At 44.3% G+C, this 71,172-nt stretch overlaps 2 protein-coding genes across 2 annotated transcripts; one reads left to right on the forward strand and one right to left on the reverse strand.

Moving 5' to 3' along the window:
* The first annotated feature begins 5,920 nt into the window (after positions 1–5,920).
* On the forward strand, positions 5,921–28,742 carry AKAP14 (A-kinase anchoring protein 14). The gene is made up of 7 exons (XM_010375070.1): positions 5,921–6,071; positions 6,239–6,351; positions 11,793–11,971; positions 12,080–12,171; positions 23,017–23,196; positions 27,937–27,989; positions 28,534–28,742. Exons 3-7 carry the CDS (start codon positions 11,803–11,805, stop codon positions 28,631–28,633), a joined length of 594 nt encoding a protein of 197 aa, XP_010373372.1. The 5' UTR covers positions 5,921–6,071; positions 6,239–6,351; positions 11,793–11,802; the 3' UTR covers positions 28,634–28,742.
* A 4,020-nt stretch (positions 28,743–32,762) lies between these two features.
* On the reverse strand, positions 32,763–51,434 carry NKAP (NFKB activating protein). The gene is made up of 9 exons (XM_010375087.2): positions 50,881–51,434; positions 46,560–46,640; positions 44,400–44,470; positions 44,073–44,213; positions 42,268–42,331; positions 39,998–40,107; positions 39,825–39,900; positions 37,928–38,077; positions 32,763–33,105 (listed from the first exon to the last, which is right to left on the reverse strand). The coding sequence occupies exons 1-9, from the start codon at positions 51,264–51,266 to the stop codon at positions 32,931–32,933; spliced, it is 1,254 nt and encodes a 417-aa protein (XP_010373389.2). The 5' UTR covers positions 51,267–51,434; the 3' UTR covers positions 32,763–32,930.
* Positions 51,435–71,172: the final 19,738 nt, after the last annotated feature.

A 71,172-nucleotide genomic window follows, 5' to 3' on the forward strand; every position in this document is an offset into this window, starting at 1 on the left:
CGAGTTAATGGGTGCAGCACACCAACATGGCACATGTACACATATGTAACAAACCTGCTTGTTGTGCACATGTACCCTAGAACTTAAAGTATAATAAAAAAATGTTTTTTAATCCAGCCATCAGGAACAGTTTTGCCATAGTACTTTTGTTCTGAGGGAGGCACTATTCAATGAGGTACTCATGCTCAAGGATGGCCGGGATATTCTGAGAGGTTTTTGTGACATCATGACTCTCAAGGACCCACCCACCTGGGCCTGACTACCACAGTACTCAGGTCTTGGCCTTTACTGTTAGAGGATGGGCCTCTGCTTGGGAAAGGCCCTGGTTTCCTACCACCTCCTCCCTCTTTCTTCACTCCCACTAGGGCAGTCCGGTGGCCTTTGAGACGTGAAGCAAAGTCACTTGCTTAGAACTGAGGCAGGAGAATAGGGTCTGGAGGCAGGGAACCTAAGGCCATTTCACGCTGACTTCCTAGAACTAAATTGAAAGGAAAGCCCTAACTTTCCACGCCCAAGTAACAAAAGAACCAGAGGTTGCTCCCCTTGCAAACCCCCACCTTTCTGTGTGGCAGATGGGAAACTGAAAGTACCTCTGATTGGTTGAAAAAAGCAGATGGGAAATTGAAAGTACCTCTGATTGGTTGCTTTTTGCAACCAATCAGACGTTTGCATAGGAGTGTAACTTTGTAACTTCACTTCAACCTCTGATTGGTTGCTATCCTAACCAATCAGACGGATAGGGGACCAAGTCTTCGTTTGTATAGAAGGGCAACTTTGTAACTTCACTCTAGCCTCTGATTGGCTGCTTTCCACAACCAATAAGATGTTTGCATAGGAGTGTGACCTTTGTAACTTCACTTCAGCCTCTGTGGGCTGCAACTTCATGAACATGGGGGTGAACACCAAGTGACCAATGGTAAACCTCTAGCGGGTATTTGGACCCCAGAAGATTGTGTATCAGGGCCCTTCAGCCACTGCTCCGCCCGTTCTCACACTGTGGAGTATACTTTCACTTTCAATAAATCTCTGCTTTCCTTGCTTCTTTCCTGGCTTTGCTGTGCGTTTGTCCAATTCTTTGTTCAAAATGCCAAGAACCTGGACAATTTGCAGTAAAGACCCTCTACTGGTAATAGAACCTGCCCAAATCCAACATGCCTCATGTTTTGGGTAAGAAAGCATTTCATTGTCCCCTGCTTTGACTTACTTGCTATTTTTTCATGTGAACACACTTTGTCTTCCCAACTACATTGTAAGTGCATCGAGGGTGGGAACTTCGTCTTAAGTCAGTTTTACTTCTCACAATTCCTGCCACCTGCGCACTTTACAGTCCCTTAAAAGATACATGGTGGCCAACTGGGTTCATTTGACAAGCAGAGAATGTCAGCGTTTAGCTTAGGCTTGTGGCTAGCCTAGGCTAGACAGAGCCCTCTCTTCCTTGTGCTGTGATGTAGACTACCCCTGCCTAGGGCATCTCCCTGGATTTTCTTCAGTTCAAGAAGCTAGGCCAGGCGCGGTGGCTCACGCCTGTAATCCCAGCACTTTGGGAGGCTAAGGTGGGCAGGTCAGTTGAGGACGGGAGTTCGAGACCAGCCTGGCCAACATGGCAAAACCCCGTCTCTACTAAAAATACAAAAATTAGCAGGGTGTGGTGATGCATGCCTGTAATCCCAGCTACTTGGGAGGCTGAAGCAGGAGAATCGCTTGAACCCGGGAGGGGGAGGTTGCAGTGAGCCAGGATCGTGTCATTGCACTCCAGCCTGGGCGACAAGAACAAGACTCTGTCTCAAAAGAAAAAAAAAAAAAAAAAAAAAAAAAAGAAGGGTAAGGAGAAAGAAGAAAGAAGCAGCAGCTAAGAGAGTGTGGGCCAGGCGCGATAGCTCATGCCTGTAATCCCAGCACTTTGGGAGGCTGAGGCGGGCGGATCACTTGTGGTCAGGAGTTCGAGACCAATCTGACCAACATGGTGAAATCCCGTCTCTACTGAAAATACAAAAATTAGCTGGGTGCGGTTGGGAGGCTGAGACAAAAGAATCGCTTGAACCCAGGAGGCGGAGGTTGCAGTGAGCCGAGATCGCGCCACTGCACCCCAGCCTGGGCGACAGTTAGACTCCGATTAAACAAAGAAAAAAAAAAAAAAAAAAAAAAAGAGTAGAGCGTGTGAATCTGCAAGGCTCTCCAAAGCAGTTCTCTCTAGTGGGGCACGACATCCTTGATACAAATTCCCCCCTCCCCTCCACTCCCCACATGCAGGACAAGGGAAGCGCTGGCCCTCTCGCTCCCTGGCGGTCTGTCTAGCTCCCGGCAGCCTCGGAAAGCCCAGGACAGTAGGGCAGTGTACTTGCGACCAGCCCCGCCCATCGGCTCCTGGGGAGCGGAGAGGACTCACTCCACGTGGCCAGGCCTGCATCAGGCTGTGGCTCTGTCGCCCAGGCTGTAAAGCAGTGGTGCGATCATGGCTCACTGTAGCCTCGACCTCCCGGGCTCAAGTGATCGTCCATCTCAGCCTCCCAAGTCCCTGAGTCCACAGAAGCGCGCCGCCACGCTCGGCTAATTTTTGTTATTGGGGCGGCGCGTCTTGGTGCAGTCTCCACGTTCTTCAAGAAGAACGCGGACGCATCGCTGGACCACGCGCCAGCGGGCAGCAGGCGCCGCCTCCCTGCCCCCCATAGTCCGGATGCTTCCAGAGGCCCGTGGCGGGGGTGTGGCGCGGGGGGTGGGGAGTCGGGTGGGAGTTACGGCTTCCCAAGCAGCCAAGTCTGTTTTCTTCCCGAGGAGGGAGGGGCTGAGCTTGGCAAGCCTCTAATCAGCTTCTCCTGCTCTGCCCCGCCTACTCCTCCCAGCTCTCCCCTCCATCTAGGCTTGCAAGCCATTTTCTCCACTCATACCTGCACTAGCATCTGAGCAGGGAGTAGTTTGGAAGAACCTGTCCTCCGCGCTGCGTGAGGATTCAAAAGGCCTCTGGACCTAGAGAGCCCTGGAAGCCAAAATTTGTGCGTTTCAGTAAGGGGCTTGGCTGCGGGTAAGAGGTAAAGTTCTGGACACAGAAGTTAAGCTTCTGCTTCAAAGAAGGAGCCTTTCTAATCTGCTGGGAAATCTCTCCAGGTTCCCTCCACGAAAGCATTTTGCCTGCGTTTGTCTCCTCTGGGCAATAAGGAATCCTACTCCCAGCCCGTTGGGGTGGCTTACCCCTGTAATCCTAGCACTTTGGGAGGCTGAGGCAGGAGGATAGCTTGAGGTCAGGAGTTCGAGACCAGCCTGGGTAACATAGTGAGACCTAGCCTCTACAAAAAATTAGCTGACCGTGGTGGTGTGTGCCTATGGTCTCTGCTACTTGGGAGGCTGAGGCGGGAGGATCACTTGAGTCCAGGAGGTGGAGGCTGCAGTGAGCCGTAATCACACCACTGCACTCCAGCCTGGGTGACAGAGTGAGACCCCATCTCTCCCCTCCCCCCACCAAAAGAAAAATGAAAACAAAACAAGGGGGAAAAAAAGTCCTGGCCCGGTGTGGTAGCTCGCACCTGTAATCCCGGCACTTTGGGAGGCTGAGGCTGGCGGATCCCTTGAACTCAGGAGTTCAAGACCACCTTGGGAAAAATAGCAAAAACCCGTCCCCACAAAAAAATACAAAAATTAGCTGGGCGTGGTGGCGGGCGCCTATAATCCCAGCTACTCAGGAGGCTGAGGCAGGAGAATCACTTGAACCTGGGAGGCGGAGGTTGCAGTGAGCCGAGATGGTGCCACTGCACTCCAGTCTGGGCAACAAGAACAAAACTCTGTCTCAAAAAAAAAAAAAAAAAAAAAAAAAAGAAAGGCTATCTAATCATTATAGAGCGAGATTATGATGTACCAGGCATTGTTCTTGGTCTTCACATGAATTGTCTGGTTTGATCCCCATAAAACCCCTATTCTGTAGGCATTGTTATTAACCCCATTTTATAGACAAGGGAACTGAGAAAGAAAAATGTTAAATTGTTCCTGAGTGTAAGCTGATAAGCACTATATCTCTTTCATCTTTGATTCATAAAAGACATCTTTGAAAGCTGTGAAAGGAAAATAAAAACTTGGGACCCCAATTCACTCTGCCAAAAGGAAAAAAATTAAACTGAAAGCTGCGTCATGAAAGAAGCTGCCTTTTCTTTTGTTCCTGAGCAGACAGCTACAAATAACAGGTTAAATATCTTCACCTGTAGCTACTCTACGTTTACTTTATCTTATGTAAAGTGCTGATTTAATGAGCAGGAGACGGATACATAACTGATTCTTCCCCTACCTGCTCTTTTTCTCTTGCAACATGTGGATTCAATAATGTGACCATACCTTCCCTCTCTTCCCTCATGCTTGCATTTCCCCTTTATTATTATTTATTATTATTATTATTATTTATTTTTTTTTTTTGAGATGGAGTCTCACTCTGTCGCCCAGGCCGGAGTACAGTGGCCGGATCTCAGCTCACTGCAAGCTCCGCCTCCCGGGTTTACGCCATTCTCCTGCCTCAGCCTCCCGAGTAACTGGGACTACAGGCGCCCGCCACCTCGCCCGGCTAGTTTTTTTGTATTTTTTTAGTAGAGATGGGGTTTCACCGTGTTAGCCAGGATGGTCTCGATCTCCTGACCTCGTGATCCACCCGTCTCAGCCTCCCAAAGTGCTGGGATTACAGGCTTGAGCCACCAGGCCCGGCCTATTATTATTTTTTGAGACGGAGTCTCGCTCTAGTTGCCCAGGTTGGAGTGCAGTGGCGCGATCTCGGCTCACTGCAACCTCCACCTCCCGTGTTCAAGTGATTCTCCTGCCTCAGCCTCCCGAGTAGCTGGGATTACAGGTGCCCACCACCATGCCCAGCTAATTTTTGTATTTTTAGTAGAGACGGGGTTTCACCATATTGGCCAGGCTGGTCTCCAACTCCTGATCTCAGGTGATCTGTCTGCCTTGGTCTCCCAAAGTGCTCGGATTATAAGCGTGAGCCACTGCACCTGCCCTTGCATTTCTCCTTTAAATACTGAAGCCTGGGCTGGGCGTGGTGGCTCAGACCTGTAATACCAGCACTTTGGGAGGCCGAGGCACATGGATCGCCTAAGGTCAGAAGTTCAAGACCAGCCTGACCAACATGGTGAAACCCCGTCTCTATTAAAAATACAAAACCTAGCTGGGCGTGGTGGTGGGCGCCTGTAATCCCAGATGCTTGGGAGGCTGAGGCAGGAGAATCGCTTGAACCCGGGAGGCAGAGGTTGCAGTGAGCCGAGATGGTGCCACTGCACTCCAACCTGGGCAACAAGAGCGAGACTCCGTCTCAAAACAAACAAACAAAACCTGAAGCCTGGTCGGGTGAGGTGGCTCATGGCTGTAATCCCAGCACTTTGGGAGGCTGGAGCAGGAGAATAGCTTGAACCCAGGAGTTCGAGACCAGTCTGGGCAACAGAGTGAGACCTTGTCTCTACAAATAATTTAAAAATTGGCCAGGTGTGGTGGTGGCACACCTATAGTCCCAGTTACCTGGGAGGCTGAGGTGGGAGAATCACTTGAGCCCAGGCAGTTGAGGCTGAGGTGAGCCATGACTGTGCCACTGCATTTCAGCCTGGGTGACAGTGAGACCCTGTCTTTAAATAAATAAATAAATAAATAAATAAATAAATACTGAAGCCCTCAAAGTCATCTTTGGAGAAAGGCACAGACCTGTCTCCCAGACACATCCTTAACCTTGGCAAAATAAACTGGTAAATTGAGACCTGTTTCAGATAACTTTTTGGTTTGCAAAGCAATGAAGTACACATGGGAAGTCCTAACCTCAGAATTTGGAAATGAAAAAGTAAAAGCTCAGCCAATGAAGTCAGACAGCTTTGGATTTGAGTTTGGGACAGTACTTGCTGTGCCTCAGTCTGTTCAACTGTAATATGCAAATACTAATACTTACCTCATAATGCTATTGTGAGGAGTAAATGACTTCAGACACTGAAGGCTTAACACAGTGACTGGCATATCATAGGGATGCCCAATACATACCAGCTATGAGTCTTATCACCACTGTTCTTCCTGGCATGGCCCTGCAAGCTCATCTTCAGCTGAAGAGAAGCTAGGTATGGCTACCACAGTTTGGTCCTATTATTGCGGTCAGACAGTTGCTGTGATTGGCTCTCCCCTCCTTCCCTCACCCCCTCCCATCTTACCCTCTGTTATTAACATAAGCAGTCAGAAACATGCAGGCTATGCTTCCCATTGGTTGAAATTGTTGTTTCCTTGGCAGCACTTGCAAACATTCCATCTGGCAATCTGAGAGAAGCTACTGAGAGAATCCTGAGACATCCCCAGCTACCTACCACTGCTCCTGTTCCAAGCAAAGAAGATCTGCTCACTCCGGTACTGGGGTTTCTCCGGGATGGGGGAGTCCACAGAAAGGACTTGCAGTGGTTCTCCCTATTCATCACCCAGACCCCAAACATTACCATTCCCCCGTCACTTTCCACCCACCCTGCCTATTTGGCCTCTGAGAAGGGGAGGGGAGGGGAGGGGAGGGCAGGGGAGGAGAGGGGAGGAGAGGGGAGAGGGAGGGGGAGGGGAGGGGAGAGGAGGGGAGGGAAGGGAAGAAAAATAACTAAGAGAGGCCAGGGGGAGGGTGGCTTAAGAATGGTGTGTGCCCACAGACGTGTGAGGGTAAAAATTGAGCTTCTTCCTGGGCACTGCTCCCCATCTTCCCTCTCCTGTTGAAGCACAGGCTCCCCAGGGAAAGTCTTAAGGAGGTCCTTCCATGCATAAAGCACACACCCCATGTGCTTCGTGTTGGAGGTCACAGATTTGACTTCTCATCAATTTATCAATAGGCAATTTGCTGAAAGCAAAGTTACTGAATGTCTAAGTTACCAAATGGGCAATTTTCTTTCCTTTCCTTTTTTTTTTTTTTGAGACAGAGTCTCGCTCTGTCGCCCAGGCTGGAGTGCAGTGATGCGATCTCAGCTCACTGCAAGCTCCACCTCCTGGGTTCACGCCATTCTGCTGCCTCAGCCTCCCGAGTAGCAGGGACTATAGGCATGCACCACCATGCCCGGCTAATTTTTGTATTTTTAGTAGAGACGGGGTTTTGCCATGTTGGCCAGGCTGGTTTCAAACTCCTGACCTCAGGTGATCCTCCCACATTGGCCTCCCAAAGTGCTGGGATTACAGGTATGAGCCACCGCACCCGGCCCCAAATGGACAATTTTCTTTCCTTCTTTCTTTCTTTTTCTTTCTTTCTTGAGGTGGAGTCTCGTTCTGTTGCCCAGGCTGGAGTGCAGTGGCGAGATCTCGGCTCACTGCAAACTCTGCCTCCCGGGTTCATGCCATTCTCCTACCTCAGCATCCCAAGTAGGTGGGACTACAGGTGCTCACCACCACGCCCAGCTAATTTTTTGTATTTTTAGTAGAGATGGGGTTTCACCGTGTTAGCCAGGATGGTCTCGATCTCCTGCTCTTGTGATCCGCCCACCTTGGCCTCCCAAAGTGCTGGGATTACAGGTGTGACCCACCGCACCTGGCCACACCCGGCTAATTTTTTGTATTTTTAGAGGAGACGGAGTTTCTCCATGTTGATCAGGCTGGTCTTGAACTCCCGACCTCAGGTCATCCACCCGCCTTGGCCTCCCAAAGTGCTGGGATTACAGGCGTGAGCCACTGCACCCGGCGCAAATGGACAATTTTCTAAAGAATCAAGTTAATATATGGCTACCTTACCAAAGTCTATTGAAATTACCAATTTACCCAAAAACCTTTGTGCAGTTGTCTTTACAGAGTTTATAGCAGGTTGCTCTGGCCAAATTGGCATGGCCTAAGTAAGGGCTAGGGAGAGTCAGTTCTCCAGTGTTGAGGGTCTTTAGGCTCCTCACTGCCCACCCTTTAACCTCTGGCTGCTCTGGAGTGGGCAGCCTGGATATGCTCTGTGTCCTCCAGCAGATGATCCTATCTACCTCCAGCTGCAGCAACAGGGAACTGGGGCAGAGGCAAACTGAGCTTAAAAATGCTAATATCAATCTGGGCAACATACTGAGACCTATAAAATAAATAGCCTGGTGTAGGCAGGACACGGTGGGAGGCTGGGGTGGGCAGATCACCCAAGGTCAGGGGTTCAAGACCAGCCTGGCCAACATGGTGAAACCCCATCTCTACTAAAAATACAAAAATTAACTGGGCATATTTTTGTATTTACAACATGTGTATTTTGTATTTATACACCTATAATCCCAGCTACTCAGGAGGCTGAGGCAGGAGAATCTCTTGAACCCAGGAGGCAGAGGTTGCAGTGAGCCGAGATTGTGTCACTGCACTCCAGTCTGGGTGACAGAGTAAGACTCTGTCTCAAAAGAAAAAAAAAATAGCCAGGTGTGGTGGTATAGGCCTTTAGTCCCAACTACTCAGGAGGCTGAGGTGGGAGGATCACTTGAGCCTAGGAAGTTGAGGCTGCAGCTAGCTGTGATTGCACCACTGCACTCCAGCCCAGGTGACAGAGCAAGACCCTATCTCAAGAGAAAAAACAGGGGAAAAAAAAAAAAAAGCTTAAATGAACAATGGCCAACATTATTTCAGGGATGTTCAAAGGCTGTCCCAGTGGTTCTTGAACTGATGGCCGTGGGAGCCAGGTTGCCTTTTGTGGTATCTACTACCCCCTGGGACCAATGATGATGTCAATAAAGGAAACGGAGTTGCCCTTTGTCCGGGCACAGTAGCTCACACCTGTAATCCCAGCACTTTGGGAGGCCGAGGCAGGTGGATCACCTGAAGTCAGGAGTTCAAGACCAGCCTGGCCAACATGGTGAAACCCCGTCTCTACTAAAAATACAAAAATTAGCCGGGCATGGTGGCGGACGCCTATAATCCCAGCTACTCGGGAGGCTGAGGCAGGAGAATTGCTTGAACCTGGGAGGCAGAGGTTGCAGTGAGCTGAGATTTTGCCATTGCACTCCGGCCTGGGCAACAAGAGTGAAAACTCCGTCTCAAAAAAAAGAAAAGAAAAGAAAAGAAAAATTGCCTTTTGTGAAAGAGGCTCCCAGAGAGAGAGCGTAGTAGGTCACTGGACTCTAGATGAAAATGTGAGAATAAGGCCGGGCGTGGTGGCTCACGCTTGTAATCCCAGCACTTTGGGAGACTAAGGCGGGTGGATCAGGAGGTCAGGAGTTCAAGACCAGCCTGGCCAAGATGGTGAAACCCATCTCTACTAAAAATACAAAAATTAGCTGGGCATGGTGGCAGGCGCCTGTAATCCCAGCTACTCAGGAGGCTGAGGCAGCAGAATCGCTTGAACCCGGGAGGAAGAGGTTGCAGTGAGCCGAGATGGTGCCACTGCCCTCCAGCCTAGGCAACAGAACAAGACTCTGTCTCAAAAAAAGAAAAGAAAAGAAAAGAAAAGAAAAGAAAAGAAAAGAAAAAAGAAAAGAAAGAAAATGTGCGAATAGGGCCCTACTACTCTTTCTGAATCTTGGAGGGAGAAGAGCAGCACAGTTGAGAGCATGGGCTGTGGAGCCAGACAGTGTGGGTGTACAGCTCAGTTTCCTCATTTTTACATGGCAGCAATAGGCCCTCTATCTGTGACTCAGGGTTCCTGTAGGAAACCGTTGGTGTATTAAAATGAAGACAGCTGCAGAAGGGTTAAGTAAGGGAATATTTACAAAAGTGTGGCCAGAGTGCAGGGCAACAGAGGAAGGTGCAGCTCCCTAGGGCTAGTAACAGTGGGCCTAAAAGGTTGAGGGGGGAGAATGCTTACCCTTACCACACTTAGAAGCTGGGAGAACGCTACCCTGAAAGACACTGGGGACTTCATGCAGCCAGCCATCAGCCAACTTGCAGGGGGAAAACCACCAGGAACATATATTTTGACTTCCTGATCTCCTTATTGTGTGGAACCCCCTAGAAGCCAGAGGGCACCATTTATGGGTGCAGTCAAGTTAGTTTTCCAGGGCAGGAAACAGGGGGAGATGCAAGGACAGTGGATTTGGAAGGGCAAATGGAAGGTGCCCAGCACACTCTTTCATAGGGCTGTGATGATAGTTAAATGAAACATAGCACATTAAACACCCCCAAATTGGGAGCTGTTATTTATAGAAAAATAGCTTCCTTTGGAGAGAGATATCCACTTTCATGTAGCCCTTCCACCCAATGGAAGGATTGCTTGCAACATACTTATTTTTTATTTTTTGAGACAGAGTCTCACTCTGTCACCCAAGCTGGAGTGTAGTGGCACGATCTCGGCTCACTGCAACCTCTGCCTCCTGGGTTCAAGTGATTCTCCTGCCTCAGCCTGCCAAGTAGCTGAGATTACAGGTGTCCGCCACCATGCCTGGCTAATTTTTGTATTTTTAGTAGAGATGGGGTTTCACCATGTTGGCCAGGTGGGTCTTGAACTCCTGACCTCAGGTGATCCGCCTGCCTCGGCCTCCCAAAGTGCTGGGATTATAGGCATGAGCCACTACACCTGGCCCAGGCCAATTTTTGTATTTTTAGTAGAGATGGGGTTTCGCCATGCTTGCCAGGCTGGTCTCAAACTCCTCATGTCAGGTGATCTACCCGCTTTGGCCTCCCAAATTGCTGGCATTACAGGCGTGTGCCACTGTGCCTGGCCATATTTTTTATTTTTTCTGAGACAGGTCTCGCTCTGTCACCCAGACTGGAGTTCAGTGGTGAGATCACAGCTCCCTGCAGCCTCAACCTCCCAGGCTCAAGTGATTTTCCCACATCAGCCTTGTGAGTAGAAAGCTGGGACTACAGGCACACATCACTATGCCTGGCTAATTTTTTAAACTTTTGTAGAGATGGGGCCTTGCTATGTTGTCCAGCCTGATCTCAATCTCCTGCACTTAAACAATCCTCCCACTTTGGCCTCCCAAAGTGCTGGGATTACAGGCTCAAGCCACTGCACCTGGCCACCTGTAAGGAATTTAAAGCTGTGCTGGAAACAAGCAATTTTTTTAATAAGGAAAAAGACTTAAACAGTAGCAAGAAAAGAAAGGATTTAAGACTCAAGGGAAAAGATATTAAAAAAATTGAAAATGAGCAAAGACTTCTAGCTCTGTGATGGACCCATGTTTACAGCCCTAGTAACACAAAGTTTCACATTGTTAATACACGTTAAAGGCATCTGGAAGATTATAGCTATCATTTATGATAAAAATCTTACTAGAACAGGAACAGACGAATGTTTTCTTGATGTGATACATCTCAAACCATAAACCAGCATCATACTAATGGTGGAACACCAGAAAGCAAGGCCATTAAAGTCAGACACAATAGGAGGATGCTCATTATTTCCATTATTTCAACTTTCTTTTTTTTTTTTTTTTTGAGACGGAGTTTTGCTCTGTCGCCCAGGCTGGAGTGCAGTAGCTCACTGCAAGCTCCGCCTCCCGGGTTCACACCATTCTCCTGCCTCAGCCTCCCGAGTAGCTGGGATTACAGGCACCCGCCACCATGCCCGGTTAATTTTGTATTTTTAGTAGAGACCGGGTTTCACTATGTTGGTCAGACTGGTCTTGAACTCCCAACCTCAGGTGATCCACCCACCTTGGGCTCCCAAAGTGCTGGGGTTATAGGCGTGAGCCACCGTGCCGGGCCTCATTATGGTTTTGAGAATGTGAGAATCCTTGGTTTTCAGGAAAAGTAGATCTCAGCAGCCAGGCACAGGGCTGACTCCTACCCTTAAACCCCCAATCCTCTCCCTAGAGGCAATTACTGCTTACTGTCTCTTGTGATTCTTCAAGAGATGGTCTGTACTTATATGAGTGCGTTCACATGTGTGTACACATACATGCATGCAGTGAGTAACTTCTTTTCTTCCCCAGGAAAAAGCAAATGAGTGAGACTCAAAATTCAACAAGCCAGAAAGCAATGGATGAGGATAACAAAGCCGCAAGCCAAACAATGCCGAATACACAAGATAAGGACTATGAGGATAAATTGACTCAAGCAGCTCTAGCTCTGGTTGAGGATGTCATCAGTTATGCTGTTAAGATTGTGGAAGGTAGAAATCCTGTTTGTTTGGATGCCTAAATAACTGTCTCATATAGCACCATACTACGGGGCAACTAACAAATTCACACCTTTTTTTTTTTTTTTTTTTTTTTTGCAGAGGAGCAAAACCCTTTGAAAAACATCAAGTGGATGACTCACGGTGAATTCACTGTGGAAAAGGGTCGTAAACAAATTGACGAATATTTTTCGGTAAGTTAGGCCGACCACTCCAGCATGGTACACCAGTGTGAAGAACAATAAAGAGACTCTCAGCAGACCAAAAGTTTGAAGTCTGGAAAATCTAGGAGATGGTATCAAAGGGGGTGACTAGAATAAGTAAACATCATCTCTATCTCAGTTCCAAAATCAAGGTGGGATAGTCTTTGAAGGTGAAATGCACAATCACAATCATTTTCCCTGTGTCTGTATTATTCTAACCTTACATTTCCCTGGGAAAATCTGCTCTTCCTACTTAAGTAATTTGTCCATCCTAGTGCATTAAATGGGGGGCCTAGTGGCCTAAGGAGGGAGATGCTCATCCAAAATAGGAGTTCTCCACCACCATTATTTTATTTATTTTTAGAAACAGGGTCTCACTCTGTCACCAAAGCTGTAGTGCAGGGGCTCGATCCTAGCTCATTGCAGCTTTGAACTCCTGGGCTCAAGCAATCTTCCTGCCTCAGCCTTCCGAGTAGATAGGCGTGTGTCACCACACCTGGCTAATTTTTAATTTTTTGTAGAGACAGGGTCTCGCTATGTTGCCCAGGTGGCCTCAAACTCCTGGCCTCAAGGGATCCTCCTGCCTTGGCCTCCCAAAGTGCTGGGATTACAGGTGTGAGCCATTGCACCCGGCCTCCACCACCAACTTTAGAATGCTCCTGTTAACAGAGGGCATGCAGATGGATCAAAAGACTTTTTAATTTGGCTTTGGAATATATTGCCTGCATAGTAAGATGTACAATTCATGGGATGTACAATCCCATGAATTCCTTTGTTTTTCTGCCTGTGTCTGACTCTGACTCTGCTCATCCTGGCAGCTTTGCTGAGAAGGCCCTGGATTACTTTGCGTAACTGGTGAGTGAATAAAGGAGAATGGCTTAGGCCAGGCGCAGTGGTTCACATCTGTAATCCCAGCACTTTGGAAGACCAAGACGGGAGAATCAATCACTTGAGCCTACGAGTTTGACACAGCCTGGGCAACATAGTGGGACTCTATCGCTATAAAACTAAAAAATTAGGCCGGGCGTAGTGACTCATGCCTGTAAGCCTGGCATTTTGGGAGGCCGTGGCAGGCAGATCACAAGGTCAGGAGTTCAAGTCCAGCCTGGCCAATATGGTGAAACCCTGTCTCTATTAAAAATACAAAAATTAGCTGGGCATGGTGGTGGGTGCCTGTAATCCCAGCTACTTGGGAGGCTGAGGCAGGAGAATCGTTTGAACCCAGGAGGCAGAGGTTGCAGTGAGCCGAGATTACACCACTGCTCTCTCCATCCTGGGTGACAGAGCAAAACTCCGTCTCAAAAAAAAAAAAAAAAAAAAAAAAAAATTAGCCAGACGTGGTAGTATGCACCTATAGTTCTAGCCGCTCAGGAGGCTGAGGTGGGAGGATCACTTGAGCCCAGGAGGTCAAGGCTGCAGTAAGCTGTGATTGCGCCACTGCAGTCAGCCTGGGTGACAGAGTAAGACCCTGTCTCAGAAAAAAAAAAAAAGAAAGAAAGAAAGAATGGCTTGAAATCCTTCTCATTGTGCTTCTATGGAACAGAGACCAGTTGAAATTGGTGGAGGTGAACTCCTTTACCCCTGGGAAAAGTTCCAGCTGTCTCTGTTCCCCAGGCCAGCCCCTCAAAGCCTACAGCCCTCAGGGCAGTTTCCCAGGCCTTAGGAAGGCCTAGTCAGGTGTGAAGGAGGAAAAGTCAGGGATTTCTGGCTCCACTCCCTCTATGCTCCAGCGGACACCACTCACCGTTCTCATTAGGAGGGGTATCTTGAGCATAGTGAAGATGAATGGTGCAAGTTATTCTTGAGCCTTCCTGCTGTGGAGCACATCTCCATTTGGGGTTGGGCAAAGGCCCCTGCCTACTGCCCTCAGGGTTCCTGAATCAAACTAGAATGGAACACATAGCAAGTAGGAAAAATTTCCCTTGCAAATCCCATTGGTCATTCTGAGTAAAAGGCAAAAGTAAGTCATGACAATGCTCTATAAGGCCCAATATGATCTGAGTTCCCTTTCCCCTCCCAACTTATGGTTCAGCTCCCATCACTCCTTCCCCACTCTTACCTTCTTCCCTCAGCCACACTTGCCTCCTTGCTGTTCCTCGACTGCCAGGCATGTTCCCCTGTCAGGACCCTTGCTCTTGCTGTTCCTTCTGCCTGGAACCCTCTCCCCTAAGATATATACCCATGGCTCACTACTTTACCTCCCTTCAGATCTTTGTTAAAAAATATCACCTGCTCATTGAGGCTTTTCTTGGCCACTTCATCTAAAATCACAACCCTCTCCACTTCTCTGACTCATTTTCCCTTCACACTTCTTTCTGCGTAAGATACTAGAGTCTATTTACTTGTACTACTGCCTGTCTTCCACCACCAGACCATATGGTCTATGAGGGCAGGTTTCTGTTCACTGCTTTGTTCCCAGCCCCTAGCAATGTCAGGTACACAGATGCTCAATAACTCTGTGTTGAATACATGAAGGGATTTATTATCGCATTACCATATTTCTTCACAGATGAAGAGCCAGGTCAAAGGATTTGTCTTACCTATTCCGTAGGGCTGTTGTGAGAATAGAGACAATTAAAAAGTAAATGACTGAAAAGCTAAATATGTTATATTAGCTCATGATGTAAAATCGCCCTGTTCCCAGCCCCACAGTAGAGACGGGGTTTCACCGTGTTAGCCAGCATGGTCTCGATCTCCTGACCTCGTGATCCACCTGCCTCAGCCTTCCAAAGTGCTAGAATTACAGGCATAAGCCACCGTGCCCAACCCCCCTTTTTTTTTGAGACAGAGTTTCACTCTTGTCACCCAGGCTGGAGTGCAATGGTGCGATCTCGGCCTACTACAACCTCCACCTCCTGGTTTCAAGTGATTCTCCTGCCTCAGCCTCCCGAGTAGCCAAAAATACAGGCACCTGCCACCATGCCAGGCTAATTTATTTTTTATTTTTAGTAGAGACAGGGTTTCACCATGTTGGCCAGGCTGGTCTCGAACTCCTGACCTCAGGTGATCCACCCACCTCAGCCTCCCAAAGTGTTGGGATTACAGGCGTGAGCCACCGCACCCAGCCAAAGTGTGAGGCATTTCTGATGGAGCGCTTTCTCAAGCTTATTGCCAATTTCCCAGGGTCCACTACACATCAGGGGATGGTAAATTAAGAGTTGCCATTTACTGAGTACTGCTATGTGTTAAGCACTGCAGTGCACATCATCATGCATTATCTCGTTTAATCCTCACAACAAAACTGTGTGTGGGTATATCAGTGTACCCATTTAAAAGATGCGAACTTTGCACAAATTGCCCAACCTCTTTCTGATTGAGCAGCAAAATGAAGTTATGATCACATGTCTGTCTGATGTTTTTTTTTTTTTTTTTTTTTTGAGACAGAGCGTTGCTCTGTCACCCAGGGCTACAGTGCAGTGGCCCCATCTTGGCTCACTGCAACCTCTGCCTCCTGGGTTCAAGGGATTCTCCTGCCTCGGGCTCCCGAGTAGCTGGGACTACAGGTGCATGCCACCGTGCCTGGCTAATTTTTGCATTTTTAGTAGAGATGGGGTTTCACCATGTTGGCCAGTCTGGTCTTGAACTCCTAACCTCAAGTGATCTGCCCACCTCGGCCTCCCAAAGTACTGGGATTACAAGCATGAGCCACTGCGCCCGACCTGATATATTCTTTTAAAAAAATATTTATTTATTTATTTATTGAGACAGAGTCTTGCTCTGTCGCCCAAGCTGGAGTGCAGTGGCACAATCTCAGCTCACTGCAGCCTCAAACCCCTGGGATCAAGTGATCCTCCTGCCTCAGCCTCCTGAGTAGCTAGGACTATGGGTACATAGCACCATGGCTGAGTAAATTTTTTAGTTTTTTGTAGAGATGAGGTTTCACTTTGTTGCTCAGGCTGGTCTTGAACTCCTGGCCTCAAGTGGTTCTCCTGCCTCAGCCTCCTAAAGTGCTGGGATTACTGCCAGTCACTGGCAGTGGCCACTGCACCCGGTGTGAGCCACTGCACCCAGCCAGTTCTATCTGATATATTCTTTCTACCATAGTAGGAAAAGTACTTTTTTCTTATTTTTTTTTTCTCATCAGCTTCTACTGACCCAGGAAAAGTACTTTAGATGACAAAAATAATGCAGACTTTTATTATTATTTAAAAATACAAATTCAAATGATTTTAAGGTACTACAATGTGAATATGAATAATTAAACCTGGTATCAGAAGGCTGGTACAGGCCGGGCGCGGTAGCTCACGCCTGTAATCCCAGCACTTTGGGAGGCCAAGGCGGGCGGATCACTTGAGGTCTGGAGTTTGAGACCAGCCTGGTCAACATGGTGAAACCCTGTCTCTACAAAAATACAAAAAAATTAACTGGGTGTGGTGGTATGCACCTGTAATCCCAGATGCTTGGGAGACTGAGGCAGGAGAATCACTTGAACCTGGGAGGTGGATGTTGCAGTGAGCTGAGATCGCGCGTCTGCACTCCAGCCTGGGTAACAGAGTAAGACTCCATCGGGGTCGGGGGCGGGGGGAGGAAGAAGGATGGTATAGTTGTGGGGAGGGAACACTTACACATTGCCAATGGCAAAGTTGGTTCATTCTCTTCAGGAACACAGTCTGGCAACAGGAATATACAAATGGGTTCCTTAAAAAGAAAAATCAGAGAATGCCCATCACCTCACACAGTTAAAATTACTTTTATAATAAAAAAAATCACTATAAAAAATGCCCAGTGAAAAAAAATGCCCAGTGAGCAAAAAGATACAAATTAGAAAATGAAATTACCCATAATACCCTTTTCTGTTACCCCAAAGGTCACTTACCATGGATAACAGTTTTGTGCATAGACTTTTTTTTTCATTGTTTTTTGCCTTATGCATATACTTCCATGTGTCTGTTGATTTTGAGTGACCAGTAGTATGTAGCTGGCTAAGCCATCCATGATCGAGTAGTACAGTGACATACTGTTTCCTAGAAGTGAGTATATGAAGCAGTATTATGTAAAAATCACAAAACACACTCACTGCTGCTACATAAAAGTCTGCTGCGTGCACACGGCTAAAAATGGGAGGAGATTCGCCTGATGAAAATAGTTAAATTTAATGTCATGTGTAAGACTGCCTTCATTCACAAAAGGGGGGAAAAATCCACTAAGAGCCAAGCTGAGAAGAAGAGACTCTTAGAACTGAGGCTTCTGGTGGGGTGGAGAAAGCACTGAGCAGGCTGCTCAGGAGTCCTGGGTACCAGTCCCAGTTTATTGTGTTAGACTGTCCCAACCCACTTCTAGGCCCTGGTATCCTCATCCGCAATGTGAAGGGCTGCATTAGATTATCTCTAGGGACCAATTCAATGTTATAAAGTCTGTGATTGTGTGACAGATTAAACATTAGGGCTAGAAAAGTATATTGAGTAATATAGAACAGCTGAAAAAAAAAAGGGCATGCTCTGGCTGGGTCAGTGGCTCATGCCTGTAATCCCAGCACTTTGGAAGTCTGAGGCAGGTGGATCACCTGTGGTCAGGAGTTCATGACCAGCCTGGCCAACATGGTGAAACCCCATCTCTACTAAAAATAACAAAAATTAGCCAAATGTGGTGGTGCGCACCTGTAATCCCAGCTACTCGGGAGGCTGAGGCAGAAGAATCACTTGAACCCAGGAGGTGGAGGTTGCAGTGAGCTGAAATCACGCCACTGTACTCTAGCCTGGATGACAGAGCAAGACTTCATCTAGGAAAAAAAAAAAAAAAAGAGCATGCTCCAATGAGCCATAAGAGATTGACTGTTGGGCCCCTTCATTAAAAGGAGTAATGATTTTGGGGCTAGGCGTGGTGGCTCATGCCTATAATCCCAGCACTTTGGGAGGCCGAGGCATGTGGATTACCTGAGGTCAGGAGTTCGAGACCAGCCTGAATCGCTACTAAAAATACAAAAATTAGCTGGGTGTGGTGGTGAGCAACTGTAATCCCAGTTACTCGGGAGGCTGAGGAAGGAGAATCGCTTGAACCCAGGAGGCGGAGGTTGCAGTGTGCTGAGATCACATCACTGCATTCTAGCCTGGAAGACAGACAGACTCTGTCTCAAAAAAAAAAAAAAAAAAAAAAAAAAAGGAAGGAGTAATGACTTTGGGAGGCTGAGGCCAGTGGATCACTTGAGCCCAGGAGTTCGAGACCAGCCTGGGCAATATAGGGAGACCCCCATCTCTACAAAAAATACAAAAATTAGCCAGGTGTGGTGGTGCATGCCTGTATGTAGTCTCAGTTACTTGGGAGGCTGAGGTGGGAGGATCACTTAAACCTGGGGAGGTTGCAATGAGCCATGATCGTGCCACTGCACTCCAGTCTAGGTGACAGGGTAAGACCCTGTCTCAGAAAAAAGGAATAATGATACATGAAAGAATACACAGCTCCTGATCTCAAGGAATCTCGAGTCCAGTGCTCCTCTCTGGACTAAAACAGCCAATTGTGTACAAGTTTGAAATAAGCTGAGGCAAAAGGCCAGCCTACATTTTTTTTAAAGGAGGGCCTGAAATCTTTTTGATGTCTCCTCCTGTACTCCCTCTCCACATTACTGGGATTTGTTAGACTCTCCCAATTCCTTCCTTCTGTAAGCCTTCATCTTAATTCAGGCTCTTCTTTGATTCAGAAGCTTCTGGTGCCCTGAGAGCCAGCCCAAGGAGGTTCAGTTGAATTGAATTTGTTGAATACCTGTGAAATCCAAGGCCCCTTGCCAGGAATCAGGGATGCATTTTGACTTCTGTGGGCCCTAGGCACTCTTCCCTTTGTAGGCCCCTTTCTCCCTCAAAATATGGAAAAACTCAAGACAGCACTGGTATAAAGATGAATATAATCATGACCCTAAAATTCATATTTTCTGCTTCTTTTTTTTGAGACAGAGTTTTGCTCTTGTTGCCCAGGCTGGTGTGCAATGGTGCGATCTCGGTTCACCACAATCTCCGCCTCCCGGGTTCAAACGATTCTCCTGCCTCAGCCTCCCGAGTAGCTGGGATTACAGGCATGTGCCACCACACTGGGCTAATTTTGTATTTTTAGTAGAGACTGGGTTTCTCCACGTTGGTCAGGCTGGTCTCGAACTCCCGACCTCAGGTGATTCGCCCTCCTCGGCCTCCCACAGTGCTGGGATTACAGGCATGAGCCACTGTGCCTGGCCTTTTTCTTCTAATTTTAAAAGAAATGAACACATTTTTTTGTGGGCCCTAGGTATTGAGCCTACTATGTCTTACAGATAAGTCAGCCCTGTTAGAAATGTTTTAATATTGGCCGGGCACGGTGGCTCACGCCTGTAATCCCAGCACTTTGGGAGGCCGAGGTGGGCAGATCACTTGAGGTCAGGAGTTCAGGACCAGTCTGACCAACGTGGTGAAACCCTGTCTCTACTAAAAATACAAAAATTAGCTGGGTGTGCTGGTGGGTGCCTGTAATCCCAGCTACTCAGGGAGGCTGAGGCAGGAGAATTGCTTGAACTTGGAAAGCGAAGGTTGCAGTGAGCCGAGATGGTGCCATTGCAGTCCAGCCTGGGTGACAGAGTGAGACTCCGTTTCAAAAAAAAAGAAAAGAAAATTTTTAATATGGAGACTACAACGCAGACCGTTCCTTATGGCTGTACTATGAGGGGGAAGTCTCAAGTGCCATAAGAGAGGCAGAAAACAAATTCCACCAGTGTTCAAAGGGAAAGGGTGTGAAGTCACATCTGGTTGGAAGAGGGATCAGAAAGACTTCTTGGAGGTGGTAGTTTTGAAAACAGAATTTATCAAGTAGGTGATAGAGAGAAGCTTCTCAAGAAATTACAACAGCCGGATCAAAAGCATGGTGTAAATGTGGGGAATAGTGCTAGTTATAGTTTGATGGGAATATGAGCATTTTGTTGAGAAAAGTGTGACATGAAACCTTTTTTTTTTTTTTTTTGAGACAAGGAGTTGCCCAGCTTGGAGTGCAGTGGCACGATCATAGCTCACTGCAGTCTCAAATTCCTGGGCTCAAGCGATCTTCCTGCCTCAGCCTCCCAAAGTGCTGGGATTACACTACGCCTGGCCATTGTGGGAGGTCTTAAATGACACAGTGAAACGTTTTCATTTTGTTTGGCAGGCAATGGGGAGCTGCGGGAAGTTGCTTTTTTTTTTTTTTTCCCGAGTTGGAGTTTTGCTCTTGTCGCCCAGGCTGAAGTGCAATGGTGTGATCTCAGCTCGCTGCAGCCTCTGCCTCCTGGGTTCAAGGGATTCTCATGCCTCAGCCTCTGAGAATGTAGAGAAGTAGCTGGGACTACAGGCCCCCACCACCACGCCCGGCTCATTTTTGCATTGTCAGTAGAGACGGGGTTTCACCATGTTGGCCAGGCTGGTCTCGAACTCCTAACCTTAGGTGATCTGCCTGCCTCAGCCTCCCAAAGTGGTGGGATTACAGGCATGAGCCACCAAGCTTGCGCCCAGCCCAGGGAGGTTTTTGAGCCGAGCAGATATGACTGAAGCTGTGCTTAAGGAAAATAACTCTGGCTTCATTGTGGGTAGGGGATTGGAGAAGTGAGGTTGAGGACAACAGAGTCTAGATAGGTTATTGCCTAAGTCCAGGTGAGAAACACTGAGAGCTGAAGTAGAGCAGTGGCAGTGGGACTGGAGAAGAATGGATAGATTTGAGACACATTTCAGGTAGAATAGATATGATTGAAGGTTAATAAAAAATGGATGAATTAATTAAGGAAGGAAGGAATGAAGAACTGAATGAATGCTACTTTTTTTTTTTTTTTTTTTGAGACGGAATTTCACCTTGTTGCTCAGGCTGGAGTGCAATGGCATGATCTTGGCTCACCACAACCTCCTGACCTCAAGTGATCCGCTCACCTCAGCCTCCCAAAGTGCTGGCATTACAGGCATGAGTCACCGTGCCCAGCCTAAATGCTACTTTCAAGAATGTAGTTAACTTTAGTTGTGTACAGTTGGCTCTCCATATCTGCAGGGGAATACGTTTTCGGACCCCCCATGCATATCAAAATCCACGTGTGCTCAAGTCCCTTAGTCGGTCCCCCATCCATGGATTTAACCAATTAGAATCTGCAGCGGTGGGACTGTATTCCCATCTCAACTCCAAGAATAGGCCCAAAGGAGACATCCCAAGGAATATTTTGTTTCTCAACTCTCATCACTGCGAAGATTTGTGCCTTGAAAGGGGGAAGCACCCGGGAGTGGTGGCTCATGTCTGTAATCCCAGCACTCTGGTAGGCTAAGGCAGGCGGATTGCTCGAGCCCAGGAGTTCAAGGCCAGCCTGGACAACATAGCAAGACCTGGTCTCTAAAATAAATAAATAAATAAAATAAAATTTTAAAAAGAAAAGGGGGAAGCTTCTCTAAGGGTGCAAACAAGGAATCCCTCCTTTCTGTAGGATGTGGATTATTCTATTGCCTCCCTGAACTTATTTTATATACCACCTATGGCTACAATTAAGTGAGTTGGATTTTCACAAATGGCTAAAGTCAGCCTCGTTACTTTCCAGTCACACATTTAGGTCTCCTGGGGTGAGCAGAACAAGTGTTCTAATCACTTTCTAATTATTTTCCAATTAATTGAACCTGCCTCCTGTAAGGGGGTCTGAAGCAACATCTGTGTGTATGTACACTTAGACATCGAAGTGTGTGTCCTTGCTGGCGTGGTGGCTCACGCCTGTAATCCCAGCATTTTGGGAAGCCAAGGCAGGTGGAAGACTTGAACTCAGGAGTTTGAGACCAGCCTGGGCAACATGGCGAAACCCCATCTCTATCAAAAATACAAAAATTAGCTAGGCATGGTGGTGCATGCCTGTCATCCCAGTTACTCGGGAGGCTGAGGCAGGAGAATCGCTTGAACCCAGGAGGCAGAGGTTGCAATGAGCCAAGATTGTGCCACTGCACTCCAGCCTGGGTGAAGAAGTGAGGCTGTGTCTCAATCAATCAATCAATCAATCAATCAATGTGTGTCCCTACAGTCCAAGGTTCAGTCTCAACTGATGTTTGCATTCTTCATTTGTTTCATTACAGCTTAACCTTTTCTCTCCTCCACCCATGGTGATAATTGGGTACTGATCCTAGTTTGACTCCAATAAAAAATATTAGGAGTGGCCAGGTGCAGTGGCTCACACCTGTACTCCCAGCACTTTGGGAGGCTGAGGTGGGTAAATCGCTTGAGGTCAGGAGTTCAAAACCAGCCTGACCAACATGGTGAAACCCCGTCTCTACTAAAAATACAAAAAGAATTAGTCGGGCGTGGTGGCGTACGCCTGTAATCCCAGCTGCTTGGGAGGCTGAGGCAGGAGAAGTGCTTGAATCTGGGAGGCAGAGGTTGCAATGAGCCGAGATCATGCCACTGCCCTCTAGCCTGGGCAACAGAGACTCCATCTCCAAAAAAAAAAAAAAAAAAAAAAGGAGCGGACTCCAGAACAGAACTGTAACCCCAATGTTATATGCCACACTTATCCTTTATTTTTATTTATTCGTTTTTTTAGGGATAGGGTCTTGTTCTGTCACCCAGACTGGAGTGTAGTGGTGCAATCACAGCTCACTGCAGCCTCAAACTCCTGGACTCGGGTAATCCTATTGCCTCAGCCTCCCCAGTAGCTGGGATTAAGGGTACGTACCACCATGCCTGGCTAATTTTTAAATTTGTTTTATAGAGATAGGGTCTTGCTACATTGCCCGGGCTGGTCTGGAACTCCTGGCCTCAAGCAATCCTCCTGCCTTGGCCTCCCAAAGTGCTGGGATTACAGGCATGAGCCACTGCACCCAGCCATGCTGCATTTATCTACAGGACTTGAACAGAAGGCTTTTCTTTTTCTGTGTGCTTTTTCTTTTTTCTATGAAACAGAAGTGTGTTTCTAAAAAATGCTGGGCACACGGCGTAGAGTTTATAGAGAGGAAAGACTTAATTCACAGCTTCCTATACATCTACTATGTACACTGGAGTATCTCAACTGCTGGGCTACCTGTAGCACAAATCTCTGCTGGTACCTACTTCACCATGAAGGTCTCCAAAACCAAACCGCCGGTAAGTTCTTCTTTTTCTCTCTTCAGTGAGAATGGAAACTTCTCTTGTCAAGGTCATCAATAATCCCATTTTTGCAAAATTTAATAGTCATACTTCTGTCCTTATCTCACTGGCCTATGCACAGCACTTGCCGTAGCTGATCACTGCCCGCTCCATGAAACTTTCCATTTGGCTTCTAGAACAACATACTTTCCTGATTTTCCTCCTGCCTCACTGACCATTCCTTCAGAGTCAGCCTCTACTGGTAGTTTCCCTGCCTCATACCAACCTCTTCATGTTGGAATGTCCTGAAACTCAGACCTTGGACCTCTTCTCTATACTCTGTTCTGTGGTTATCTCATCCAGTCTCATAGCTTTAAATGCCACCTAGAGCTTATGATCCCCAAATTTGTATCTCTAGCACAGACCCGTCCCACGTGAATGTTTAATAAACATCTAATATATTGCATGTAAAACTGAACTTCTGATTTTCCCTTCCAAGCCTATCTAGTTGCAGTCTTCATCTTGGTTAAGGGCCAAAATCCTTGATGTCATCCTTGACTCTTCTCTCATATCCCTCATCTAATCTATTAGGAAATCATATTGGCTCTACTTTCAAAAATATATCCAGAATCCAACAATTTTTTTTTTTTTTTTTTTTTTTTTGAGATAGAGTTTCACTCTTATTGCCCAGGCTGGAGTGCAGTGGTGCAATCTTGGCTCACTGCAACCTCCACCTCCTGGGTTCAAGTGATTCTCCTGTCTCAACCTCCCAAGTAGCTGGGATGACAGTCGTGCGCCACAATGCCTGGCTAATTTTTGTATTTTTAGTAGAGATGGGTTTTCACCATGTTGGCCAGGCTGGTCTCGAACTCCTGATCTCAAGTGATCCACCCACCTCGGCCTCCCAAAGTGCTGGGATTACAGGCGTGAGCCACCGCGCCTGGCCCCCCTATTTCTTACTACTCTACTTCTATCATTCTGGTCCAAGACACCATCCTCTCTCACCAAGATTATGTCAATAGCCTCCTAATCAGTCTCTCTGCTTCCACCTTTGCCCTCATCATGTCTCTTTTCAATGTTGCAGCCAGCCTGAGTGAGTCTTGTAAAACAAATGTTTTTCTTTTTTTCTTTTTTTTTTTTTTAAGAGATGGTATCTTGCTTTGTTACCCAGGCTGGTCTTGAATTCCTGGCCTCAGGCTATCCTGCCTCAGCCTCTCAAAGTGCTGGACTTACAGGTGTGAACCACCAGCCCAGCTGTAAAACAAATTTGTCACTTTTGTGTTTAAAATTTTCCAAAAGTGCTTCTCAAACTTCTCTCTCTCTCTCTTTTTTTTTTTTTTTTAAGACAGAGTCGCTCTGTCATCCAGGTTGTAGAGTGGTACAATCAGAGCTCACTGAAGCCTTGACATCCCAGGCTCAAGTGATCCTCCCACATCAGCCTTCCTTGTAGCTGGGACTACAGGTGCACACCACCATGCCCAGCGAACTTTGTGCTGGGATTACAGGCATGAGCCACCGCACCTGGCTGTAAAACAAATTTCTGTCATTCCTCTGTTTTATCTACATCTGTCTGTCTATCTATCTATCTATCTATCTATCTATCTATCTATCTATCTATCTATCTATCTATCTACCTACCTACCTACCTACCTACCTACCTACCTACCTACTTATTGAGACAGGGTCTCACTTTCTCACCCTGGCTGGTGGGCAGTGGCCTGATCAGGGTTCACTGCAGCCTCTACTTCCTGGGCTCAAGCGATCCTCCTGCCTCAGCCCCTCAAGTAGCTGGGACTACAGGCATGCACCACCACGCCTGGCTTTTTTTTTTTTTTAGTTTTCGTAGAGACAAGGTCTTGCTGTGTTGCACAGGCTGGTCTTGAACTCCTGAGCTCAAGTGATCCACCCGGCTCAGCCTCCCAAAGTGTTAGGATTACAGGTGTGAGCCACCACGCCTGGCCCATTCCTCTGTTTAAAACTTTCCAAGGGCAGGCGCGGTGGCTCATGCTTGTAATCCCAGCACTCTGGGAGGCCAAGGTGGACAGATCAACTTGAGGTCAGGAGTTCAAGACCAGCCTGGCAAACATGGTGAAACCCTGTCTCTACTAAAAATACAAAAATTAGGCCGGGTGCGGTGGCTCACACCTGTAATCCCAGCACTTTGGGAGGCTGAGGTGGGTGGATCACCTGAGGTCGGGAGTTCCAGACCAGCCTGACCAACACGGAGAAACCCCGTTACTACTAAAAGTACAAACTTAGCCAGGCGTGGTGGCTCATGGCTGTAATCCCAGCAACTTGGGAGGCTAAGGCAGGAGAATCGCTTGAACCCAGGAGGCGGAGGTTGTGGTGAGCCGAGATCGCACCATTGCCCTCCAGCCTGTGCACCAAGAGCGAAACACCATTTCAAAAAAAAAAAAGAAAAGAAAAACACAAAAATATAGCCGGGCCTGGTGGCTCATGCCTGTAGTCCCAGCTACTTGGGAGGTTGAGGCAGGAGAATGGCTTGAACCCGGGAGGTGGAGGTTGCAGTGACTGAGCTGGTGCCATTGCACTCCAACGTGGGTGACAGAGTGAGACTCCGTCTCAAAAAAAAAAAAAAGAAAGAAAGAAAGAAATTAATTCAAAGTTTGTACAAATTACTTAGGGATCTTGTTAAAATGAAGATTCTGATTCAGCAGGTCTGGGGTAGGGCTTGAGATTGTTTTTTGCTTTTGCTTTTAGATGGAGTCTCGTTCTGTCTCCTAGGCTGGAGTGCAGAACTAACAAGTTCGCAGGCCATGCTGAGGCTGCAGGCCTAGAGACCAGCTTTCAGTAGTAAGGGCCTACAAGGCCTTGTGTGATCTGGTCCCTTGTTACTTATGCTTTCCCACTACTCCTTCCCTCTCACTGTGCTCTGGCCATTCTGATCTTGCTTCTCCTCAAATAAGTCAGGTATCGTCCTGCCTCAGGGCCTTTGCACTTGCTGTTTCTTTTGACGAGAACACTCTCCCCAGGCATGTGAATTGCCTGCTCCCTCACTTCCTCTTTCACTCACTTTCCTATGCTTTTTCTCCATAGCACTTACCACCTTTTCATATTCTATATAATTGTTTTTTGCTTTTTTGTTTTTAGATGGAGTCTCGTTCTGTCTCCTAGGCTGGAGTGCAGTGGTGTGATCTTGGCTCACTGCAACTTCTGCTTCCTGCGTTCGAGTGATTCTCCTGCCTCAGCCTCCTGGGTAGCTGGGACTACAGGCACATGCCACCAAAACCAGCTAATTTGTGTATTTTTAGTAGAGATGGGGTATCGCCATGTTGGCCAGGCTGGTCTCGAACTCCTGACCTCAGGTGATTCGCCTGCCTCGGCCTCCCAAAGTGCTGGGATTATAGGCGTGAGCCACCACCCCCAGCCCTATAATTGTTTGATTATTGTCTATTCCCTCCACCAGAATGTAAGCTCCATGAAGGCTGGGATTTTTGTCTTCCTGTAAAACAAGGCCTGGCAAATAGTAGGCACTCAATAAATACTTGAGGGAATGATTGCTGGTATCCACTAGGTAGACCATGAATAAGAAATATGTTAACTTGATAGCTGGTATGAAAAGAGCCAAAATAACATCCATGAATCTAGGGGAATGGTCAGAGGAGCAGGGCTGGTACCAAGGATGCCTGAAACACAACAGACATAAACATTTTATTTCCTCTTTGCCTTCCCATCCTTTCCCAAAAGTTATTTGCACCTTGGCCTGATGTTAAGGCTTCGCATATGACCACAGTCAGTGAGCCATCTATGTCCTATATGCATCCTATCCTAGTACAAACGCCTATTCAGAGCGTTTGGAACCTGCGGTAACCTAAAGAGGTGCAATATGTGGAGATCTTACTTCTGGTCATATATCCCTCTACCAGCTGTCTTGCTAACCGGCCAGGTCAGAGGTCAGGAAGTGAGCTTGGTGGAAGGGAACAAGACTACACCAGAGACCACACAGAGAGAGGTCTCGGAAGAATGGCTCTTGCTCAAAATTCTAAGTATAATTTTGGAGGCGAGGATGGGAGGGACTACTGAGACAATATTACAACCTACATGATTATGCTGCTTTAAAAATGTTTCAAATCTTTTCATCTATATTAATTCATTCTCACGCCATTCCTAAGAGGTAGAGATTGTCAGTTGAGTAAAGTGGAGCATGTAAAGAAGGTTAATGACTTACACTCCTATTAATGAGGAGCACAACCCTGTCCCAACTTATTTCCAATTTTGTAAAGATTCTTAAGGTATTTGTTGTCAAAAAGATATTTTGGGGAACAGAGGTTTAAAGTGACAAAAAACTATCACCTATAGAATCCCAATTCATAAGCAAGATGAATTCTAGAAATTCAAGAGTATGCACATGGACAAGTGTAGGGAAGTAAGGAATTAAGAGTTGGTATGATTGGGCTGGGCACAGTGGCTTATGCCTGTAATCCCAGCAGTTTGGGAGGCCAAGGCGGGCGCATCACCTGAGGTCAGGAATTCGAGACCAGCCTGGGTAACAAGGTAAAACTCTGGCTCTGCTAAAAATAAAAAAATTAACTGGGCATGGTGGTGGGCGTCTATGAACCCAACTACTTGGGAGGCTGAGGCAGGAGAGTCACTTGAACCCAGGAGGCGGAGGTTGCAATGAGCTGAGATCATGCCACTGCACTTACGCCTTGGAGACAGAGCAAGACTCCGTCTCGAAAAAAGCAAAAAGAGTTGGTATGACTGGTCTGGGGTAAAAGTTGTCCTTCTCTTTTTTAGGATGCACCCATTGGTGTTTTTTATGTAGGTGACCACCAAGCATTAGTTCACAGGTAATGAACATTTGGAGGTTTGTTTTAAAAGGGTGGGAGAACGGTCATCACACTTCAGGAATCCATCAGTTGCACAACAACAGATAGTTCATGTAATGGTCACTTTTCTTCTTTGGACCACCAACCCCATTAGAATGGGCTGAAATTGTTCTGGAAAATTATTTTTCTTAGTGTCTGCTTTTTCATTCATTATAAGCTTGAGGATTAGTTGCTGCAGTGGGGTGGGGACAAAGTGGGTCATGTCTATTGTTTCTATGGAAAACTTCAATATCACATAAAATTAACTTATGTATAATAATTCCTTTTATAGCAGCTCTCTTAAAGTATCTTTACATATAAGCTCATTAATCCTTTCATTGACTGGGCTTAAGAAACAGTAAAGGATAGATATAGAGAACCCTAGCTACCTCCCCTCCCCTGCCAATAAAAGAGGCTTCTTGCTTACTAAGAATATAAAAGAGTAAATAGGAAATCCCCTTTGTTTGATTTTAAAAGCTTTTGATTTAAAAATACTTTAAAAGTGTTTGTTTTTCTTCCTCTGTAGACCAGGAATGGTTCGCTTTCGAGAAAACTGGCAGAAGAATCTTACTGATGCCAAACACAGTTTCATGGAGTCGTTCTCCTTCTTATTCAATCGTGTCTGATTCTTACAGGATGTCTTAGGATTGTTTTTCTCATCAGGATATATTAAAAATACAATACAGCACATCAAACCACAGAATATTTATTGAGTAATAAACTTGTGGCACACAATCCAGCTGTATTTTTTTGCATTCATTCATTTTCCATTCTGCAACCTCTATCACATTAGCAGAATAACCAGTAAGTTGTTTTATATTTTCTAAAATATTTTTTTCCATGACTATATGCATCACTTCTGAGTCTTACAGGTATAGAGCTGAGTTTAGACAGTTGCTAAAATTCACCTATCGGACCAAACTAAGGTTGGTCCTTGGCTGTTTGTTCCCCATCTGAGCCTAAGTCTCAAGCTCAGACACATCTCTTTATGGGCACAACTGGGGAACAACAAAATGTCAACAGTTCTACAGCTCATAATATAACCAGTCTGAAGGGTTCCCCTACTCACAGACTCTTTCATTTACTGGGAGTTAAGCCTCACTGCTAAATAATATATTTTGAAACTGGAAAACCGGGCATGCTGCCTTCTATAATACACCACTATACTCATGATGGCAGGAGGGTGGCTTGGGGACTGGGGCAATGACACGGGAAGGATTCAATCATTGCCCTTACTTATCTTTGATCTTCTTCCCATCCTCACACTGAATAATCACTTGTTCCTACCTTCCCTGTGAACCTCTCTTGCCTGGCTGCAAAATTTTAAGACACCAAAGACAAAATTACATTATGCTCTGAGTGATTACTTACAAGTACATCAGAATACTTATTTACATAGAAAAGCACTGGAAAGGAAGAACACAAAATATGAAAGACGATACAGTACTGAAATTTTTCTTTTTTTTTAAACTGTAATAAATTTGTGCAATAAATAAAAAAGGAGGGACAACCATATCAGAACAACAGGCAAGGAGGTGGCAAACTAGGTAAGTCTCCTTGGAGAACAAAAAATATATTTAAAATACAATAGCCCTACTATAACTGATTTATGGCTCAGGTGACTAAACACAATTTGAAGCAGTAACAACACTCATGAGCTGAAAATAAAATACTTTTAGCCGTTTTATTCTTCCTGCCTCTTTCCCAAAGAATATGCCAATGAAGCTGTTCTTGATGTCACAATATTCATATATCACAAAATTTCTGCATTTAAACTACCTTGCCTACTGAAAATAGGAGAACATAATCATTTCATCTCTAGGAACCAGTAACCAAAAAAAAAAAAAAAAAAAAAGTCCTTAGAGATTATTTATTTATTTATTTATTTAGAGACATAGTCTCGCTCTGTCTCCCAAGCCAGAGTACAGTGGCGTGATCTCAGCTCACTGCAACCTCCACCTCCCAGGTTCAAGTGATTCTCCTGCCTCAGCCTCCCGAGTAGCTGGGACTACAGGCGTGTGCCACCACGCCCGGCTAAATTCTTTGTATTTTTAGTAGAGATGGGGTTTCACCGTGTTAGCCAGGATGGTCTTGATCTCCTGACCTCATGATCCACCCACCTCGGCCTCCCAAAGTGCTGGGATTATAGGCGTGAGCCACCACGCCCGGCTGAGAATAAAATTTTTAAGTGGGTATTACAAAATTCAGGTTTTATTATTCAGGGAAGTAGATGGATTGAGATTCAAAACTTTGGGAACTAGTTTCTTTTTAACTTTTGAAAACTAGATTTATTAGGCTAGGCAGCAACTATGATTAGGTATAAATAAACAGAAATTCAGGGGTCATTAATGTCGCTACATGCTCTTTATTTCAGTAGTTGCGGGTTAAAAGTAGACATTTCCTGGAACATATATTTAATAGTATTTATGACTGTTAATACTATTTAATAATAAAACTTTTGGCTGGGTGTGGTGGCTCACGCCCAGCACTTTGGGAGGCCGAGGCGGCGGACTGTTTGAGGTCAGGAGATCGAGACCAGCCTGGGAGACAAGGTTAAACCCCGTCTCTACTAAATATACAAAAATTAGCTAGGCATGGTGGTGCATACTGGTAGTGCCAGCTGCTCAGGAGGCTGAGGTGGAGGATTGCTTGAGCCCAGGAGGCAGAGGTTGCAGGGAGCTGAGATTGCACCACTGAACTCTAGCCTGGGTGACAGAGGGAGACCCTGTCTCAAAAATAATAATAAAAAAACTTTTGCTCTATACTTTGAAATATGACTGCCTTATTTAAACACTTGAAAAACAATCACTTAAAAATATAAGGCAAGAGGGCATTTTACAATAGTATAATCAGAATGTCCTTATCACCCAGGTAATTTAAATTTATCATAGGCATGTAATAATAATGCAGATCAAACAACCTTAACAAAAACAGCCAGGCACGGTTGCTCACACCTGTAATCCTAGCATTTCAGGAGGCTGAGGCGGGCAGATCACTTGAGGTCAGGAGTTCGAGACCAGCCTGGCCAAGATGGCGAAACCCCATCTCTATTGAAAATACAAAAATGAGCTAGGTGGGGTGGTGAGTGCCTGTAATCCCAGCTACTCAGGAGGCTGAGGTGGGAGGATCACTTGAACCCAGGAGGCAGAGGTTACAGTGAACCAACATCGCACCACTGGGCTCCAGCCTGAGTGACAGAGTGAGACTCTATCTCAAAAAACAAAAAACAGAAAACAGAAAACCAACCTTAACGAAAGCAGCCAAAACTTTCAGGGTTCCCTCCCCCATTCACTCTTCTGACCTAAACAAAATTGAACAAAATAAACGAAAGAACAAGATCATGATATCAAGAGTCCCACAACTTTCCATTTCTCCCCAACTTAAAAATAAACAGGTTTAACAGTGTATAAAATGAAATCTACTTAGTATATGAAAGACAGTTAAAAATATTTAATATCATTTTAGTTTCTCTTATGAAACAATTAAGCTAAAATACTGACTCGTTATATTTTTCCTTATCAGAACTCCTATTCTTTTGGATGTCATCCTATCCTCAAGCTCGTATCAGCTCAGATTGAAATAAAGTACTTACATGGGCATAAGAGTAGACTTCTTAAGACTTTATATTTGAAAGAACCATTTTTAAGTAACTTATTAAGAATTTAGGCCAGACGCGGTGGCTCATGCCTGTAATCCCAGCACTTTGGGAGGCCGAGGCGGGCAGATCACCTGAGGTTGGGAGTTCTAGACCAGCCTGACCAACATGGAGAAACCCCATCTCTACTAAAAATATAAAATTAGCTGGGCATAGTGGCACATGCCTGTAATCCCAGCTACTCAGGAGGCTGAGGCAGGAGAATTGTTTGCACCCAGGAGGCAGAGGTTGTGGTGAGCCGAAATCGCCCCATTGCACTCCAGCCTGGGCAACAAGAGCAAAACTCCATCTCAAAAAAGAAACAATTTAAAATATCTAATGTTCACATTTTCAATTCAACAAATCTGTGGGTTAGTTTGCTTTTTGGTTTGTTTGTTGGTTTTAGAGTGGAGGTAGGGACTTAAATCAAAACCCATTATTTCCAGGGCAGATCATATATTATACTACACAAGTCAGTTTTCAAATTCCAGATTTGCTTTTCACAGCAATGCCTTCATTTTGTTAACAAAAGTGGGCTCCTATATGTTTCTATCAAGTCCACTTGTAACACATTCAACACAGAGGAGTGATAATTTCCTAAAAGTTCAGTTGGGGTAAAGGTGGGGGTGGGGCAGGCATCACCTAAGAGCTAATAGTAGCACTGTCTCATGGTGTGAGATTGAAGTTTCTCATCTCACTAACACTTTTTTTCATGCCACCTCCTCCAATGCAGTAGGATTTTAATCATAATTTGGATTTTTTTTTTTTTTTTTGAGACACAGTTTCACCCTTCTTGCTCAGGCTGGAGTGCAATGGCACAATCTCGGCTCACTGCAACCTCCGCCTCCTGGATTCAAGCAATTCTCCTGCCTCAGCCTCCTGAGTAGCTGGGACTACAGGTGTGCGCCACCACTCCTGGCTGATTTTGTATTTTTAGTAGGGACAGGCTTTCATCATGTTGGCCATGCTGGTCTCGAACTCCTGTCCTCAAGTGATCCCCCTGCCTTGGCCTCCCAAAGTGCTGGGATTACAGGCGTGAGCCACCATGCCCAGCCCATAATTTGAATTTTTAAACCAGAAAGTTATTATGGTCAATCCAAAATAACCCAAAGAACTTGCTGAAGTTATATCAATAAGCAGCTTTTTATTGAAGGACTGAAAGAATTAAATAGAAGGCACAGTAGCACTGTAAAGCTTTCTCAGAACATAATAATCTTTTTATATGTATGTGTGGAACCCAGACTTTCTTTTTTGTTGTTAAAAATGTCTTCTGGACAATCAGAAAATCCTTATTTGTCATCCTTCCCTTTGGTCTTTCTGTAAACCATTTCCCGAAAACTGGCCAGAATCTTGTTCTCTCTCTTTCGTCTCTCTTCTTGGTTAAAGGATGCAAGGGCTCTCTTCTCATCAGCACTATAGATCTGGTTCTCTTTTCGCAGTCGCACAGCCTCCATTCGGCGATGCCTGGAGAGAATTTTATTTTTGGCTTAATTTCTCAGTAATTATTTTCATAGTACATCCTCATTAATCCTTTCTTACCCAGAGTGGTCTATTTAACAGCTGACAAGTAAAAACTGTTTTTGAAATGGGTTAAATTTCCAAAAGATCATTTATTAATATTTTAGCTGCCTAACACGTCCTTTTGTTTTGTTTTGTTTTGAGATGGAGTCCTGCTCTGTCGCCCAGGCTGGAGTGCAGTGGTGCAATCTTGGCTCACTGCAACTTCTACCTCCCTGGCTCAAGCAATTCCCCTATCTCAGCCTCCTGAGTAGCTGGGATTACAGGTCCGGCTAATTTGTGTATTTTTAGTAGAGACGGGGTTTCACCATGTTGGCTAGGATGATCTCGAACTCCTGACCTCAAGTAATCCGCCTGTCTCAGCCTCCCAAAGTGCTGAGATTACAGGCGTGAGCCACCGTGCCCGGCCCTGATATGTCTTTGATTGATTTCCACTATTCAAATAATGATCTCTGATATTCTGTCAACATAGTACATGCTATCCTTTTTTTTTTTTTCTTTTTTTTGAGATGTAGTCTGGCTCTGTCACCCAGGCTGGAGTGCAGTGGCGCAATCTTGGCTCACTGCGACCTCTGCCTCCCGGGCTCAAGTGATTCCCCTGCCTCAGCCTCCCGAGTAGCCAGGACTACAGGTGTGTGCCACCACGCCTGACTAATTTTTCTATTTTTAGTAGAGATGGGGTTTCGCCATGTTGGCCAGGCTGGTTTCAAACTCCTGACCTCAGGTGATCCACCCGCCTCGGCTCCCAAAGTGCTGGGATTACAGGTGTGAGCCACCGTGCCCGGCTGCTATCATTAATTTCAAATAGTAAGGGTATACGTCTAATTTGTTTCCAGTAAAACAACCAGAAATGGTCAAATTATTAAACTTCCTAGGTGATATATCCATTTGCCTTTGTGGAATTGATAGCAGGATAGATAAAACATTTAACTAGTCATTAATCAGAAGGAACTTCCTTCAAGGTTCTACTTTACCATACAACCAAAAAAACCAGGTCTAGGCTGGGCACGGTGGCTCACGCCTGTAATCCCAGCACTTTGGGAGGCTGAGGCGGGCAGATCACCTGAGGTCAGTTCAAGACCAGCCTGGCCAACGTGGTGAAACCTCGTCTCTACTAGAAATACAAAAATTAGTTGGGTGTGGTGGCGGGTGCCTGTAATCCCAGCTACTCGGGAGGCTGAGGCAGGAGAATCGTTTGAACCCAGGAGGCGGAGGTTGCAGTGAGCTGAGATCGCACCACTGCACTCCAGCCTGGGGGACAAGAGTGAAACTAGGTCTCCAAAAAAAAAAAAAAAAAAAAAAAGAACCAAGTCTAAATCTATAATTGAAGAGCAGTTTTTGTCAGTGGATTTAACTTCGGAGCCTCCCTCTGTCACTCAGGCTGGAGCGCAGTGGCATAATCTCGGCTTATTGCAACCTCTGCCTCCCAGGTTCAACCGATTCTCCTGCCTCAGCCTCCTGAGTAGCTGGGATTACAGGCACCCGCTACCACGTCCAGCTCCTTTTTATATTTTTAGTAGAGACAAGGTTTCACCATGTTGGCCAGGCTGGTCTTGAACTCCTGGCCTCAAGTGAATCGTCTGCCTCGGCCTCCCAAAGTGCTGGGATTACAAGTGTGAGCCACTGCACCTGGCTGCTGCACTGTTTTTTATATTTGGTGATACAGGGTCCTACTTTCATCTTTTTTTATATGAATAACCATTTCTTTCCTATTTCATGTACTGAATGTTTCTTTCTTTCCCCATTGATCTGACATGCTATCTCTTTCGTACACTGAAGTTCCAAACATGTATCTTTGGGCTCTGAATTTTATTTTTTTTTGAGATAGTGTTTCACTCTTGTTGCCCAGGCTGGAGTACAATGGCGAGGTGTCAGCTTACTACAACCTCTGCCTCATGGGTTCAAGTGATTCTCCTGCCTCAGCCTCCCAAGTAGCTGGGACTACAGGCACCCACCACCACACCCAGCTAATCTTTGTATTTTTAGTAGAGATGAGGTTTCACCACGTTGGCCAGGCTGGTCTTGAACTCCTGACCTCAGGTGATCCACCCGCCGCAGCTTCCCAAAGTGCTGGGATTACAGGCGTGAGCCACTGCGCCTGGCCTGAATTTTATTCCATTGAACAATTCAGTTGTTCTCCTATGCTTTCTAAAGTGCTGTAAGCTTCATAATAAATCCTCCTATCTTGTAGGCGAAATCTTACCTTCCTCCTCTTTTTTTTCAGGAGTGACTTGGCTATTCTTGTCCTTTTAGTCTAACACATACATTTTAGAACTGGCTTATTAAGTTTCATGAAAAACTGTGTTGTGATTTTGATTGGGACTGTATTCAATATAAAGATCAATTTGGGAAGAACTGACAACTTTACAATATTGATTTCCTATCCATGAACCTGGTATCTCTCCAGTTATTTAAGTTTTCTTTAATCTTACCTTCTTGCTCTTCTTCTTCAGAAATGACCTGGCTATTCTTGTCCTTTTAGTGTAATATATACATTTTAGAACCAGTTGAATAAGTCTCATGAAAAACTATGTTGTGATTTTGATTGGAACTGTTGAATATACAGACCAAGTCTTACATTTTTCTCCATAGAACCTGGGGCATCTTTTGTTAAGATTTATTCTTTTTTTTTTTTTTTTTTGAGACGGAGTCTTGCTCTGCCACCCAGGCTGGAGTGCAGTGGCCAGATCTCAGCTCACTGCAAGCTCCGCCTCCCGGGTTTACGCCATTCTCCTGCCTCAGCCTCCCGAGTAGCTGGGACTACAGGCGCCCGCCTCGTTTTTTTTTTTTTTGTATTTTTAAGTAGAGACAGGGTTTCACCGTATTAGCCAGGATGGTCTCGATCTCCTGACCTCGTGATCTGCCCATCTCGGCCTCCCAAAGTGCTGGGATTACAGGCTTGAGCCACCGCGCCCGGCCGAGATTTATTCTTAAGTCCTTCATATTCTGACACTGTTATAAACTTTCTAGGTTTCTGCTGTTGGTAAATAGAAATGAAATTCATTTTTATTGGAACTGTATTGAATATACAATCTCTTAATAATGTTTTATAGTTTTCCTCACAGAGTGTTGGGCATCTTTTGTTAAGATTTATTCTGAAGTCCTTCATATTCTCTGATACTATTACAAATGTTGTTTTCTTCTTATCTAGTTACATTTTCTAGTTATCTGTTGCTGGTAAATAGAAATGCAATGGATTTTTGTGTATTAACCTTATATCCAACCATTTGTTAAACACTCCTCTTATTTATAATTTATCTGGAGATTCTTTGGGATTTTCTATGTAAACAAATCATTTACAATGTCATTCACAAAAAAATGACACTTTATTTTTTGAGACGGAGTTTCACTCTTGTCACCCAGGCTGGAGTGCAATGGCATGATCTTGGCTCACTGCAACCGCCTCCTGGATTCAAGTGATTCTCCTGCCTCAGCCTCCTGAGTAGCTGCGACTACAGGCATCCGCCACCATGCCCAGCTCATTTTTGTATTTTTGGTAAAGATGGGGTTTCACCATGTTGGCCAGGCTGGTCTTGAATTCCTGACCTCAGGTGATCCACCTGACTATGCCTCCCAAAGTGCTGGGATTACAGGCGTGAGCCACCGTGCCTGGATAAAAAATGACATTGTTATATCGTCCTTTCCAATCCTTATTATTATTATTATTATTATTGTTTTTTCAGGCCAAGTCTCACTTTCCAGGCTGGCATGCAGCGGTGCGATCTTGGTTCATTGCAACCACCGCCTTCTGGGTTCAAGCGATTCTCCTGCTTCAGCCTCCTGAACAGCTGGGATTACAGCTGCGTACCACCACGTCTGGCTAATTTTTGTGTTTTTAGTAGAGATGGGTTTCACCATGTTGCCCAGGCTAGTCTTGAACTCCTGGGCTCAAGTGATCAGCCTGCCTTGGCCTCCCAAAGTGCTGGGATTACAGGCATAAGCCACCGTGCCCGGCCTTCCTTTCCAATCCTTGTGTCTCTAATTTCTTTTTCTTGCCTTACTGCATGGGTCCTCCAATGTAATACTTCAAATATTGGTCCTCAGAATTACAAGATTCTGGAGGTGCTTCAGGGTTTCTGCAAATATTTGCCTTCAGTGTCATTTAAAAATAGTTATCTACTTTAAAAAGTTTATCAAGTTTTAAAGAATCCAAAATTCAATTTGATCTAAGTACTCCTGCCCTATTAGCTCATTCTCCTGGTTCTTCCTGGAACTTTTCCCTTTCCTAATTTTATATTCGTTTCCCCATGCTGAATCCAGTGTCTTTTTAAAATTTATATATTTATTCATTTATTTATTAGCCAGGACATATTCTCAGCTGACCAATGTCTTTTATCATCTTTTTCTGTTATTCAGTCTCAGAAATCTGGGTCCATAAAGAACTGGAGACAAACTTGTAACCAGGAAACACTGTCTTGTGAAAATATTTCCCTAATTGCTACATTCCTCATGGGACAGTGATAAATAGCTGAATTTAACGATATCCTCCAGTGGATAAAATATCTGTACCCAAATACCAATTAGGAAAGGACATTAGAAAGACTAATTCTTTGAAGTCAGAGATATAGCTGAGTTTGAAGCTGAGTTGCATATATACTTGGAATTGCAGAAAACCATGTTATACTAACAAAACTAATATCAAACCAATATTTATACTCTACTTTTAATAGGAAACAGTCACTTAATGAGAATCAATTATGAAAATATAATTCTGGTAGTAAAAAAGAAGATCTAATCATGGAAACTGAGCTTAATGCCAATAACATACCTGCTACCACTCATTACATAACCTGAGCATTCAAACGATGCAATTTCTTCACTTGTCAAGCCAATTTCACCTCTTCGTGGGATACGTTTTCCAGCTTTTACATATTCAGCCATAGCTGCACCTTCACCAGGTAACAGAGCATGGCCATAGCTACAAAGTAATTCAGAATTCACAAAAGGTCCATTAAATCATCTTAATATTAAAAACTCATAATCTAAAGAGAGCACCAAAAAACCCCACATTTTCTCTCAGACAAGAGTAGGAGTAACAATGCTCAGCAGTAGTGTGCTAGGAAGCTCAATGTGAATTGCTTTATCCTAATTAGTGTATTAAATATTGCATTGCACTATGACCTATACAACCAACCCAGAAATGCAGACATATTTTGAAAAAAAGAACTGATGTGAGTATAGATTCACAGTTTACAATTATGGATTAATTTATCCCTACAGGTATTGTCATTACTGGTTCTGGCTCCAGCTGATTCCCTTTCCCTTTTTCCCTTAAAAAATCCAAAGTATGCCGGGCACAGCGTCTCATGCCTATAATCCGAGCACTTTGGGAGGCCGAGGTGGGCGGATCACCTGAGGTCAGGAGCTCGAGACCAGCCTGGCCAACATGGTGAAACCCTGTCTCTACTAAAAATACAAAATTAGCCGGGCATGGTGGTGCATGCTTGTAGTCCCAGCTACTCAGGAGGCTGAGGCAGGAGAATCACTTGAACCCAGGAAGTGGAGGTTGCAGCGAGCCGAGATCGTGTCACTGCACTCCAGCCTGGGCGACAGAGCGAGACTTTGTCTCAAAAAAAAAAAAAAAATCCAAAGTAGGCTGAGTGTAGTGACTGCTGCCTGTAATCTCAGCATTTTGGGAGGCTGAAGCGGGCAGATCACTTGAAGTCAGGAGTTCGAGACTATCCTGGCCAACATGGTGAAACCCCCATCTCTACTAAAAATACAAAAATTAGTCTGGGCGTGGTGGCAGGTGCCTGTAATCCTGGTTACTTGGGAGGCTGAGGCAGGAGAATCACTTGAACCTGGGAGGCGGAGGTTGCAGTGAGCCAAGATCATGCCACTGCACTCCAGCCTGGGCGACAGAGTGAAACTCAATCATGCCACTGTGCTTCAGCCTGGGAGGCAGAGACTCCATCTCAAAAAAACAAAACAAAACAAACAGAAAATTCTAGGCCAGGTGTGGTGGCTCACGCCTGTAATCCCAGCACTTTGGGAGGCTGAGGCAGGTGGATTATGAGGTCAGGAATTTGAGACCAGCCTGACCAACATGGTAAAACCCTGTCTCTACTGAAAATACAAAAAAATTAGCCGGGTGTGGTGGCGCATGCCTGTAATCCCAGTTACTCAGGAGGCTGAGGCAGGAGAATCGCTTGAACCTGGGAGGCAGGGGTTACAATGAGCCAAGATCACGCCACTAAACTCCAGCCTGGGCGACAGAGTGAGACTCCGTCTCAAAAAAAGAAAAAAAAAATTCTGCTGGTAAAAAAAAAAAAATAAGAGAAAAAAAGGAATAAAAAATTCTGTGAGGATCAAAGAGAAATAGAAATCACAGCTACTTGTGTAGGGGAAGTATTGGGAATCAGCATATGCATCTCCTTTTGAAAAGTGCTTCGAAGGATAGTAAGGATTTTAACAGGAAGAAACTGGGGATAAGGAAGAAAACAAAGGGCAGGGAAAAGAAGGGAAGGCATACTGGATGAAGAAATAAGCTGAACACTGCATAACAGTTGCAAAGTGCACATTAAGCACAGGGAATATTTAGTAGTCAAGCTCAGCCAGAACCCGAAGTAGATATAAGGGAACAGAGTCAGATAAGCTTGGCAAGGTAAGTTAGAACCAGACTTTTTGGAAGGTACTTTAGATATTATAAACACACTGCTACTTACTTCAAAGGTTTATCATCTTGAGAGGTAAGTGTTTTTGGAGCCTCTGGGCCAATTAAATCTGAGGGTTCTTCAGCCTCTGCATGAAAGATATTAAGAAACACATTCACATTCTGAATAATTGGTTACTTTAATGTTTCATCTGTTCTGAGTTAAAGTCTATCAGAAGAACCTACTTGTTCGATCCTTCCAGGGATTTTCCAGAAACTCTTCTTGGGATTCTTTAGAGCTTGAATCACTGGAGTCTTTTCTGCTCTTCTTAGACTTCTTTTTCTTATATTTCTTCCTATAGGGATTATAATTTGATGCAAATTCACTTCATCTTCCTATGTTAGAGGGCATCTTTTCTTTTTCTTTCTAAATTTTGAACTGGTGACTATATATCTTAATTTTTCAAGGCAAAGAAAGGTGACAATAAAATGATCTGAATTCCCAGAGTATTCAAACTTGCAAGATAATTTTACTTAAAAAAATCTGCTTCTAACTTATCCTTGGAAACATAGCAAGACCTCGTCTCTATTAAAAAAAAAAAAAAAAGTAGCTGAGTGTGATGGCACACACACCTGTAGTCTAAGCTATTCAGGAGGCTGAGGAGGGAGGATCACTTGAGCCCAGGAGTTCAAGGCTTCAATGAGCTATGATTAGCCACTGCACTCCAGCCTGGGCAACAGAGCGAGACACTGTCTCTAAACAATTTTTTAAAAATTATTATTTAACCAAATCATCTTTTGCTATAAAAATTATCACTAAAGGAGGCTGGGTGTAGTGTTTCACCCCTGTAATCCCAGCACATTGGGAGGCTGAGGCAGGTAGGTCACTTGAGCCCAGGGGTTAGAAACTAGCGCTGGGCAACATGACAAAACTGTGTCCCTACAAAAAATATAAAAATTAGCCAGGTGTGGTGGCACATGCCTGTAGTCCCAGGTATGGGGAAGGTGGGGTCAGAGGTGGGAGGATGGCTTGATCCTGGAAGGTTGAGGTTATAGTGAGCTGTGATCGTGCCACTGCACTCCAGCCTGGGTGACAGGGTGAGACACAGTCTCAAAAAAAAAAAAAAAAAAAAAAAAATTCACTAAAGGGAATAATGAAATACAGTTCTGATGTTGTAGAAAGACAACAGAAAAACAGCCTAAAAAGTCCCAACAATTTGAACATTATGAACAATTTTATGTGTAATGGATTAAAATATGTCAAATATGTTTAAATCCTTGGGTTCATAAAACTTTTAAAAAATTCAAGTCATTATTTGAAAAGTAATAAAACAAAAACAATCAAGCAATTATCCTGCTCTTACTATATAAACTGTATTTCAGGGTATCTAAATAGTTGATGAGGGTAAGTTTCTCTTAAAGAATTATTCGCCTAATAAATGAAGGATAAAGCCAGGATTACTATCACCTTTTTACAACCCCTAATGAAATAATGGATCGAGATAATGACCATCAATGGCTGTTAATACGATAAAAAGAGACAACCAGACATTATTTGCCTCCTGACAGTACACAGCACCACCTATGAAGTATTCTTGCCCCAAATTCAAATCTGAACCTTGTCAGGCCTCTAGACCTATCAATCTATTAGAAATACGGAGGACAGAACATGCCAAAAAAACTGTAAGAATACAGTCATTGCAATTTAGGGACATTATTTGGATCCTGATTGGAATAAACTACAGAAAAAACGGCTGAGAATTGAGGAATTATTATTAAATGTTTCAGGCACAATAGTAGCATTCTGGTTATGGGTTTTTTTTTTTTTTTTTTTTTTTTTTTAATATAGAGACAGGGTCTAGCTATGTTGCCCAGGCTGGTATTGAACTCTTGGACTCAAACGATCCTCCTGCCTGGCCTCCCAAAGTGCAGGGATTACAGATATGTGCCACTGTGTCTGGCCAGTTTTCTGTTTTGTTTTGTTTTAAACAATGCCTATCTTTTAGAGAAAGGTACTGAATTGCTTATGGATGGAATGATATCTGAGACTGGTTCCAAAATAAATGATGGATGGCAGATACTGACCATGAGTTGATAATTATTTAGACTGCATGACAGGTGCAGGAGGGATCATTATACTACTTTATGTAATTTTATATACATTTGAAATTTTCTGGCCGGGTGTGGTGGCTCACACCTGTAATCCCAGCACTTTGGGAGGCCAAGGTGGGAGGATCACTTGAGGTCAGGAGTTGGAAACCAGCCTGGCCAACATGGTGAAATCCCATTTCTACTGAAAACACAAAAATTAGCCAGGCATGGTGGTGGGTGCCTACAGTCCCAGCTACTAGGGAGGTTGAGACATGAGAATCGCTTAAACCTGGGAGGCAGAGGTTGCAGTGAGCCGAGATTGAACCACTGCACTCCAGCCTGAGCAACAGAGTAAGACTCTGTCTCAAAAAAAAAAAAAAAAGAAAAGAAAAGAAATTTTCCATAATAAAACTTAAAAAACTGACGATCTGTGTTTCTTCTTCTTTTCCTTTTTCTTGGCTTTCTTTGCTCTCCTTTTGTTATCTTCATCTGCAAATTAAAGCACATTACAATTAAGAAAAAATTTAACTCTAAAACCATAGTACTTTTGAGTAGGTAACTACCCTATTGCTGTCCCATTTATTGTTACAAAGAAATTACCTAATTGAAACATTTATTGCTATTTGTCAGGAACTGTAGGAGGTACTATGAACATAGAAATTAAAGTCACTAGGTATTTGGTGATATAGGGTATTATTAATAATTTTATTGCGTGAGATAGTGTGGTGGCTAAGTAGGAAAATGCCTCTTTTTACGGGACACATACAGAAATATTTAGGGTGAAAGTGTGAGAATATTTGTAATTAACTTTGACTATCTCAGTGAAAAGCCCGTATTTGAAGCAAATATGTAAAAATACTAACAACTGCCAGATCTAGGTGATAAGTATATGGTATTAATTATACTATTCTCTTTGCTTTTCTGAATATTTAAATATTTTCATAATAAAAAGGGAAAGAAAAGTATGTGTGTGTTGGAGGCGGGGAGAGAGAATACTTTCCCGGAGCTCAGTCTAATGGAGGAGACAGGTAAAGAGATCAATACAATCTGGAGTGATAGAGGGAAGCTTGGGGAACCTGGACACACAGAGGAGTCTCAAAATCAGACTGATATGGGGAGGGTGGCTGAGGAATGGTTGATAAGGAAAGGTGACTCTTAAAGTAGTTCTTTGATTACAAAAGTAACGTATGCCCATTGGTGCAATGAGTAAACCAAGCTGGATGGAGGGAGAGACTGGCATTGTAGGCAGAGGGCCTCTCTACCAAGTAACAATTAAGAGAAAGAACATGGAATACTGAGGAGACAGAAAGTAGTTTTCAGATTACAGAGGATGCTACAAGAGAGTGTAACAGGGTATATGTGATTAGAGAGAAGTGAGTCAGGGTCTGAACTTCACCCTGAAGGCTATGGAGTGCTATTGAAGGATTTTAAGTAGGTATTTGGTGATATAGGGTATTATTACTAATTTTATTGTATGAGATAGTGTTATAGTTAAGTATAAAAAAATGCCTCTTTTTAAGGGATGCATACAGAAATATTTGAAAGTTCTGTCTTCCAGCATTGAGGAAGAGAAGTGACAGGGAGGGTCAGGAAACTTCGGCGATATCAGAGGAAGGTGAATCTTTGTGTAATGTGTTAACCTCAGAGGAGGCACCTTCTGGTCAATCATCAGACAGGAGAGAGTACAAAAAAGAGACTTTTTGTAATGCACTACCGCAGATAGGGTGCCTTCCACAAATAGGCAGCCAGCAAGAAGTAGGCACTTTATGGCATACCTTTTTGAAAACTGTACAGAGGTGCTCACTGGGCACGAGAATTAAACAAAAGAGCCCTTCCACTGGGCTGATGCAGCCCTGTAAGGCTTACTTTGGTACAGCCCAACCCCCTGACTTGGTCTGGTGCCATGGGCCTTGTAAAACTTTGCACAACCAATCCCAATACGGAGTCAGATTGCTTAGGTTTGAATCCAAACTGTGTGACCTTAGGGATAGTACTTGTAATCTACTCTGTCTCCTTTTCCTCATCTATAAGATGTACCCTACAGTTATTGTATGGATTAAATGGCAATAATGAATATAAAGTGCTTACTGGGGTACCTGGCACAAGGTTAGCAAGTGTTCAAAAAATCTTCAGTATTATTATTGTTTCCAGGAACCTTCTTCTAAAATAAGTTTTAAGAAGTAAAACTAGTTTTGAAGCAAGGCTTACAGAATGCTGTTGGCTTTCTTACCACTGGAGTCTGTTTCAGAATCAGAGTCACTGTCACTATCTTCAGAATACTTCTTATGTTTTCTTTTCGATGATTTTTTCTTTCTCCTTTTCTTGGACCTTTCTTTTGAATGGCTAGACTTCTTCTTCTTCTTTTTTTCTTCTAAGAAAATACAAATAAAAAAGTTATAGTCTATAAAAGTATTTCTGAACATCAAAAGAAATAGACGATGGGCAATTTGAGTAAAAGCAAAGTCTAATGTTCAACTATTTACAAACTGATTTTTTAAAATCTCTCAATAAAATAGCTCTGTATTTAAAAAAATATCCTTTTTTTTTTTTTTAATACCTTCTGAAGTAGAAGCTGAAGTAGTGCTTTTCTTTGGCTCTTCATCCTCCACTGGTGTATGTTCATCAGAACTGAATTTAAATAAAATGGTTATAAGAATTAGGAAAGTGATGAGATATGGACCATGGAGTATAAAAATATGAACTCCAAATTTTTCAATAACAGCATTGATTGTCCAAGAACCATTAAAAGCAAGCATTGGAGATCCTAAGGCAGAACTTGGGAATCAAAAAAAACAAAACAACAACAAAGCAAGCACTGAATTACTTTCGTAAACGTGCAGTTCAAGGGTCTACCATCTTTGTAATAATAAAATAACTTATCATCTGCATAACACTTTAGAGTTTACAGAGTGCTATTTAAACAAAGTAGCATGGAGGATTTACATTTTCATAAGAAACCACAGGGAAAAAGTAGAGAAACAGGAACCATAGGAAAGATTAAAGAAACAGGATATAAGAAGGCTGAAGAAAGACTTTACAATTTTATTTTAAGCATGTAAAAGACAAATGGTAAAGCAGCAACTGTTCTATCTCCTCAGAACAAAAACCTAACAAACTACAGTCTAAAGAGATTTTGTTCTGTTGCAGAGAATTCTGAAAATGAGTATTATTTAAATTCTACAATAGTTTAGAAAAGGAGTTTCCATATCATATAATATTTTCCTCTGAAGATCACACTTGGAGTAATTTAAATATCGTCTAGAAAATTATTTTGGCTAGGCGTGGTGGCCCCCGCCTGTAATCCCAGCACTTTGGGAGGCTGAGGTGGGCGGATCATGAGGTCTGGAGTTCAAGACCAGCCTGACCAACATGGTGAAACCCCATCTCTACTAAAAATACAAAAATCAGCCGGGCATGGTGGCGCGCACCTGTAATCCCTGGTACTTGGGAAGCTGAGGCAGGAGAATCACTTGAACCTGGGAGGCGGAGGTTGCGGTGAGCCGAGCCGAGATCACACCACCGCACTCCAGCCTGGGTGACAGAGTGAGACTCTGTCTCAAAAAAAAAAAAAAAAAAAAAAAAAAAAGAAAGAAAACTATTTTTAGGGTTCCTTCCAACTCTAATTCAATGCATTCAGGTTCTTCAAGCATTTTCTTTTTTTTTTTTTCCCTCTTAAATAGAGATGGGGTCTCGTTATTTGCCCAGGCTGGTCTTGAACTCCTGGGATCAAGGAATCCACCTGCCTTGGCCTCCCAAAGTGCTGTGATTACAGATGTGAGCCACTGCACCTGGCCTCTTCAAGCATTTTCTAAAGGTATCTGTAAGAAAAAGTTTCAGATAATAATGCTTTATTATTCAGTCACAAATTACAGGTTTACCTGTCAAACACATTGTCTCAACTCAACCTAAAGTTGGCACAGAAATAGGGAAGAAGAAACATATGAATAGCATCAAAGAGAAAAGAAATAAGCAAAAAGAAAAAGCATTAAGCCTGCAGACAGTATTGGATATAGGAATATTAACCAAACAAAACCATACTGGTATATTCATTTTAAAAAATCTCTTTGTAGGCCGGGTGCAGTGGCTCATGCCTGTAATCCCAGCACTTTGGGAGGCCGAGGCAAGCGGATCACGAGGTCAGGAGTTCGAGACCAGCCTGGCCAACATGGCGAAACCACCGTCTCTACTAAAAATACAAAAATTAGCCGGGTGTGATGGCAGGTGCCTGTAATCCCAGCTATTCAGGAGGCTGAGGCAGGAGAATCACTTGAACCCAGGAGGCAGAGGTTGCAGTGAGCTGAGACTGCACCATTTCACTCCAGCCTGGGCGACAGAGCAAGACTCCATCTCAAAAACAAAAACAAAAACAAAAACAAAAACAAAAAACTCTTTGTAATGCTAGTATCTGGCATGCAATCTGCCACTGAGTTGAGAAAAAAGAATTCAAAATAATGTGTATTATTTAACAATGAACCCTCCTATTAATAGAAAATTTATACTTCATGAATTATTTTAGATTATGCTAAAATCTACTAGCAACATGTTTTAATCTTTAGATATGTTCTATGTTTTTAAAATGTAAGGGGTAGATGAATATAAATGACAAGAAAGAAAAATGTGAGATATATTTAAAGTTCTTCACTTAAACATTTTGATAATAGATTCAGGATTTAAACACATATTATAACATTTAAAAATATATTTTTTAACCACTTACTCTGGTTCAGGATTCTTTGGAGAAAGTCCCCATACTTCAGGAGCTCCCAATTCTCCAATTCTCTCTCTCTCACTTAATCTCCTAGCAGATAAAGATACGTAAATTATTACTCAATGGCTGAGTTGTTTCCTAAATATATAATCAAATTCAGTAGGAGTCCAGTTAAGCCTTTTTTCCCCTTATATTTTAAACATGAATAAAAACTTGGTTTAAATGTAAACTCATCACTTAAGTCTGATGTTCTGATGATACTATCAAATGGTACAGACTATAGAAATGATGGCCTGGGAGACTGTCAAGTGCATCCATTCCGCTGAATGCATGACACAGCTCTTAATTGCTCATTTCATCATCTGTAATATGTGACAGAAACAGTTTCACATTTGTAAGTAACTTCATTTGTTTACAGATTTATGGAAGGTGAAGAGAAGTCTCTTTTGATTTGGTCCAACCCTCAGTTTTCAGAAACCGAGGAATTAATGAAGAAAATAAAAATGATGCATTAGACGTAGAAAACAACTGAAGTTCTGAAAATGAAAGAAAAGTTTTTATTTTATTTTATTATTATTTTTTTAGACGGAGTCTTGCTCTGTCGCCCAGGCTGGAGTGCAGTGGCGCGATCTTGGCTCACTGAAACCTCCACCTCCTGGGTTCAATTCAATCAGGTGATCCACCTCAGGTGCTGGGATTACAGGTGTGAGCCACCACACCCAGCCCGAAAGAAAAGTGTTTTATTTTTTGTAGAGATGAGGTCTTGCAGCCCGGCACGGTGGCACATGCCTGTAATCCCAGCACTTTGGGAGGCTGAGGTGGGAGGATTGCTTGAGATCAGGAGTTCAAGACCACCCTGGCCAATATGGTGAAACCCCGTCTCTACTAAAAATAGAAAAATTAGCCAGTCGTGGTGGCGCATGCCTGTAATCCTGGCTACTACGGAGACTGAGGCAGGAGAATCGCTTAAACCCAGGAGGCAGAAGTTTCAGTGAGCCAAGATCGCGCCACTGCACTCTAACCTGGGAGACAGAGCGAGGCTCCATCTCAAAAAAAAAAAAAAAAAAAGAGGTCTTGCTTTGTTGCCCAGGTTGATCTTGAACTCCTGGCCTCAAGTAATCCTCTTGCCTCAGCCTCCCAAAGTGTTGGGATCAGAGGCATGAGCCACTGTACCTAGTCAAAAAGTTTCATTTAACAAAAAATGTACTTGGGGCTGGGCGTGGTGGCTCACACCTGTAAACCCAACACTTTGGGAGGCCAAGGCAGGTGGATCACCTGAGGTCAGGAGTTCAAGACCAGCCTGGCCAACATGGTAAAGCCCTGTCTCTACTAAAAAAAAAATACAAAAATTAGCTGGATGCGGTGGCGTGCACCTGTAGTTCCAGCTATTCAGAAGGCTAAGGCTGCAGAATCCCTTGAACCCCGGAGGTGGAGGTTGCAGTGAGCCAAGGTCACGCCACTGCACGTGATAGCCTGGGTGATAGAGCGAGACTCTTATCTCGAAATAAAAATCCAAAAAAAACACACAAAAAACTATACTCAATGAGATACAAGGTTTGTTCCCTCTCTGTTTTCCTTTTAGTTCCTTTTTGGAAAAGGACTGGATTTTGTATCTATTCTTTGAAGGACACTAAAATTTGTTTCTTCCTTTGTTTTATGCCTGTGGTTTCTTGTTCTAATTTTTGTTATTCCTCATAAACTAAAAAAACAAAACAAAACAAAGACTAAGGCTCATTCTCTTAAAGTTTAGCTGCTTGTGATTCCATTTGTTTTTAAAAATCCTTACAAAGTAAATATAATGGGAATGAGTGTTTGAATAAATTGTTTTTGCTTCCTTAATCAGGGGAAAAGGTATTATAACTATGCAGAGTCAGACTGAGAGGGTTTCTCACCTGAAGTAACAGACAATTTAAAAGGTAACATACTTATAGCCGTACTTGGAATTTATGGATTATGGGGGGAAGAACGCCTACCAAACTGTAAACAGTAGGAAGTCCTGTTGTCACCTGGTTTCATCTGTAATGTTAAGAAAAATTATTGGCTGGGCCCAGCACTTTGGGAGGCCGAGGTGGGTGGATCACCTGAGGTCAGGAGTTCGAAACCAGCCTGGCCAACATGGCGAAACCCTGTCTCTACTAAAAACACAAAAATTAGCTGAGTGTGGTGGTACATGCCTATAATCCCAGCTATTCAGGAGACTGAGGCAGAAGAATCACTTGAACCCAGGAGGCAGAGGCTGCAGTGAGCCGAGATTGCACCACTGCATTCCAGCCTGGGAGACAGAGCGAGACTCCATCTCAAAAAAAAAAAAAAAAGATAAATTATTTTCTAAATGTACATATGCAAGTTTCATCTAAGCAGTTCAGACATCTTTCGGTGAGGATTCTCCAAGAAGAAACCATTTACTTTTTGATTGACATAGCCTGTGGGTATGTTTCTGAAAAATTTAACTTGGAGAGATGGGTCTCCAACCTAACTCAGGACTGTTTTTACTCCCATGCAAGAAACATTAATAACACTTATGGAATAGTTACTATGTTCCAGGCACCTAATTATTAAAATCCCAAAATCTGTAGTACTTATTTTATCCCCTTTTTAATGATGAAGAAATGGAACCCAGAGAGGTTAAGTAACTTGACCAAGGTCACACAGCTATTAAGTGGCAAATAAGGGCTTCATACTCAGTCTGATTCTGGAGTTTGTCCTTTTCCTTTCTTTCTTCCTTTTCTTCTCTTCAGTTTTTTTTTTTTGTTTGTTTGTTTTTGAGACAGGATCTCCCTCTGTCACCGAAGCTGGAGTGCAGTGGTGAGATCATGGCTCACTGAAGCCTTGACCTCTCCAGCTAAAGTGATCCTCCCACTTTAGCATCCCCAGTAGCTGATATTACAAGCACATGCCACCTTGCCCAGCTAATTTTTAAAACACTTTTTGTAGAGACAGGGTACCCTATATTGCCCAGGCTGGTCTTGAACTCCTGGATTCAAGTGATCCTCATGCCTTGGCCTCCTAAAGTGTTGGGATTACAGGCATGAGCCTCTGTGCCCGGCCAAAAATGCATAGTTTTAAGGAGAAAGGAAAAGGCTCATAATTATGCTGTGTAAGTCTTAATATCTTACGTTTATTGTTAAATTATGTGTCAGGCACTGTACTAAGTTATTTACGTGCACTTATATGTTTAAAAGATGAGAAACTTAGAAATACTACAGGAATTGAGAGGTAGGTTAAAGTTCCAACAGCTGGGAGATGTCTTGATTCTTTTTCTTCCGGCAGTGGGAGGTAATAAAGTATAGTGACGAAAAGGGCAGGTTTGGCGGGGCATGTGGGGTCATACCTGTAATCCCAGCACTTTGGGAGGCCAAAGTGGGAGGATCACTTGAGACCAGGAGTTCGATACCAGCCTGGGCAACATGGTAAAACCCTGTCTCTACCAAAAAGTATAAAAATAAGCCGGGTGTGGTAGTGCACACCTATAGTGCCAGCTATGAGGGAGGCAGAGGTGGGAGGATCACTTGAGCCCAAGAAAGTGGAGGCTGCAATGAGCCAAGACTGCACCACTACACTCCAGCCTGGGCGACAGGGCTAGACCCTGCCTCTAAAACAAAACAAAACAATCCCCAAGCTATGCATTCTTCCACTCCAATACTTACTTTCATTAGAGATCGCCTCATTCTGGCGTCATTTTTCGACGCCAAGACTGAGACCACTTAACAAGACCTTCCTCAAGGTGGGGTCATCTATAGCTTATCAGATCACTTTTCCTACATGCATCTAATCGTCTTGTCTGAGGGGAAGGTTTATTTCCTCTCCAACTCAAACCCTTGATTTCATCCCTTCCTAATTCCCCACAAAACATTTCTACATACATATCCTGTTATCTCAGACCTGTGAGTTCCTTCATTCAACAAGCAATGGTTGAGTGCCTATAAAGTATTAGGCACTATCACAGAATTCTCTTCCGTTCACTGGCTCCTCCTTTCCATGAGCTCAGTCTAGTGGTGAATACAAATATATTCACGAACGATAATGACACCACCAGGTAAATGCTACAATCCTGGTAGTTATGAGGCTCTGGGCAATATTCGCTAACAAGACAGGAGGCAGAAGGGGGTAGCGGGAGACCAGGGCACCACTGCATGAAGGGGCCTGAGGATAACGGAAAATGAAAAGGACGAATAAAGGGTTGTCGAGGGTGGATTAAAGAAAGGGATGAAAATGGGTGCAAGGCAAGCAGAGTGAGCGAAATGCGAATGGTCAGAAACGGAATGAGTGATAGATCGGACTCTAAAGGCACGTAGGCTCGTACAAGACAAAGTGCGGCCGTCTCACTCACTTCTGCCGCAGGCTCTCCTCCCTCTCCTTGTCGAGGAGGCTAGGCCAAGGCTTGTCGCTCCCGTAGGGGCGCGAGTAGCTGCCATAATAGACTGACGAGGAGGCAGAAGCGAAGGGGATGCCCCGGGGTGCAGAGGGCCGCTCTCGAGAACGCGACCGGGAGCGTGAGCGGTAGGACTGGTTTCGGGAGCCTTGGCTGAGGCCACCCAACTGATGGCTGAGTCCATTCCGGTCCCCGGACCGAGAGCAAGAGTGCGAGCGAGAGCGGCGGCCCCGCGGGGAGCGGGCAGATTTGCTGGGCTTCGGACTCTTGGACGAACTGCGACGTCTTCCCCCCGAGCCCGAGGCCTCCCTATCCGGAGTGCGCGAGCCGGACACCGGAGCCATTGCTACTGGGGGGCCCCAGCAGCAGTGGGAGAAGGGGGCGCTCTCGCGAGCCTAGGAAGATATCTGTTGCCTTGGTTCCCGGGACCTGCCGCTGAGGTACAGCCCAAATCTGAGGAAACCTTGGAAACAGTTCTGGGTACGTTTGCAAAACCCTTCCCCGGATCTAGGCGGTCGTCGCCGACAGGAAGCGATATGTGTATCAATATAAATAAGCCGGTGGGGCAACTAGATTGCATACATCCTTCCAGTTCCGAGTGAGGTTCCTCAAGTCTAAGCAAGAGACCAAGTCCTTTCTCAGCCTTGAATTTGAAACACTTGAAGGGAAGTATATATTTCACTGAATATATATTTCAAACACAATATACCGTATACATTTCACTGAGTGGCCGTATGAACAACACAGTTAATTCTGCTTGTGTTTCATGTGCTTTCTGTATGCATTTGTATATAAATGTGTGTGTGTGTGTACGTCATGTATGAAAGTATGAATGTATATTTTCTTTTTCTTTCCAATCCCAAGCAAATAAGGAGGTTTTTTCACGACTGGGGATGAACTATGATGTCTAAGCTCCATATTGCCGTGTTAGCTTAGAGGGCGCAAATTTTGTTAATGGCTCGCGCCTGATAAACTCCAATTAAGTTTCCCGCCTAGAGAAAAACTGTATACTTATCCCCTAGCCATCCGTCTTCACCAATGTGCCCCAGCAAAAGGAGTTTTGTTTTTTTTTCTTGAGACGGGAACTCACTCTGCTCACTCTGTCGCCCAGGATGGAGTACAGTGGCAAGATCTCGGCTCCCTGAAACCTCTGCCTCCCGGGCTCAAGCGATCCTCCCACCTCCGCCTCCTGAGTCGCTGGGACTACAGGTGCGTGCAACACCAAGCCTGGCTAATTTTTTTTTTTTTTTTTTTTTTTTTTTTTTTTTTTTTTTTTTTTAGGGGGATCGGGGAGAGACAGGGGTTCCTCTTGTTGCCCAGGCTGGTCTCGAACTCTTGGGCTCAAGTGATCCGCCAGCCTCGGCCTCCCAAAGTGCTGGGATTATAGGCGTGAGCCACTGTGTCTGGCCTGTATTTTTTTTTTCCCCAAAAAGTGTCATTTTATTTTTTATTTTTATTTTTTGTATTTTTGAGACGGGCTCACTCTGTCACCCAGGCTGGAGTGCAGTGGCATATCTCGGCTCACTGCAACCTGTGTCTCCCAGGTTCAAGTGATTCTCCTGTCTCACTCAGTCTCCTGAGTAGCTGGGATTATAGACATGTGCCATCACGTGCAGCTAACTTTTTATTATTTTTAAAATGTGTACAAATCTATAGGATACATGTGAAATTTTGTTACATGTATATAATGTGTAGTGATGATTGATGTCAGGGTATTTAAGGTGTCCATTATCTGAGCACAATACATTTTTGTTATGTGTACTCTTGGCCTGGCGTGGTGGCTCACGTCTGTAATCCCAGCACTTTGGGAGGCAGAGGCGGGTGGATCACTTGAGGTCAGGAGTTCGAGACCAGCCTGGCCAACATGGCGAAACCCTGTCTCTGCTAAAAATACAAAATTTAGCTGGGCCTGGTGGCACGTGCCTGTAATCCTAGCTACTAGGGTGGCTGAGGCACCAGAATCACTTGAACCCAGGAGGCTGAGGTTGCAGTGAGCTGAGAGCTGAGATTGCACCACTGCACTCCAGTCTGGGCAACAGAGTGAGACTGTTTCAAAAAAAAAAAAAAAGTGTACTCTCACTCTACCCTGCTATCAATATCAGACACTGAATTTGGGACTGGGCATGGTGACTTACGCCTGTAACTCCAGAACTTTGGGAGGCCGAGGCGGGCAGATCACTTGAGCCCAGGAGTTGGAGACCAGCCTGGGAAACATAGGGATACCCTGTCTCTACAAAAAATTTAAAAATTTGCTGAGTGTGGTGGTGCATGTCAGCTACTCAGGAGACTGAAGTGGGAGGAACACTTACTTGAGCCCGGAAAATCGAGGTTGCAGAGAGCCGTGATTGATCCACTGCACTCCATGGGCGACAGAGCGAGACATGGTCTTAAAACAACAACAGCCGGGCACGGTGGCTCAAGCCTGTAATCCCAGCACTTTGGGAGGCCGAGACGGGCGGATCACGAGGTCAGGAGATCGAGACCATCCTGGCTAACACGGTGAAACCCCGTCTCTACTAAAAACTACAAAAAACTAGCCGGGCGACGTGGCGGCGCCTGTAGTCCCAGCTACCCGGGAGGCTGAGACAGGAGAATGGCGTGAACCCGGGAGGCAGAGCTTGCAGTGAGCTGAGATCCGGCCACAGCACTCCAGCCTGGGTGACAGAGCGAGACTCCGTCTCAAAAAAAAAAAAAAAAACAACAACAACAGCCGGGCGCGGTGGCTCACGCCTGTAATCCCAGCACTTTGGGAGGCCGAGGCGGGCGGATCACAAGGTCAGGAGATCGAGACCACGGTGAAACCCCGTCTCTACTAAAAATACAAAAAAAAACCGGGCGCCGTGGCGGGCGCCTGTAGTCCCAGCTACTCGGGAGGCTGAGGCAGGAGAATGGCGGGAACCCGGGAGGCGAAGCTTGCAGTGAGCCGAGATAGCACCACTGCACTCTAGCCTGGTGGACAGAGCGAGACTCCGTCTCAAAAAAAAAAAAAAAAACCATTGAATTTATTTCTTCTATCTTACTGTATGTTTGTACCCTTTAACCAATTTCTCTTCATCCTTCTGCTTCCTCCCACATACCCTACCCAGCCTCTATTATCTATCCAGCAAAAGGAATTTGTAATCCCTTCTTTGTCCAGCTCCTTAAACTAGTCTCATTGTATGCCAGGCCAGCAATATAGAGTTAAGGATCAATATTTCTATTCTTTTCTTTTTTTTAGATGGAGTCTCACTCTGTAACCAGGCTGGAGTGCAGTGGTGTGACCTTGGCTCACTGCAACCTCTGCCTCTCGGGTTCAAGCTATTCTCCTGCCTGAGCCTCCCGAGTAGCTGGGATTACAGGTGCGTGCCACCACGCCCAGCTAATTTTTGTAGTTTTAGTAGAGACAGGGTTTCACCATGTTGGCTAGGGTGGTCTTGATCTCTTGACCTTGTGATCTGCCTGCCTCAGCCTCTCAAAGTGCTGGGATTACAGGAGTGAGCCACCATGCCCAGCATTTCTATTCATTTTATACTGTTTTTCTTTTCTTTTTTCTTTTGTGAAACAGGGTCTAGCTCCCTTACCCAGACTGGAGTGCAGTGGTGCGATCTCGGCTCACTGCAACCTCCGCCTCCCTAGTTCAAGGGATCCTCCCACCTCAGCCTCCTGAGTAACTGGCATGTGCCACGCTTGGCTAATATTTAAATTTTTTTGTAGACATGGGGTTTCGCCATGTTGCCCAAGCTGGTCTTGAACTCATGGACTCAAGTGATCCTTCCATCTCGGCATCTCAATGTGCTGTCATTACAGGCTTGAGCCACTGCACCTAGGCCTCTACTGTTTTTAAATCAAAGGGCATTCCAACATTAATTCTACCGATTTGGATTTTTTTTTTTTTTTTTTGAGATGGAGTCTTGCTCTATTGCCCAGGCTGGAGTGCAGTGGCAGGATCTTGGCTCACTGCAACCTCTGCCTCCTGGGTTCAAGCAATCCTCATGCCTCAGTCTTCCAAGTAGCTGGGATTACAGGTGCCCACCACCACGCCCAGGTAATTTTTGTATTTTTGGTAGAGTCCGGGTTTCATCCCATAAGCCAGGCTGGTCTCAAACTCCTGACCTCAAGTGATCTGCCAGCCTCCACTTCCTAAAGTGCTGGGATCACAGGCATGAGCCTCCATACACAGCCCTCAATTTGGATTTTTGAAGGTACATAAGTTTGCTGAAGAAATTCCAAGTCTAGTCTGCCAGTAGCATGATGGCCTCTGGGATTTTCCTAAGAAGTAATTTATCAGATCATGAAAATTAATGCAAATTGATGATCAGAAATCTCCTTTTTTTGGAATTTAAGGGAAAGATGTATGAAATAATGTTAAATGGAAAGAGTGGACCACAGTATTGGATATCTTCTATGTATAACTAATTTGTCATGGGACTAGGTCCAAAAACTTAATTGAATAAGAGAAATTCTGTGATTTGGGATGGAGATTAGGGAGAATTTCTAATAAGAAAGTTTTCAATGGAAAACCTACTGCCTAACTTTTGTGACAATGGGCTGTACACCTTCACCTCAGTTGCCTATAAAACCAACTCTGCAACAGTGATTAATCTACCTGTCCCATGACTGGTGGACATGTACTTTGGTTGGGAAGAGAAAACCCCTACCCCAGCACCTCTGAACAGCATGGTGCTCTTCTTGCCAGGTATCCTGGGAGCAGCCTGTGTTTCATGAGTTGGCAGTGAGGGGGAGCTAGAGCACACAGGCAGGTGCAGACAGCCACTGGGGTCAGGCTTGCAGAGTTTGGGTCCTGCCATTGCACTCCAGCCTGGGAAACCTCCGCCTCCCAGGTTCAAGTGATTCTCCTGCCTCAGCCTCCCAAGTAGCTGGGACTACAGGCATGCGCCACCATGCCCGGCTAATTTTTGTATTTTTAGTAGAGACGGGGTTTCACTATGTTGGCCAGGCTGGTTTTGAACTCCTGACCTCATGATCTGCCTGCCTCAGCCTCCCAAAGTCCTGGGATTACAGGCGTGAGCCACCGCTCATGGCCTATTCTTCTTTTAAAATTTTTTTTTTTTTTGCTTTTGAGATGGGGGTCTCACTCTGTCACCTTGGCTAAAGTGCAGTGGCACAATCTTGGCTCACAGCAACCTCCACCTCCCGGGTTCAAGCGATCTTCCCACCTCAGCCTCCCAAGTAGCGGGGACAACAGGCGCATGCCACCATGCCTGGCTAAGTTTTGATGTTTTTGGTAGAGACAAGGTTTCGCCAGGTTGCCCGGGGGGTCTGGAACCCCTGAGCTCAAGTGATCCACTTGCCTCGGCCTCCCAAAGTGCTGGGATCACAGGTGTGAGCCACCACACCCGACCTGATCCATTCTTTACAGGAATTAAACCATTTGTGTGTTATGGGATATGGAGGTATTCAGCTTCCATTCACTATTCCTCTTCAAAGTCTGAGACTCTGCAACTGTCTGGGCAGGTGCATGGCTGACACCCAGAGGACAGAGGCAGGTATCTGGGTTGTGGAAATGGAATTTAAGGAGTGGGTGTTAGGGGGACTCTTGTAGTTTGTGTCCATTTGAATTTGAGGATGCTTTCCAATTATGCCAACAATTGTTTTAGAGACTGCGAGATTAAAACAAAGTTTTTAAACACTAACCCCTTTTGAAAGAATTTACAGGATCAAAACCTGAACCACAAAATTTCTAAAAAGAATTTTCTGGCCGGGTGCGGTGGCTCAAGCCTGTAATCCCAGCACTTTGGGAGGCCGAGACGGGTGGATCACGAGGTCAGGAGATCGAGACCATCCTGGTCTACACGGTGAAACCCCGTCTCTACTAAAAAATACAAAAAACTAGCCGGGCGAGATGGCGGGCGCCTGTAGTCCCAGCTACTCGGGAGGCTGAGGCAGGAGAATGGCGTAAACCCGGGAGGCGGAGCTTGCAGTGAGCCGAGATCGCGCCACTGCACTCCAGCCTGGGCGACAGAGCGAGACTCCGTCTCAAAAAAAAAAAAAAAAAAGAATTTTCTTTTAGAATACTTTTTAGTCAATACAGACCTGTGATCCCTGATAACTTTACTGGGGTGCTGGCTTTGCCAGTTCCTCTAACACCTCACTTATCAGCATTTCTTCTCTGATAATAAACTGCTGCTACTTCTACAAGAAGAAATTTGATGATCTTAGGCCTCTAAATATGGAAAATTTCACACTCGTGGGTCAGCCTATTTGAATCTCACATTGGAAAGACTCATAAATGGAGAATTGTTTCTAATTTGACTCCACTAGGAGGAGCTGTGTCTACCAACAGGTAGAAATATGGCTGGAACTTACAGGTGTGTTCTGAGGACCAAAAGCACAGGTTAAATAAGTGATGTGACCATTCTAGGATATATTCAAGCTAAAGATCGTGTGTGCTCATGTGCACACAAAAGATAGAGGAAACACTGAATGAAGCAGAGCTCAGTGCTAGACATGGATGGAGAATTTGAGTGCTCTACTGCCCACTGGGTCCCTAGGGGACTAGGATGTTAGCCAGGGGGCAAGGCCGCCCCAAAACTTGGCCAAACAACTGATATCCTAAAGCACAGCCAATAATCACAAACTAGACACAATATTTGTGTCACAGATTCCAAATACAACTGAACAGCTTCCAGTTTGCATCTATGTGAGAAGGGGCAAAAAAGGGAAAGAGGGTTGATTAAGAGAGAAGTAAGATATAACCCTCTGTTCCTGTGTTGCTTAACTCCAGTTAACTGACATTCCTTATTTGCAGTATCTAGAGTACAAAACTTTGGTGCTGATAGTGAAAAATCAACATGCCACACATTTGCTATTCCTGTAAGGGCAAATGTTAAATATGGGACTGTGGCATTCGATTCCCTCATGCTCCCTGCTTCTTTTCCTCCTCCTTCTCTTCTGTCCCTTCCCCCTCTCTTCCTCTAGCTTTAAAAATGAAAGAACAGGACTTCCTCAGAATGCAGTTTTGCAAAATTTAACTAAACACTACATGAAGTACTCTTATTTATTACCGGATAAGCCATGCCAAATAAACTGAAAACCTGAAAATAGGCACACTATGAAAACATTGGATTCAGTGAGCAGAGATGCTAGCCATAGTCATGTTTTGATCTTGCCTGTTTTTTTTTTTTTTAATTGAGTTTATTTTTAAGAGCAGTTTTAGGTTTACAGAAAAATTGAGCAGAAAGTACAGAGTTCCCATATACTTTCCCTTCCCTGCCCCACTCCACCTCCAGTTTCCTCTATTATGAACATTTTGTTTTGGTGTGGCACTTTTTTTTTTTTTTTTTTTTGGCGGAGTTTTGCTCTTGTCGCCCAGGCTGGAGTGCAATGGCGCGATCTTGGCTCACTGTAACCTCTGCCTCCTGGGTTCAAGTGATTCTCCTGCCTCAGCCTCCCAAGTAGGTGGGACCACAGGCATGTAGCACCACGTCCAGCTAATTTTTGTACTATTAATAGGGACGGGGTTTTACCATGTTGGCCAGGCTGGTCTCGAACTCCGGACCTCAGGCCTCCCAAAGTGCTGGGATTACACCTGCCTTGGCCTCCCAAAGTGCTGGGATTACAGGCGTGAGCCACCACGCCTGGTGGTGTGGCACATTTGTTAATTGATGAACCAATTTCGATATATGATAATTAACTAAAGTCTGTAGTTTACATTCGGGTTCATTCTTTGTGTTCTACTTTCTATGGATTTTGCCAAATGTATAATGTCATGTACCTACCTTTACAGTATCATACAGAGCAGTTTCACTACCTTTAAAATCTCTCTGTGCTCTACCTATTAATCCTTCCTTCCCTACCCTCTCCCTTCTTCCCTGCCAAGCTTCTGGAAACTGCTGATCTTTTTACTGTCTCTACAGTTGTACTTTTTCTAGAATGCCATAGTATTAGGGTTCTCTAGAGGGACAGAACTAATTATATATATATAAGCAGTAGAACTAATGGTAGGTGTATATATATGGTTTATACACACACACACACACACACACACACACACACGTATATGGTTTATTAAGGAGTATTGACTCACATGATCACAAGGTGAGGTCCCACAGTAGGCTGTCTGTAAGCTGACAAGCAAGGAACCTACTCCAAGTCCCAAAGCTGAAGAACTTGGAGTCTGATGTTAAAGGGTAGGAAGGATCCAGCGTGGGAGAAAGATGTAAGCCAGAAGACTAAACCAGTCTAGTCTGTTCTTCTGCCTGCTGTTATTCTGGCCCCCCTGGCAGCTGATTAGATGGAGCCCACCCTGATTGAGGGTGGGTCTGCCTCTCCCAGTCCACTGACTCAAATGTTAATATCCTTTGGCAACACCCTCATGGACACTCCTAGGAACAATACTTAGGAACATTCTTTAGTGTGATCAATTTGACACTCAGTATTAACCATCACAGCCATATATTTGCAATCAGACTGGCTTCTTCCACTTAGCAATGTGCATTTCACATTCCTTCATGTCTTTTTATGACTTGACAGTTCATTTCTTTTTAGTGCTGAATAATATTCTATTGTATGGATACACCACAGTTTGTATATCTATTCACCTATTACAGGACATCGTGATTGTTTCCAAGTTTTGGCAATTATGAATAAATCTGCTATAAACATTCATGTGCAGGTTTTTGTGCAGATTATGTTTTAACCTTACTTGGGTACATACCTAGAGGTGTGATTACTGGATCATATGTTAAGACTATCTTTAGCCTTGTAAGAAACTACCAAACTGTCTTTGAATGTGGCTGAACCATTTGGCATTCCCACCAGCAATGAATGAAAATTCCTGTTGGTCTACATTCTTGTCAGCATTTGGTGCTGTCAGTGTTGTGGATTTTGGCCATTCTAATAGCTGTGTAGTGGTATCTCATTTTAATTTTCAATTTGCAAAGTACATAGGATGTTGAACATCTTTTCATGTGCTTGTTTGCCATGTGTATGTCTTCTTTTGGGTCACATCTTTTTAATTAGGTTATTTTCTTATTGTTGAGTTGAAGAGTTCCTTGTGTATTGTGGATACAAGCCTTTTATATGTGTTTTGAAAATATTTCCTTTCAGTCAGTGGCTTGTATTTTCATTCTCTCTCTCTCTCTCTCTCTCTCTCTCTCTCTCTTTTTTTTTTTTAAAGACGGAGTCTTGCTCTGTCGCCCAGGCTGGAGTACAGTGGCACCATCTTGGCTCACTGCAACCTCTGCCTCCCGGGTTCAAGCGATTCTCCTACCTCAGCCTCCTGAGTAACAGGGACTTCAGGTGCCTGCCACCAGGCCTGGGCTAATTTTTGTATTTTTAGCAGAGACAGGGTTTCATCATATTAGCCAGGCTGGTCTCAAACTCCTGACCTTATGATCCGCCTGCCCCGGCCACCCAAGTGCTGGGATTGCAGGCATGAGCCACTGCGCCCAGCCCCATTCTCTTAATGATGTTTTTTGTAGGGCAGAAGTTTTGAATCCTAATGAAGTCCAAGTTATCAATTTTTTTTTCATGGACTATTCTATTTGCTTTTTACCTAAAAACTTATTGACAAACCCCAAGTCACCCAGATTTTTTCGTATGTTACCTTCTTGAAGTTTTATATCTTTACATTAATTTTTTGTTTGTTTGAGACGAAGTCTCGCTCTGTTGCCAAGGCTGGAGTGCAGTGGCGAGATCAGGGCTCACTGCACCTGGGCTCAAGCAGTCCTCCACCTCAGCCTCCTGAGTAGCTGGGACTACAGGCAGGCGCCACCATGTCTGGCTAATTTTTTTTTTCTTTTGGTAGAGACGGGGTTTCCCCGTGTTACCTAGGCTGGTCTCAAACTCCCGAATTCATGAGATCCGGCTGCCTCAGCCTCCGAAATTGCTGGGATTTTAGGTGTGAGACACCGCACCTGGCCTAGTTTTACATTTTGTATTTAAATCTGTGATCCATTTTGAGTTAATTTTTGTGAAAGGTGTAAGATTCATTTTTTTTTTGCATGTAGTATCCAGTTTTTCCAGCACCATTTGTTGAGAAGACTATCCTTTCTCCATTAGATTGCCTTTGTTCCTTTATGAAAGATCAGTTAACTATGTTTGTGTGGGCCTATTTCTGAGCTGTCTGTTATGTCTCATCAATCTGTTCTTTCACCAATACCCCACTGTCTAGAGTACTGTAGCCTTATAATAGTAATATCTTGATGTTGGGAAATGTCAGTCCTCTCACTTTATTCTTATTCTTGAGAATTAATTTGGTTATTTCTGGGTCATTTGATTTTTTATATAAACTTTAAAATCATTTAGTTGATTTCCACAAAACGATTTGCAGGGATTTTGATTGGAATTGCATCCAATCTATAGGTCAAGTTGGGAAGAAGTGACATCTAAACAATACTGAGTCTTCCTATTCGTGAACACAGAATCTCTCTTCATGTATTTATTTTTATTAAATTTTTTACCTTGCAGCTCAAAGGATCTCCATTGATTTAGATCTTTGATTTATTTCATCAGAGTTTCATAGTTTTCTACATATAGATATTGAGATATGACACGTGGCCGGGCGCGGTGGCTCAAGCCTGTAATCCCAGCACTTTGGGAGGCCGAGACGGGCGGATCACGAGGTCAGGAGATCGAGACCATCCTGGCTAATACGGTGAAACCCCGTCTCTACTAAAAAATACAAAAAACCAGCCGGGCGACGAGGCGGGCGCCTGTAGTCCCAGCTACTCGGGAGGCTGAGACAGGAGAATGGCGTCAACCCGGGAGGCGGAGCTTGCAGTGAGCTGAGAGCCGGCCACTGCACTCCAGCCTGGGCGGCAGAGCAAGACTCCGTCTCAAAAAAAAAAAAAAAAAAAAAAAAAAAAAAAAAAAAAAAAAGAGATATGACACGTATTTTGTTATGTATACCTAAGTATTTAATTTTTTGGTGCTAATATAAATGGTATTGTTTTTAATTTCAAATTCTAATTGCTCATTGCTGACATATAGGAAAGTGATTAACTTTTGTATATTAACCTTGTGTCCTACAATCTTGCTATAATTGCCCATTAGTTTCAGGAGTGTTATTTTTTATTGTTAATTCCTTGGGATTTTCTACACAGATAATCATGTCATCTGTGATTAAGGACAATTTTATTTTTTTCTTCTCAGTTCATATACTGTTTATTTTCTTATTGCATTAGGCAGAACTTCCAGTATAATTGTGAACTGGGGTGGTGAGAGGTGATGCCTTTGCCTTGTTCCTGATCTTAAGGGGAAAGCATCTGGTTTCTCACCATTAAGTGTGATGTAGGTATTTTTAGATGTCCTTATCATGGTGAGGAACTTACTCTGTCTTCCTAGTTTTCTGAGAGTTCTTAACATGAATGGGTGTTGGATTTTGTCAAATGCTTTTTTCTGCACCTGTTGATATGATCATGTTATTTTTCTTCTTTAGCTTGTTAATGTGATGGGTTACGTTATTTGGTTTTCAAATGTTGAACCACCTTTGCATGCATGGAATAAATTCCACTTAGTTGTGGTGTATAATTTTTTGGTATACATTGCTGAATTTGATCTGCTAACATTTTGTTGAAGATTTTACATTTGTGTTCATGAGAGATGTTCATTTGTGGTTTTCCTTGCTTGTAATGCATTTGTCTGATTTTGGTATTTGGGTAGCGCTAACCTCATAGGATGAGTTAGGACGTATTTCCTATGCTTCTATTTTTTAGAACAGATTGTAGAGAAATTAGTGTGTCCAGAATTGGTGGGTTCTTGGTCTCGCTGACTTCAAGAATGAAGCCGTGGACCCTCGCGGTGAGTGTTATAGTTCTTAAAGATGGTGTGTCTGGAGTTCGTTCCTTCAGATGTTCATGGTCTTGCTGACTTCAGAGTGAAGCTACAGACCTTTGCAGTGAGTGTTATAGCTCATAAAGGTGGTGCAGACCCAAAGAGCGAGCAGCAGCAAGAGTTATTGGGAAGAGTGAAAGAACAAAGCTTCCACAGCGTGGAAAGGGACCCGAGCCAGTTGAGGCTGCCAGCTCAGGTGGCTGCTTTTATTCCCTTATCTGGCCCCACCCACATCCTGCTGATTGGTTCATTTTACAGAGAGCTGATTGGTCCGTTTTACAGAGTGCTGATTGGTGCGTTTACAAACCTTTAGCTAGACAGAGTGCTGATTGGTGCGTTTACAAACCTTTAGCTAGACAGAGTGCTGATTGGTGCGTTTACAATCCTTTAGTCAGAAAAGTTCTCCAAGTCCCCACCTGATTGGCTAGACATGGAGTGCTGATTGGTGCATTTACAAACCTTTAGCTAGACACAGAGTGCTGATTGGTGCATTTACAATCCTTTAGCTAGACAGAAAAGTTCTCCAAGTCCCCACCTGTCCCAGAAGCCCATCCAGCTTCACCTCTCACTGGCACTTGCTGCGGCACTTTGCAGCACCTAGCCTGGGCACTCCGGCAGCCCAGAGGGAGCTTGTCCCCCCATCAAGCCCAGCAGGTGCCGGCGGGCTGTGCCCAGTGTGGGCCCTCCCAGCCCACGCCCACCCAGAACCTGCGCCGGCCTGCGAGCGCCTCTGGCAGCCCCGGCTCCCGCCCGCGCCTCTCTTCACACTTCCCCACTAGCAGAGGGAGCCGGCTCCAGCCTTCCACTCCAGAGAGGAGCCCTCACATCGCAACGGCGGGTTGAAGGGCTCCTTAAGTGCGGCCAGAGTGGATGCCGAGGCTGAGGAGACGCTGAGAGTGAGGGAGGGCTGCTAGCATGTTGTCACCTCTCGTCAGTATAATTTTTTCCTTAAATGTTTGGTAGAATTCCCCAGTGAAACTATCTGGGCCAGGTGCTTTCTATTCTGGAAGATTATTGATTATTGATTCAATTAAAAATACATATAGATGTTCAGATTGTCTGTTTCTCCTTGTGTAAGTTTTGGTAGATTGTATCTGTTGAAAACACTCAGAAAAGCTGAGTGTTGGAAGAGAAGCTGAAGCAGGGCTTGCACATCTGCTAGACTTGCTGGTTCCTTGCTTCTAGCACTCCCATTATCCCAAGTAGCCATATGTTTTTCATTCACTTGATATACTGTTTCCTTTCAACCCCCACATCCTCACCACTTGTTTCTTTGAGCACCAATAAACAGCATGGGCTCCCAGAGCTCAGGGCCTTTGCAGCCTCCACACTTGCAATGGCCCCCGGTCCCACTTTCTCTCAAACGGTCTTTTCCTCAATCCTTTGACTCCGCTTGACTTCACTGTCCCCATGACCTGGTGTGGGGTCTGATCACCCCAACAATATCTTTCAAGGAATTGGTCCATTGCATCTAAGCTATTAAATTTGTGGCCATAAAGTTTTTCAAAATACTCCTTTCTCATCATTTTAATGTCCATGAGATAAGTAGTAATGACCTCTCTTTCATTTCTGATATTAGAAATTTGTGTCTGGGCATGGTGGCTCATGTCTGTAATCCCAGCACTTTGGGAGGCTGAGGCAGAAGATCCCTTGAGCACAGGAGTACAAGGTTACAGTGAGCCTATGATTGCACCACTGCACTCTAGCCTGGGTGACAGAGCAAGACTTTGTCTCCCGCCAAAAGAGGAAAAAATTTGTGTTTTGTCTCTTTTCTCCCTTGGTTACCCTGACGAGATATTTACAGATTTTGTGATCTTTTTAAAGAGCCAGCTTTTGGTTTTATTGCTTTTCTCTATTGTTTTTCTGTTTTAAATTTCCTTGATTTTTGCCTGATTTTTTATTCTATCTTTTCTTCTGCTTTCTTTTGCTTCAATTTACTCTTCTTTCTCTCGTTTCTTAAGGTCAAAGTTTAGATTATGAATTTTAGTTCCTCTTTTCTTTTCTGTTTTGACAGAGTCTCACTCTGTTTCCCAGGCTGGAGTGCAGTGGCACAATCTCAGCTTACTGCAACCTCTGCCTCCTGGGTTCAAGCGATTCTCCAGCCTCAGCCTCCTGAGTACCTGGGACTACAGGCGCATGCCACTATGCCCTGCTAACTTTTTGTGTTTTTAGCAGAGACGGGGTTTCACCGTGTTAGCCAGGATGGTCTTGATCTCCTGACCTCGTGATCCACCTGCCTCAGCCTCCAAAGTGCTGGGATTACAGGCGTGCCCCTGGCCCTGTTTTTCTAATGCATGCGCTAAATGCTATGAATTTTCCTCTATGCATTTCTTTCATTGATTACCACACATTTTGACAAGTTGTATTTTCATTTTCATGTAATTCAAAATATTTTTCAAATTCCCCTGAAATGTCTTCTTTGATCCATGTGTTCTTTAGAAGTGCGTCTTATGGCAAAGAAGTGATCTATCTTGTTGAATGTTCCATGTGAGTTTGAGAAGAATGTGTATTCTGCTATTGTAGGATAAAATGTTCTATAAATGTCAACTAGATCCAGTTTATTGATGGTGCTGTTAGTTCAACCATATCCTTACTACTGATTTTCTGCCTGCTGAATTTGTCAATTACTGATGTTGACGTGTAGATGTCTCCAAGTATAATAGTGGGTTTAGCTCATTCTCCTTGCAGTTATGTCAGTTTTTGCCTCACATATTTGGATACTCTCTCATTAGACACATACACATTAAGGATTGTTCTGTTTTCTGGAGAATTAACTCCTTTATCCTTATGAAAGGCCCCTCTTTATCCCTGATAATTTTCCTTACTCTAAGGTTTGCTTTGTCTGAAATTAATATAGCTACTCTGGCTTTTTCTTTTTTGATTTTTGAGACAGAGTCTTACTCTGTCACCCAGACTGGAGTGCAGTGGCATGACCTCGGCTCACTGCAATCTCAGCATTCCAGGTTTAAGTGATTCTCATGCCTCAGCCTCCCAAGTATCTGGGACTACAGGTGCGTGCAACCATGCCTGGCTAATTTTTGTATTTTTAGTAGAGACGGGAGGTTTCACTATGTTGGCCAGGCTGGTCTCAAACTCCTGGCCTCAAGTGATCTAGTTGCCTCGGCCTCCCAAAGTGCTGGTGTGTCTGCAATTTGTTCCTTCCAGTGGGTTCCTGGTCTGACTTCAAGAATGAAGCCGCGGACCCTCGTGATGAGTGTTACGGTTCTTAAAGATGGTGTGTCTGGAGTTTGTTCCTTCAGATGATCAGATGTGTCCGGAGTTTCTTCCTTCTGGTGGGTTCGTGGTCTTGCTGACTTCAGTAGTGAAGCCACAGACCCTTGCGGTGAGTGTTATAGCTCTTAAAGGTGGCACACATCCAGAGTTGTTTGTTTCTCCTGGTGGGTTCGTGGTCTTGCTGACTTCAGGAGTGAAGCCGCAGACCTTTGCAGTGAGTGTTACAGCTCATAAAGGTAGTGCAGACCCGAAGAGTGAGCAGCGGCAAGATTTATTGTGAAGAGCAAAAGAACAAAGCTTCCACAGCATGGAAGGGGACCTGAGCAAGTTGCCGCTGCTGACTTCGGTGGCCAGCTTTTATTCCCTTATTTGGCCCCACCCACATCCTGCTGATTGGTCCATTTTACGGAGTGCTGATTGGTCCATTTTACGGAGCACTGATTGGTCCATTTTACAGAGTGCTGATTGGTGCGTTTACAATCCTTTAGCTAGACAGAAAAGTTCTCCAAGTCCCCACCTGACCCAGAAGTCCAGCTGGCTTCACCTCTCACTGGGATTACAGGTGTGATCCACGGCACCTGGCCCAGCTTTCTTTTGATTAGTGCTACTATAGCATAATTTTTCTCCATCCCTTTTCAGAAAAAACTCCTATCTCCAAAAACCATTCTTTTACTTTTGATCCATGTCTTTATATTTTATTTGTTTATTTATTTATGAGACAGGGTCTTACTCTGTTGCCCAGGCAGGAGTGCAGTGGCGTGATTATGGCTCATTACAACCTCAAACTCCCTGGGCTCAGGTGATCCTCCCACCTCAGCCTTCTGAATAGCTGGGACTACAGGCACAAGCCATCCTGCTATTAGCCAGGGGTTTTGCCATGTTGCTCAGGCTGGTCTTGAACTCTTGAGCTCAAGTAATCTGCCTGCCTCAGCCTCCCAAAGTGCTGAAATTACAGGTGTTAACTACCACACCTGGCCTGTTTTTGTATTTAAAGTGGGTTTTTTGTAGACAATATAGACTTGGGTCTTGTATTTTTATCCACTCTGAGTGTTTCTTTTTTTTCCTCTTTATGCTCATATCATGAAATTTGTCTGTCTTTTAATTTGTGTATTTAGATCATTCACATTTAAAGTGATTATTGATATATTTGGATTAGTGTCTACCATATTTGTAACTATTTTCAATTTGTTGCCTTTGTTCTTGGTTTCCATTTTGTCTTTTACTCTTTTTCTGCCTTCTTTGGTTGTAATTGAGCTTTTAATTATGATTCCATTTTCTCTCCTCTCTTAGTGTATCAGTTATACTTCTTTTTAAAAACTTTATTTGATGGTTTGTATGTGTGTTTTCTTTTTCTTTTCTTTTCTTTTTTTTAGGGTAAGGTCTCACTCTGTTGCTCGGGCTGGAGTACAGTGGCATGATCATAGCTCACTGCAGCCTTGACCTGCTGAGCTTATGCAGTCATCCTGCCTCTGCCTCCTGAGTAGCTAGGAGCACAGGTACATGCCACCACACATGGCTAATTATACTTCTTAAAAAATATTTTTAGTGTTGCCCTAGTGTTTGCAATATGCATCTACTACTAATCTAAGTTCACTTTCAAATAACACTGTATCATTGCATGGGTAGTACAACTATTTTATAACACAATATTCCCAATTCCTCCCTTATAACATTGCTGTCCTTTATAACATTGCTGTCCTTTATAACATTGCTGTCCTTTATAACATTGCTGTCATTCATTTCACTTATCTGTAAACTATAATCACTAAACCCATTTTTTCTATAATTAATTTGAAAACTGTTATCAATTAGATCAAATAAGAAAAATTAGATATTTATTTTATCATCATTGATGATTTCTCTAATGATCTTCCTTTCTTTATGTAAATTGGAGTTTTTTGCCTCTATCTTTTTTTTTTTTCATTTTGAGATGGAGTCTCGCTCTTGTCTCCCAGGCTGGAGTGCAATGGCGTGATCTTGGCTCACTGCAAGCTTCACCTCCTGGCTTCAAGTGATTCGCCTGCCTCAGCCTCCTGAGTAGCTGGAACTACAGGCACCCGCCACCATGCCCAGCTAATTTTTGTATTTTTAGTAGAGATGGGGTTTCACCATGTTGGCCAGGTTGGTCTCAAACTCCTGACCCCAGGTGATCTGCCTGCCTCAGCCTCCCAAAGTGCTGGAATTACAGGCCTGGGCCATACACCCGGCCGATCATTTTTCTATTCTTTGAAAAACTTTTGGCTAGGCACAGTGGCTCACGCCTATAATCCCAGCACTTTGGGAGGCAAGGTGGGCGGATCACGAGGTCAGGAGTTCGAGACCAGCCTGGCCAACATGGCGAAACCCCATCTCTACTAAAAATATGAAAATTAGCTGGGTGTGGTGGGAGGATGCCTGTAATACCAACTACTCGGGAGGCTGAGGGAGTAGAATCGCTTGAACCTGGGAGGTGGAGGTTGCAGTGAGCTGAGATCGCATCACTGCACTCCAGTCTGGGTGACAGAGCGATACTCTGTCTAAAACAAACAAACAACCCCAAAACTTAACATCTTTTGCAAAGCAGTTATACTGGTGACCATTTCTCCCAGTTTTGTTTGTCTGAGAAAGTCTTTATTTCTCCTTCTCTTGAAGGGTAATATTACTGGGTACAGAATTCTAGGTTGTTGGTGTTTTTCTTTGAATACCTCTTCTTGCTCCTCTATAGGTAAGGTATTGTTTTCATCCATCTTCTTTTAAGAGTTTTTCTTTGTCTTTGATTTTCTGTAGTTTGAATATATGCTTAAATATAGATTATTTTGGTATTTATTCTGCTAGATGTTCTTTGACTTTATTGGATCTGTGGTTTGCTCTCTGTATTAACTTTGAAAAATTCTCTGCCATTATTACGTTAATTATTTTTTCCGTTCCTTTCTCTCTTCTCTCATTATGCATGTTACACCTTTGTAATTGTCCACAGTTCTTTGATATTCTGTTTGTTTTTTGTTTCATTATTTTTTCTCTTTGCTTTTCAGTTTGGGAAATTTCTATTGTCATATTGGGAACTTTTCTTTTCTTTTTCTTATTTTACTTTATTTTTGAGAGAGGGTCTCAGTCTGTCATCTAGGCTGGAGCACAGTAGATTGATCATAGCTCACTGCAGCCCCCGACACCAGGGCTCATGCAGTCCTCCCGCCTCAGCCACTACACCTGGATAATTTTTTTAAGAGATGAGGTCTTGCTATGTTGCCCCCGCTGGTCTCAAACTTGCCTGAAGCAGTCCTCCCACTTCAGCCCCATGAAGTGCTGGGCTTACAGGTGTTAGCCACCATGTCCAGCCCATATATGGAAGTCTATTTTCATATCTTCTAGTGTACTGTTTCTTTCCTGCCTTCTCTAGTCTAACGATGAGCCCATCAAGAACATTCTTCATTTCTGTTACTATGTTTGTGATTTGTAGCATTTCTTTTTTAATTTTTTCTTAGAGGTTTTATCTCTGTATACATTACTCATCTGTTCTTGCATGTTTATAGATCCCTTAGCATAATAATTGTAGTTATTTAAAATTCCCAATCTAATCATTCTAAAATATCTGCTGTATTTTAGTTGGGTTCTGATGCTTGCTTTGTCTCTTCAGAACATGCCTTTTTTACAGGGTCTCACTCTGTTGCCCAGGGTGAACTGCAGTGGCATGATCATGGCTCATTGCAACCTCCTGGGCTCAAGCGATCTTCCCACCTCAGTTTCCCAAGTAGCTAGGGTCTACAGGCATGTTCCACCATGCCTGGCTAATTTTTCTTATTTTTTGTAGAGACAAGGTCTCACTATGTTGCCCAGGCTGGTCTAGAACTTCTGGGCTCAAGTGTTTCCCTTGCCTTGGCCTCCCAAATTGCTGATATTAAAGGTGTAGGCCACTGCACCTGGTTCTAGAATATGTTTTTTGACTTTTAGCAGTCTTATACATTTTTGTTGAAAACCATACGTGATGTACTGGGTAGAAAGAACTGAGGTAGGGTGGGCATGGTGGCTGTGCCTCTCTATTCCCAGGACTTCACGAGGCCAAGTCAGGAGGCTCACTTGAGGCTAGGAGTTCGAGACCAGCCTGGGCAATAATACAGTGAGACCCTGTCACTATAAAAAAAAAAAAAAAAAAAAAAAGGAAAAACAAAAAAGCACTGAGGTAGGTAGTTCTTTTGTGTGAGGTTTTATGGTTATCTGGCTAGGAATTAGGCTGTTTACTTTTGGCCATAGCTTTAGGTGTCAGAAGCTAAAATTTCTTGTAGGGCCCTTGTCTTTGTCTCCTTTGTTGTCTTTGAGTTTTTCAAGAGGCTCCTTCTTAAATGGGATCTGAGGCTTGCAGTCTTTTCAGCTGTAATTCACCTATAATCTGCAGTTATTATGCAGGATTCTTACTGATGTGGTGGTAAGGTTGGGAGGAGGGCAAGCATTTTATCATCCCATGATTAGATCTCAGTCTTTCACTGAGCCTGTGTCCCTGGGCTGTGACCTTTGCAAGTCCTTCTCAGCGTCCCCACCCATCCCTTTAGCTTAGATGGAAGGCTAGACAGGGCTGGAGTTGAGTACTTCCTTTCCCCGTGGTTGGTCAGGCTTTGGGGAAACCCAACTTGGTTAGGCTCTGGTAAAATGGTTTCCTCCCAGGGTAGTCCTTGGCTATGGAAAACAGAGAACTCTGGGCATATTTCAAAATGATTGCTTTTCTTGTCCACCTGCTGGAAGCAGGGAGGGATTCCCACCCCCTCCCTTCACAGTGACAACTTGGTGGGGCTTCTGGAGATAAAACTCATGAAATCCCCTTAAGGCTGCCCCCACCCTTGAAGTTTTAACTCTCTAGATAGGCCATACTGAGCTTCTAGAAGTTCATCAGTAACAGTTGTTCCTACAGAGTGTTCCTACTCATGCTGGCTCCAACTGTGGGTTTCTGCTGGTGGCCTTCTACTCTTGGTAAACAGTAATTCTCTGTATCTGCCTATTTGCGTTTCTAGTTTTCATGCCTTCCACTGTGATTCTCTGATATATCTAAGAAGAGTTGTTTTTAGTTTGGTCAGCATTTTTCTTGTTGTGAGGACAGGAATGATGATTTCCAAGCTCTTTACATGTTGGACTGCAAACGCACAAGTCCTTGTCTTGCTGTTTAAAGTGTGAGAATTTGAGGTTTCCAAGATGGCTGAATAGGAACAGTTCCAGTCTACAGGTCCCAGTGTGAGTGATGCAGAAGACGGGTGATTTCTGCATTTCCAACTGAGG

This window comes from Rhinopithecus roxellana, chromosome 7 (assembly GCF_007565055.1).
Source record: "Rhinopithecus roxellana isolate Shanxi Qingling chromosome 7, ASM756505v1, whole genome shotgun sequence".
Taxonomy (NCBI): domain Eukaryota; kingdom Metazoa; phylum Chordata; class Mammalia; order Primates; family Cercopithecidae; genus Rhinopithecus; species Rhinopithecus roxellana.

Coding starts and splice junctions, on each gene's coding strand:
- NKAP (XM_010375087.2), bottom strand. CDS start 51,266: ATGGCTCCGGTGTCCGGCTCGCGCACTCCGGATAGGGAGGCCTCGGGC. Junction 44,214..44,399: donor TTCAGCTTCTACTTCAGAAG/GTATTAAAAAAA, acceptor GTATTTTCTTAG/AAGAAAAAAAGAAGAAGAAG. Junction 40,108..42,267: donor AAGAAGAAGAAACACAGATC/GTCAGTTTTTTA, acceptor TAATCCCTATAG/GAAGAAATATAAGAAAAAGA.
- AKAP14 (XM_010375070.1), top strand. CDS start 11,803: ATGAGTGAGACTCAAAATTCAACAAGCCAGAAAGCAATGGATGAGGAT. Junction 11,972..12,079: donor TGCTGTTAAGATTGTGGAAG/GTAGAAATCCTG, acceptor TTTTTTTTGCAG/AGGAGCAAAACCCTTTGAAA. Junction 27,990..28,533: donor CACCAAGCATTAGTTCACAG/GTAATGAACATT, acceptor CTTCCTCTGTAG/ACCAGGAATGGTTCGCTTTC.